This window comes from Podarcis pityusensis, assembly GCF_964106645.2.
Source record: "Podarcis pityusensis genome assembly, chromosome: 1".
Taxonomy (NCBI): Eukaryota; Metazoa; Chordata; class Lepidosauria; order Squamata; family Lacertidae; genus Podarcis; species Podarcis pityusensis.
Window position 1 is genome coordinate 24,422,745 of NC_138028.1, and position 54,806 is coordinate 24,477,550.

The 54,806-nt window shown below is 42.9% G+C and overlaps 1 protein-coding gene and 1 long non-coding RNA gene across 10 annotated transcripts; one reads left to right on the top strand and one right to left on the bottom strand.

The window, feature by feature from the left end:
- Positions 1-734: 734 nt before the first annotated feature.
- On the bottom strand, positions 735-54,489 carry SPATA7 (spermatogenesis associated 7). Of its 9 annotated transcripts, XM_080974298.1 has the most exons (12): positions 54,288-54,444; positions 46,280-46,354; positions 41,664-41,759; positions 32,891-32,938; positions 29,033-29,166; positions 17,921-18,396; positions 16,122-16,188; positions 14,826-14,890; positions 12,406-12,459; positions 3,468-3,545; positions 2,475-2,532; positions 735-1,292 (listed from the first exon to the last, which is right to left on the bottom strand). In XM_080974298.1, the coding sequence occupies exons 1-12, from the start codon at positions 54,343-54,345 to the stop codon at positions 813-815; spliced, it is 1,689 nt and encodes a 562-aa protein (XP_080830424.1). In that variant the 5' UTR covers positions 54,346-54,444; the 3' UTR covers positions 735-812. The 9 variants fall into 9 exon arrangements, with proteins under 9 accessions (XP_080830424.1, XP_080830425.1, XP_080830427.1 ...); XM_080974299.1 differs by lacking the exon at positions 32,891-32,938 and having other exon boundaries at positions 54,288-54,489; XM_080974301.1 differs by lacking the exon at positions 12,406-12,459 and having other exon boundaries at positions 54,288-54,445.
- Positions 44,012-47,351, top strand: LOC308459276. Its single transcript, XR_013977956.1, has 2 exons — positions 44,012-44,138; positions 47,161-47,351. It is a non-coding gene; the product is annotated as an uncharacterized lncRNA (long non-coding RNA).
- Positions 54,490-54,806: the final 317 nt, after the last annotated feature.

The following is a 54,806-nucleotide window of genomic DNA, read 5'->3' on the forward strand; positions in this document are numbered from 1 at the left end:
AGAGCACACCAGGCACTTCTGTCTTCTACTGCCTTCTGCAGCTTGGTCAAACTCATGCTGGTAGCTTTGAGAACACTGTCCAACCATCTCGTCCTCTGTTGTCCCCTTCTCCTTGTGCCTTATATCCGCATTAGCAGAATTGTTTATGCCCTAGTTACATGTGCAGCAGTGAGCTGTCCTGCTGCTGCCTGAAAGGATTGGTCCCACCAAAAGATGGGCAACACTTGTCATCATGCCGATCACCTGCTGTCAGGTGGAGTGCTGGGACTCAGCGCCTACAGTCAGCTGATCCATGCTTTCAGAGTTGACGGTACCACACATTTGGGCATTGCATTGCAGCCACCAAAATAAACGCAACAAGCCTGGTTCAGAAAACTCTGCACTGGAATGCATACAGCATAAGAAATCACTGAGCCAGGGCATATGTGTTAAAACAAATGGCTACATAGCACAGGCACATCAATTCAAAGACTGTATTTTACCGTTGCAAATGTTATATTCATTTATTATAAATAAATCTTATAAATAAATCACACCTGCCTTTAAAATACATAGAAAAGTTCTACATTCAAGAGTTTTCAGCAGATAATCTCATTGTGTTACATTACATGTCAGCTGCCCACTACCGTGTGTGTGTGAGAGGACTCAGTTCGCTACAGCCTGATTCGTAAAATACTCGGGCCCTTTTTTTTACGAGTGCATCCAAAAGAGAAGGTTTTTAAGGGGGGGGGGGATCATTTGCTATTGTTTTATTTAGTTTGCAAAGTTCAGATATCTGCACCGCTGGCTGGCTTGGTGCTTTGCTGCCAGTTCTACCGCATGTTGTCGGTGGAGATGGGAAGGGATTCTGCAAAGCTTTCTTTGAGCTCGTCGACTTCCCTCAAAGAGTCGCTCGTTTCAAAGTCAGCGTCGCAGGTGGTTGAGCTGAGCGCCGGCGGCAACGTCCACGAGGTATCTGCAGTTTCATTGGTGACCACAAAGGAGGAAGGATCCAGCCCCACGCTCACTGGTTCGCTCAGATTTGGGGAAAAGCCAGCCTTGCCCTCCACCTTCTCAGAGTCATCGCTGTGTACGGGAGATACAGAGGGATCGTTTCCATTTAAATCCACCGCTTTTAACAGCACCTCGCATTTTGCTGGCTTGTTTTGTCTTTGAGCTTTGCTGCGATGTTGGCGGTGCTCAGCTGGCTCAGGCCTGCGCAGACCAAACATGTCCAAGCCTCCCGCTGGCTTTTCCTCTTTGCTGCAGCCCAAGTCTACTTTCAGAATCTCCAGCAGGTGGCGCATTTTGGTCTAAGATTTCAAGGAGGAAATAATACGAGAGTTTGGAAAAACAATTTTAGATATATATATATATATATATATATATATATATATATATTACAATGGTTTTGTTTTTAACTATCAGAAAGATAATCAAATAGGTCATTTTCAACCCAGGCTTTTCTAGGTAATTGAATCTGAAATATATATTTTAAAAACCTGCTTATTCCCTGTTATAATGCATTCGCTTCAAAGTGCGATTATCATCTTCCAAAGCATCTACTTTATTCCAAACTTAAAAATGGTAAGCGTAATGCTGGTGGTCAACAAGAGAGTTTCAAAGACTCTCTCAAGGCAAATTTTAAAAATGTAGTATAAACACTGACAACTGGGAAACACTGGCCTGCGAGCTCTCCAATTGGAGAACAGCCTTTACCAAAGGTGTCATGGGCTTTGAAGACACTCGAACTCAGGATGCAAGGGAGAAATGTGCTAAGAGGAAGGCATGCTTGGCAAATCCACACCGTGATCAACTCCTGCCTGGAAACCAATGTCCCCACTGTGGAAGGATGTGTGGATTCAGAATTGGCCTCCATAGTCACTTACGGACTCACTGTTAAAACTGTGTTCATGGAAGACAAACTTACTCGGCTATGAGTGATCGCCAAAGAAAGAAGAAGATAACACATCCAAGAATGAACAGTCCAGTACAAATTCTTAAATGGGTCTATATAACATGTATATGAAATAAGGAACTCTCTACGTACACGTGTGTGTGTGTGTTTTCTACTATACAGAAGAAGAAAAAACAGATTCACAGAGCCAAGTGCTTATGTCAGTCAGTAGTTGTCTATGCATTTAATGCAAAGCCAAAAACTATGGTTTAGTTAGTAGGTCATGCTTGTTCACGAATGCTCCATGTGAGTCTGCTTTGCTCAAGTGGGTAAATAAACTACAAACCTAACCTGTTTGTTTTGGCGTAATAACCCACAATTGCCATCCAGCCTTAAGCCACGGTTTGTTGCTGACTTAGCGATAAAGGTTTGTTAGGGCAAAATAATCTCAGGTTGGGTCATCGTGCTCTTTGTGGTTTGTTTGCCTGGTCATTCCCAGGGAAGAGCAAAGTGGGTGTACTCAGTGAACAGGATAACAACAGCATTTGCGTTAATCTTATGTGGCCTTATCAAATGGCCTTGTATACACAGGACATACCTCATCCAGGTGGTTCTTATTTTGTTCTATGTGACGCTCAAATAACCTTTCCAGAGCCCTTTTTAAAAAGAGAAGAAACATTTTGCCATGAAGGTGCTGGTCATTTTTCAGAAGGAAACAATTTTTAAAAATTGCTAAAGGTGTCTAAACACCAACATTTAAAAGTGTTTTCTAGAAAAAAGAAAAGAAGCAGCAGCAGCTAAGATTCTCTTATTTATTCTTTGCCAGGAATATTTCTCAATAAAATAAAACGCCATTAAGCAAAAGTTTAAAAAGTTATTCACAAAGTCAGTAATTGACTCGGTCACTTGCACCTGCAAAACTTGCACTTCTACAAGTGCCCTGCAGTTTCCATTCTGCATTCATCAGGAGTCTGGCCTTAGGGTGGAAGAAAATGTCCTTTGGAACTCCCTGCCTACTGACATTAGGCATTTGCCATGTATTCTTTCTGACACCTGCTTAAAATGCTTCTGTTTTGGGGGCAGGTTATTCAGATACACGACTCCTTACATGCTTAATTGCCCTTAACTGCTTTTAGATGTTTTTAACACCCTTTGAATGTTTGAATAGGTTTTTATTTTATTTTTTTAGCTGTATTTTTATTGCAGATATATTTACTGCCCAGGGCTCCTTTTGAAGGAAGGACAGGATATAAAGGACTAAAAAAAGAGAAAAGGGTCATGTCCAATTATTTCCCTTTGCTAATACAACACTCTTTGATCCAGTCGAGGCTGAAATGACTGAAAAGCAGGGGGCAAGCAATTATTGGTGATTCTTGGTTCCTTCTGAAGCCCCCTTCTGAAGCCCCCAGGGGGCTGCAGGATCCTTGGGAAAAAAACGTAAGTAGTTTTGCTGGATCCTTCCTATAGAACTGTTTTTGGTTTCCTCTTGTCTGTTAGACGCCTGACCAGACCACTTCAGCTCCCAATCACTTATATAATGCATTTCACAGCATCGCTGAAAAAATTAAAATAACCTCAAATATATCCAAACCTGTTGGAAAACAATCCGAGCTTAAGAATCTCATCTGTTATGTCTTGGATGAAATTTAAATACAGAAGTTCTTCTTCTCTGCAGAGGGAAAAAAAAAGCCGATATGTATCTCTCTCTGAAGTAGTAGATTATATAGATGTAAACATAGCTATCGATAAATTTAGGCTGGAGATCATTAGAAGCAAAGGACGTCCAATACATGCAGCTCACTATGTAAAAACTATGCCCAAACCTCCCTATAAACCCTGCAAGGAATCAGATATCCAAACAGCTGTATCAGACAAATCAGAGAGCAGGAGAGATCAGGTAAATCAGTTTCCCCTTTATCTCTTTGCTGGTTGGCTGCAGCCATTTCAGAAAGAAATGGGTGGGGAGGGAGAGAGAGAGAGAGATATTGGAGAAATCATGGATTAGAAATGTTCCTATGGGAATCAATGGAAATTGTGGAATTGTTATGTGAACACTTGCCTAACAAATTACCTGCATGTAGTTTCAAAATGCAGCCATATAAAACTATCAAGGTTAAAATGAGTAATTTGAACTTGATAAGCTGCTGGAGTTAGATGGGTAATACTCAACCAAGTTTTAGGGAATGAAATTAATGAACATGACTAAATTGGGCCCGTTAATTTCAGTGGGTCTGCTCTACATCAGTTGAATACCACCCTCTGCTTCCATAATGGGCTGCAATCCTAATCCACTTTACCTGGGAGTAGCTCTCATTTAATTCAACAGGCCTTGTCAGACATGAGTAGAAGTGTGCTGTAAATGGGTAAGATTAATGAACTTATTGAATGACAAAAGGTGCACCAATTAATTGGGCAGCAGATTTTTTAAAGAAGTTCTTTAATAAAAGTACTAAACAATAAAAATAAAAATACACCCTAAAGGTGGCAAGCTGTATTGTAAAAGAGGTGTTCTGTTTTTCCCTTCACGCAAGAGGGAACGCCTATTCTGAGATGGCGCCTATTCTAAGACACACTCTCGTCACCTAAAAACAAGGAATGTTCTTTTTATTTTATTTGCTTTCACATTTGAATTCTTTTTATGGCTTCAGAACATTCCCCCCATACACAAATGTGAATCAATTAATCAACAAAAATGTGTATGATTAATTGGGCCAGATTTCTGTTATCAGGCACCTGCCTTCGTTCTTAACCCTGCCTCCTAACAGATTAAATCACAACAGGATCCACTCTTCTAAACCTTCTGTACTCAGGAGTTAACAGATTAACCTACTGGCAAATGGGAAGGCTTTGACTTCTGCAATTCCCCACACATTAGAAGCAGGTAACCTCAAGGCTGTTCCCTCCCTCGTTCCCACACAGAATTCTCTTATAATGTTATTATATCTCCGCCCCCCTCATCCTTTTACAAATGTGTTTAATAAAACAAGACAAAACATTTCAAGTCACAGGAATGTAATTTAATTGCTCAGATGTCTAAATAGTAAGCAAACAGATGCAAACGAATGTCGGGGAGACGCAAACACTTAATAGAAGTAATCAACCATCGGTATGCAAATCTGTTGATAGGGGCTGCTAAATTTCCCTCCATAAACAGAAATGGCATCTCTAAAGGAGTTGTTGCCTGAGTGAAGGGTGCTGAGCATCAATGAACACCTTGAATGGCTTTGGCACAGGCTCCTTTGCACCCACCGTAAATCATATAGAGGTTGGAAAGTTTCCAGCTACTTGGCATTCTGATCAGACCCCATGTTGATGCTTATAATACTACATTCCTGCAGTGCCTTCCAAGGAATACTAGAACGCCTTTCAACATTGTGTCTTGCAGCCCAGATGTCTTTGAAAGACAGAAAGAGAATGCAAACGGCCTCCCAGAAATCAGTGGCAAAGCTGGGATAGGGGAGACTTCTTAACACAATTTCCCTGGCTCGGCCCAAAGCTTTGTTTGGGCAGGGAAAGAATCAGACAGTTTTTCCATCTTGGGTTCCCAGATTCAGCTGGACTACAAATCCCATTATCCCTAGCCCAATGAGCATGGGATGATGGGAGTTGTAGTCCGACATCTGGGGACCCTAGGTTGGAGAAAGCTGCTTTATCCTGTGGTGGCATGCCTTTCTTTATGGTGAAGGAGTGGGCATACCATCGCATCTCCACCATTAAGCAGATGATGCTGTGTGAGCTGGGTGATCCACACCAATGCCTAATTATGCTGTGATGCTTGTTGTTCTTATTTCTCAAAGAAAGGGAGGTGTGTGAGCCTGTGTTAAAAGTACACAATTTTCTCATGCAACAAAGTGCTGGAATGCACAGCTGCATGTTCACTCCCACTCCTTTCCCCTCATGTGTACAGAGCTTAGATTCAAGTGTCTGAGTATTTTCCCCACCATCTCGCACGGCATCTCACTGTTAGGATTTTACGTAACCAATGCTGGCTAGTGTGATTAGTATAAATCACATGAGATGTCTGAGAAGAGTGTGGGAACGGAAGACTGTCTTATCTCTTCCGTCTGAGAGTGTTATTGGACTATACTTTCGCTTTTGCTGTATGCTTTCTGTTTTCTGCCAGAGTTTGGAGAAAACAGACGGGATTATGGATTCTCTGTATATATTGTGAATAAAACATAGTTTAGATCTACGGATGTCTCTATCTTCTTGCTGTGTGATGCCAGAAAACTTTTGTGCATTCTTCATAACAGAAGTGTTGCAGATGGGCACTCTGGAGTGAAGGGACATGCCATTCCAGAGACGTGCCTACCAGGAGACGCTCGGAGGTACTGGGGGTCTGCCGTCCCCCCCAGGAGTGTTTTCCATGAAGAGGATGGTTTGATGATCCAGTGCCCTCTGCTACTCTGGAGTAACGACGGCGAGTCTTCGTTCCGGGGGTGCCTATAGTGTCGAGGCTGCGTTCCTGCCGGAGAAGAGTGAAGTTGGCTGTGTGCCGTCGGACTGTGTGAGTACCCTTTGATTTAAGAGGGCAATAAACCTCGGAGAGATAAGCAAGCCTTAATTGCCAGGAGTTTGCCCGAGCTTGCTGGAGACTGTTTGCTGCTGCAGAAATTGTTGTGGAACCTTTTGGCTGCAAGTAAAAGGCCAAAATGGATTCCAAGCAAGGAGTCGGATTGCGGTCGTGTCCGCCATTATCGGACGACAATTATGCTGCGTGGTCACAGAAAATGGAGGCCGTTCTTGTAAGGCAGCGGCTGTTCCATGTGATTGAAGACCCGATCCCACTGCAGCCGGATAGAGTATGGCGTGACCAGAACACGCAGGCGAAAGCACTGATCACCCTGTCTGTGTCTGATGATCAGTTGATTCATATCCGGGATTTAGCCACCGCACAAGAGATGTGGCAGGCTTTACGAGATGTTCATCTCAAAGCAGGGAGTGCTTACTTGCTTTTCCAACGGCTTTTTAATTTGAAGTTGAAAGCTGGAGATTGCCTCCAAAAGCATCTCACGCAGTTGAAGTATCTGCGTGGTCAGCTGATGCAGAGGAACTTTGATCTTTCGGAACCTGTTTTCTGTCTCTTGATTATCCACAGCCTAGATGGGAGGTACGCGACTGTTGTGTCACAGCTTGTAGCTCTGCCAGTTGCAGACCTCACCGTGACGAGGATTTGTTCTATGCTGCTGTCAGAGGCTGATAGACAAGCAGCATTTGTGGCAAGTGAGGGGGAGAATGGAGCTTCGAAAGCCCCCCCCTCTGGTTGCTCAAAGGGAGGAGGGAGCGGTTGCTCTTAAGGCCACACGGTGTTACAAGTGTGGGGCCATCGGACACCTTCAACGCAATTGCAGGAAGGGCCAAAAGCCCAAAGAAGTGACCAGGAGCTCTGGAATGGGAGGGGCCAGTGGCAGAGAACGTGCTAAGCCCCGTCCTACACAAGCACTTGCTTTTGGTTACACCACAATGCCTTTGTAGTGGACGCAGGAACCACAATCCACATGTCTGGGCAGAAAGGTTTGTTCACAACCTTCAAGGAGTTGTGGAATACTGTCAAGCAAGTGGACGGTCAATCTTTGAGAGCTATAGGGATTGGAACAGTGTATTTGGAGAACATCCAAACCACGATTAACAATGTCCATTATGTTCCAGGACTGTCTTACAATTTGTTGAGTGTGTCTCAACTTACTGAGCAAGGTTTTAGTGTTTCTTTCAACAAGGAGAGAGGCGTGATCACCTGAGATGGAAGAGATCTCCTGTATGCCTACCAAGAAGATGGACTTTATTTACTTTCTTTTGACAGTAATGACTGTAAGAAATGTGATGATGCATTTTGTGTTACAGGTACGAAGCCAAGAGGCAAGAAGTCTGGTAAGGTAGTCACAAGAGCTTTCCAGTGAGTGTATGCTGACGTGATTGGTCCTCTATCACCTTCTAGAGGCAAAGCCAAGTATTACCTGATTATGGTTGATTGTTTTTCTCAGTATTCATGGATCTATATGCTAGAAAAACAACATCAGACTTTAACAAAGTTCAGAGAATTTTGTGATAGGGTGCAATTTGTTCATGATGCGAAAATTGAATGTCTTTTCACTGGTGAAAAGTAGGTTTTCGTTTCACAGGAATTAGAACATTTCCTAGGTGAACAAGATTGCCGTCCAGGAGTCTTCACGGAACAATGATGTGTGTGTGAAGGTGAACATAGAGTTACAAAAGGGCATGAAAGCACAACTGCTAAGTGCAAGTTTGCCACAAGAGTTTTGGGCTGAATTGCTGAATGTTTATACTTGGAATAGAAAATATTCCAAAGATGTAAAAGGTACGCCCTATGAGAAACTGTTCCAGAGAGAACCTTTTGTCAAACACCTTAGAGTATTTGGGTCTGACATATGGGTGGAGACACCGCAGAGTACACGTGGTACACATGGCAATTTTATGGGTTATGAGAAAGGACAATACAGAGTTTTATTGCCTGACACTGATACAGTGATTCTCAATAGGGAAGTAGAACACACTGCTAGAAAAGAGAAAGATATTCTCCACAGTTATCCCATTTTTGCCACTTCAGATGTAGAGTTTGACATTGGTATTGATAGTGACAGTGAAAGCCTTTGATAACATTTCTTGGGAATTTATGTTAAAGAATTTGGAATATATGGATATGGGTCAATCTTTTTTGAGTGGTATAAAGGCAATATATATGGAGCAGAGAGCGAAACTAATTGTTAACAATGTTATAACAGAAAATATTGCCATAACCAAGGGTACAAGACAAGGGTGTCCTTTATCTCTGTTATTATTCATCTCGGTCCTAGAAGTCTTCCTAAGAACACTAAGAAATAATGAAAAAATAAAAGGTGTGACAGTTGGTTGTAACGAATATAAGGTTAAAGCCTTTGCCGATGACTTGGTTATAACTATAGAAGATCCTATGCAGAGTGTTAAAGAGGTGTTAGAAGAGATAGAACATTTTGGACAGGTGTCCGGCTTTAAGTTAAATAGGCAAAAAACCAAAATAATTGCTAAGAACATGGATCAAGAGATAATAGAAAGAATACAGCAACAGAGATGAATGTGGTCAAGAAAGTGAAATATTTAGGGATTACGTTAACTCCCAGGAGTATTGATCTGTTTCAAAACAACTATGTACCAATATGGAATAAAATTAAACGTGATTTAGAGGTTGGGGAAGAATGAAATTATCACTATGGGGAAGAATTGCAACGATAAAGATAAGCGTGTTACCGAAAATGTTTTTGTTTCAAACAATTCCAATAATTAAAGGTGTGACAATATTTAAAGAATGGCAAAGAATAATGTCAAGATATATCTGGCAGGGCAAGAAGCTGAGAATAAAATTTAAAATATTAATAGATGCAAAAGATAGAGGAGGCTTTGCCCTGCCAGATTTAAAGTTATATTATGAAGCCTCATGTCTTTGCTGGGTGAAAGAATGGATAAAGTTAGAAAACACAGAATTGTTGGACTTAGAAGGTTATGATAATAGATTCGGTTGGCAAGCGTATTTGTGGTGTGAAAAGAATAGAGTGCATAAGGGTTTCGAAAACCACATCTTTAGAGGATCGTTGATGGAAGTTTGGAATAGGTATAAAAATTTACTAGAGTTTAAAACTCCATACTGGTTATCACCTTTGGAGATAATGAGTGTGAAAAAGATCAATATGACAGGGAGATGGATTACTTACGAGAATTTGATAATTAAAGAAGGTAATAAATTGAAATTGAGACCATATGAAGAAGTTAAAGAAAACGTAAATGATTGGTTGCACTACTTTCAGTTAAATGCAATGTTCAAAAAAGAGTTGTCAGAAAGAGGTTTTCAGGAAAAGAAATCTAGATTTCATCAAGAAATTTTGGACAGTGATGTTAAAATTTTATTAAAAATGTATAAGTTATTACTTGAGTGGCATACAAAGGATGAGGAAGTTAAATCAGTTATGATTCAGTGGGCTAAAGATTTTGGTTATAATATACAATTTGATGAGTGGATAAAATTGTGGAAAGAAGGAATGAAATTCACTGCATGCACTACAATAAAAGAAAATGTTATGAAAATGATGTATAGATGGTATGTAACACCAGTGAAACTTGGTAAGATGTATAAAGTCAGTAATAAATGTTGGAAATGTCAGGAAAAAGAAGGAACATTCTATCACATGTGGTGGGAGTGTAAGAAAGTGAAAAGCTTCTGGGAAATGATTTATAATGAGATGAAGAAAATGTTGAAATATACTTTCGTTAAGAAACCAGAGGCATTTTTACTAGGAATATTAGGGAATGAAATTAAAAAGAAGGATGTGAAATTATTTAGGTATGTAATGACAGCAGCTAGAATTTTGATGGCCCAGAAATGGAAACAGGAAGAAATGCCGACGAGGGAAGAATGGAGAATGAAATTGATGGAATATGCAGAAATGGACAAATTAACGGGGAAAATTCGGAATCAACGTGACCAGAGATTCACCGAGGACTGGAATAAATTTACAGAGTATACCAAAAATGTATGTGAGAAGCAAATAACGCTTGTTGGTTTTCAAGAAGCTCTGTGAAAATGATGGATAGAAATGTTGCTTAAAAGATATGATAAGATTAAGATTGTTAAAGCGCAATATAAATTTAAGAAATGCGAGTAATTGTGATTATATGGAAAATTGTCAGATAGGCTGAGGGAAGTCTAAAAGATGTATATGTTAGAAGTGGATGTTAAATATGGATGGAATGTATATTGGAAACTGAATAAAAATTATTATATATATAAAAAAAGATAGTGACAGTGAAAGCACCACTGAGAGTTCTGATACAGGTGACACATTGTTAGAGTCTGAACTGGAAGAAGAGAAGCCACTGTTCACTGTAAGTCGTTCTCCCAAAGAGGAGATGGTCAGTAAGGAAGACCTGCCCCTGATACACAGATCAGATAGAGCTACGAAGGGTAAACCACCCAACAGGTATGCTCAGGAATTTGCCAACACAGCTGTTCCAAATATAGCTGTGGCTTGCATTCCAGACCAGGTTACAGAACCTGAGATCTTGAACAGAGTACAGGGTTTGTCCTCAAAGGGCAAGAAACCACGCCTGAAGGTTGCAAGAGTCAACACTGTTTCCTCAGACCAAGGGAAAACTAGAGCTCTAATCCCATGGAAGAAAGGTAATCAGAGGTGTGAACTGGTCAGTCCAATTGCAGGGAGTTCCAAAGGTGGAACTGGTACAACAGATGTATACTATGGGTATGACAACTGTTTAAGTCACTTAATGCTGCCCTTGCTTACACAGCATCGATTACCTAAAATGGGGGTGGATGTTAGGATTTTACGTAACCGATGTCGGTTAGTGTGATTAGTATAAATCACATGAGATGTCTGAGAAGAGTGTGGGAACGGAAGAATATCTTATCTCTTCCGTCTGAGAGTGTTATTGGACTATACTTTCACTTTTGCTGTATGCTTTCTGTTTTCTGCCAGTTTGGAGAACACAGACAGGATTATGAATTCTCTGTATATACTGTGAATAAAACATAGTTTAGATCTGCGGATGTCTCTATCTTCTTGCTGTGTGATGCCAGAAGACTTGTGTGCACTTTTCATAAGAGAAGTGTCACAGATGGGCACTGTGGACATGCCATTCCAGAGATGTGCCTACCGGGAGATGCTCGGAGGTACTGGGGGTCTGCCGTCCCCCCAGGAACGTTTTCCACACTTATGTGTGTTTTTCTCACTGTGTGTGATGCATCTTTGCTCCTAAAAAGCACGGGAAGGAATAAGGAGGACAGGGTTTCTTTTAATTTTTATTCATAGCAGTGGTAAAGGTAAAGGTGAAGGGACCCCTGACCATTAGGTCCAGTCGTGACCGACTCTGGGGTTGCGGCGCTCATCTCACTTTACTGGCCAAGGGAGCCGGCGTACAGCTTCTGGGTCATGTGGCCAGCATGACTAAGCTGCTTCTGGTGAACCAGAGATGCACGTAAATGCCGTTTATCTTTCCGCCGGAGCGGTACCTATTTATCTACTTGCACTTTGACGTGCTTTCAAACTGCTAGGTGGGCAGGAGCAGGGACCGAGCAATGGGAGCTCACCCCGTCATGGGGATTCGAACCGCCGACCTTCTGATCAGCAAGTCCTAGGCTCTGTGGTTTAACCCACAGCACCACCCGCATCCCATAGCAGTGGTAGACACTGTTTAAACCAATCAACCAGATAAGGAAGCATCATGTTACAATTGGTTCTCTCCCGACACTATGTGCCTTGTTTAGGCATCAAAGGTGGAGGGCAGAAGAGGAGAAAAAGGAAAGAAAGAGTGCCTGGAACAAAGGAATGATTTGCCAATGAGAGGTTTTTGCCACCATTGGGCTGATGGGATCTGGAGTCCAACTGCAGCTGGCAGGCCACAGACTCCTCTTCCGTGGCATAAAGTGACCAGCTCAGAAGGTGCTCCCTCATTATTGGTTCAGCTTTATTATTAACAATTCTGAACGTTCAGAATTTTCGCAATGCTGAAATGAAAATGGCACTTACTCAGCTTGGATTCTTTTCATCGTTGGGGACTGCGTAGAAGACGGTGACGTCACCCTGAGCCACAAGCGGGTGGGAGAGAGGGCAGCAGAAGTCAGACACTGAAGGCAACACACTACCACAAAGCCGTCATGAATTTATGCTCATATATACCTCAATGAATAGACTAAATGTGGAGGGGGAGGCTCCTATTGTCAGAGGGTGGGCTGAATACCATGTGTTTAGTCCACATGTGGAGAGGAACACATGTAAAGGGTTTCTGTCTAGCTGTTATTGCCTCACTAAATAATCTTGGGTATTTACGGCTTGGGAAGGATGACGAGAAATTTGTTAGTGATTCCTAGCCCTCCTAACGTAACTACATTTCCCAGGATTCCTTGTGAAGAGGGGTGTCAACATTAACCTGGTTTCAAAATGTAACATACACGTGGTGAAAATAAGGTTAAGCAATATTCTAGAGACTGGCTTCATTCTCTTGCATTCATCAAATTCTGGCAACTCTTTCTGAAATGACCTTCACATAAAACCATCTTTTAAGGAAGATGCCCAGGGATCTCTTATAAGCCAAGGACTGCCACTTCTGATGGGCCTCAAGTATGTGACCTGCATGCTATTTAGACTGAAATTTTTTTAGCATGAGGAATTTATCCAATGAATGGCCCGGTTGGTGTGTTCTACATACTAATGCCTTCATGATCACAACAAAAGGTAGTTTGAAAAATCACTTCTGACAATGCTGCTTTTCAGCTCAAGAAAAGTACATTGACTTTTATAAGTTTCTGAATTTACAATATCTCGTTTCCTAAAGGGAAATGCTCCTTAAGTAGGTCTTTGATTCAGTGATTTTACAGCATGCCTATCATAGAGCTCTCATGTTGCCGAATATGCCACCCACTAAATCTATTTTATTTCAGTGCTTTTGTCTTCGATGCAGACGGAGAGCGCACAGAATGCACAAATACCTGCTGCACCTTTTTATTTGGAGGGCCTCTGTGGCTCAGCACAGGTGCGTCATCAAGAATATGAGTAGGCTTGAGTTTGGCTATAAACTCAAGAGGTTTATCTGGAAAATCAAAACAAAACACAATTGAGCTGTATCTAATGAAGCCGTCTTCCATTTGTGGAAAAGAACTTCCCTTCTCAGTCAAAAATCAGTCATGGAGGCTCCTCCAACCTTCTGGAGTAGATTTGGGGGGATGTGGGGGGCGGGAATTATGCTTGCATTAGCAGGGCAGCTTTGTTGACTAGTTTGTATTCAATGTTACTCATACAGAAGCAGATCCATTAAAATGAATGGACACAACTAACTTATGTCCATCAATTCCAAAGGGTCCACACTTGAGTAGAACTTAGTTGGATATAGCCCAATGAGTGGTATCCAACTAAACTGCCACATCAGTGCATGAATTTGTCTTTTCCTTCTCTCCTTCCACGTGTGCCCTGCACCCTCTATACATTTGCTTTGGAGAGTTGGGGGAACCCCTAGAACAGATTGGGGGGGGGAGCTGCATTGCACAAGTGTGAATCCTTGTGCAGCTCAGTTTTGTGGGGTGTATGTTTGTGTGTTGGGGAGGGGCAGGACAAAAAAGTATCTCAGCTATGGTAAAAGCCAGTGAAAAGAACTGCGACTTTCTTTGAAGAAGGAATTTGGAGTTTTTAAATGGTATATCTGATGTCGCAGCCATATTGGTGCTGGAGCATAAGAACAGGACAAAATTTGCTTCAAAGCACTCAAGAGGCAGAGGTGTACAGGGTCTGGCTAATCTGGCAGGTCAGGTGTTTCCTCACTAGGCCCTTAACCCTGACTCTGTCTGGTGATATGAGAATCACATCCTGAGAGGGGATGTTAGTCTAGCAGCCACATGACACAGCTACTTCACATGCTCAATTTTTAACATGACTAAATGAAGATTATTTGACACACAAGTGCCATTTAAATTTCTTCATATGTATTAATATTCATAGCCCTTCCACTCCCACCCCTTAGCCTGGTCTTGTTTGTTATTATACTTTTTATTAACCATGAAGGCAACAAGTATTTGGGCCACATCCAAATGAACTTGAACCTCCTTTCCATCTTTTGTTACCAACAACTTGCCCGAAATATTTCCTGGTGTACCACCCTGGGCCAGAGTTACTTCCAATAACCATTTTGTTTTATCGCATTCTCGCCATTTATTGGTAGAGAGAGAGATGCTCTTGCTGTTAACAAAATTGCCCCCTCCTTTCAAACACACTTTCCCTCTTACTAGTTTTGCTGATGAATTTTTGTTTGAAGGAATATGTAAATATAGAAAGCATATATAATAGCCTTAATCTCAAAAAAGGCGCCTTTTCTGGATGGTCATAAGCCCAGCATCAGCAGAACGGCATGAATATTGATTGAGTATGAATATTGCCACCCACCCCCAAATGACATGTACCTTGGTGAGGAGAACTGGGGGAAAGACTTCATTTCATCAGCCTTATCATCTGCAGTGTCTTCCACCTACAACCCAGAGAAAGCATCTGTGTTATTGGTGCAAAAGAAATGGAAACTGAGAGGAAGGAACTGTAGTCTGTTAACATGTGGAACTGAACCTGTCCCCTCCTCAACGTGCATGTGCTCTGCCACCATACCAGGAACAACGCAATGTGCCTGGACTTTTCAGGTATGGGAAAGGACCATACCTCAGCAGTAGAACATTTGCAAGCAGAAGCTCCAGGTTCAATCTCTGGCATTTCCAGGAAGAGCTAGTGAAGGACTCCCATCTGAAACCACGGAGAGCCGCTGCCAGACAGTGTACACAATAGTGAGCTGAATAACCCAGACAGCTTATTATGAGAACATGAGGCCTGCCAGTGTTTCATATTTTAGTCGAGATTCTTCAACTAGTCCAGGGGCTTGGACCAAGATAACTCTCAGGATCCCTTCCAACTGTACAATTCTATGATTCTATGCCATACAGTTGTGCAGCAACCTATTCCTTTTCAACTCCCCAGGACCACAAGCTACTCTCACAAAATATGATGGCCACCTGCAAACATCTCAAGGGCTGTCATCATCATCATCATCATTTATTATTTTTACCCTGCCCATCTAGCTAGGTTTCTCCAGCCACTCTGGGCAGCTCCCAACAGAACATTAAAAACACAATCAAACATTAGAAACGTCCCTAAGCAGGGCTGCCTTCAGATGACTTCTAAAAGTCAGATAGTTGTTTATTTCCTTGACATCTGCTGGGATGGCATTCCACAGGGCACGCACCACTACCGAGAAGGCCCTCTGAAGTGAGGGAACCGCCAGAAGGCTCTTGGAGCTGGATGATGGAGGTGGAGATGCTCCTTCAGGTATACTGGGCTGAGGCTATTTAGGGCTTTAAAAGTCAGCACCAACACTTTGAATTGTGCTTGTAAACAGCTCCATGGAAGATGGAGCAAGCTTGTTTTCTCCTGCTCCAGAGGGTTGGACCTGAACCAATAGATTCAAGTTATATGAAACCAGATTCTGATTAAACATCAGGCAGTATGAGCTGTTTGGCAGTGGGACAGACTCTCTGAGAAGGTGGGGGGCTTTCCTTCCGGTACATTTTAAAGCAGAGGCTAGACGGTCACCTGTCATGGATGCTTAACACCAAGGGTCTAAATAGTGATCCATTTAAACGTTATTACCACTTGGAAGGTTAAGATGTAAAATGGCTTGTTGACTGAAATACATTTAAATATATCACTAGAATTACCTCCTTTATCATCTTCTGAAAGTCAGCCATATTACTTTTTTCTGACCCTTCAGACGCCACTTGAAAACTGCAAAATGTAATATGATATATTAGGCAGATCTTGAAGTTACCTTTAAACAGTACACTGGTTTTTTCTTCTTCTGTATGTCAGAACATCCAACTTTCAACAAACAAACAAAAACCTAATGGAAATTGTAATGCTTTTAGATACCTGGGACAATCTCAGCTATGCTCTTGCTTGAGTGATGAAGGCACTGATGGGTGAAAAGTGCAAATCTATCTGCTTAGTTATCACTGCATTTTAGTATTGAAGGCAATTGCAACATAGATGAGGAAGCCAGATGATATTAATAGCTACCGTTGCTCAGCTAGGGCACATCCTCAGTCCTATGAATAACAAGCTACACAATAGATATTCATGGTCCTGACAGCATTCAGCAACCCCTCAGAACGGGAAGATTTGACAATATTAGATTGGGAGAACGTGTGCTTTGGCAAAGAGGGTGTTCACCATGTATCACACATATTTCTCAATAATAGGATATATTTCCTACAACACTGTTCCTGCTTATCTTCCATTATTTTGGGGGGAAATTAAAGAATGAAAATTACATGGAGGATATGAAGTAGCAGTGCTTAGTGAATTTATTATTGATTGAAACAACTCCATGAATGTATATGACACTTCACCGCAGAAGAAAACACATGCATACCAAATAATTTGATCATTGTCCAATACACTTATTGTACCCACAATGCCAAATCTAAGAAAGGGATTGAGTCATGGTGGTTCTCAAGTTAGGATGTTGGCCTTGAATCTTTAGAGAATTGAGTTCAACTGTTGTCACAAAGTGACCTTGGGCAGGTCACAGTATCCTAGTTTTAGTCTAACCAACTTATCTGTTGACATGATCAAACACTGCATATGGCAACCTCTCTTTTCTCATTTCAACTGTGGAACAGAGGACACCATTTGCTAATGTAATAATAATAATAATTTAAACCACAGCCACTCTGAGCAGCTTCGAACACATATAAAAGTATAAAAAACCCAAACATTAAAAACTTCCTGATACAGAGCTGCCTTCAGATGTCTTCTAAAACTTGTGTAGTTCATATATCACAATGTGAATACATTTCAATATTCAGAGCTTTGGAACATTAAGTTTCTGTAATTATGTATTAATATTGAATTCCATGGCTTAGAGCCAGACTAACTTCCTGTTTGCTTTTGAGTCCAATTCATAGCTTAACACTGAAGTCCTAAATGGGTTGGAACATTAGTATTTGAAGGAGCACCTCTCCTGGCATTAGCCTGCCTTTTGTCTAAGCATCAGTGGATGAAACGTGGGCCGAAAATAAATTTCAATAAATATATTAAATCAGTTAGTTGAATTTAGGACCTATTGAAATGAATGGGACAAATTAGTTGTGATTAAGGCCAGTGTCCAACGCACTCATTCTGTTAGTGCAAGGATTCCCACTATTGCAATGGAAATCCTCCCTTCAGTCTTTGTGCATGCCCGGCACCCTCCCCAAATCTGCTCTAGAGGGTTGGGGGAACCCTCTAGGGTGTGGAGGTGTATATGGACAGAGGAAAGGGAGTTTGCATCTGGTACACTGGGTACATGACAAATATTAAGTCGTGGGTGGCAGGGCAGCATGCAGGTCCACTGCCACACGACATGTATAGCTTTCCATAGCTGAGATTAGACACGAACCGGTAGCTAAATGCAGCGTTCATTATAAGAAAGTTTGCGGCATGACTGAGCACAGACTGCTTATGAAGGTTTTTTCACCTGCTTATGTCGGTCTGTGTTTCTGCTTCCACCTGCTTGGTGAAATTGCTTATTTTCTGTCTTGCTGGCTTATAATAACGGTACTGCGAAAGGAAGGACTTAGCATCCGATTTCAAAGTGCGTGGAGTGAATGGCTGCCGACCATTGGTGAAACGTTCAGAGTGCTTGTCAAGGAGATCCCCGCTGCACACTTTGGGTTCAGGGTTCGGGGCCTTGTGAGGATGCTTGTTTGCAATGCTGTCGGAAGAAGAGTTGGATGACATTTTGGAGTGCAACCTCTGGAGACTCGATGTATTGACACACGAGGTTGGGTCTGAGATGTTGGAGGCTTTCGGAGCATCTTTCCTGGCAGGATTTGCAGCATTCGGAAGGGCTGCGTTTTGCCTCTCTGGAGTTGCCTGGGGGCCCAACACACACCTTTGTTCACTAGGTGTACACGAGGGTAGCCCAACGTTGTCTTCTGCTTCCAAGGTATCCTAGCAGGGATTAAAAAATACATACACAGAGAGTAAGGCTCCTTCTGCTTTATTTCATTAAAAAGTACAGTCTTTTTTCCAGCTTTAATGTGTGCAGAGGAGGGCAGTCAAAATAATAAAGGGTCTGGAAACCAAGCCTTATGAGGAACAGTTTGAGGGAGTTGGGTGTGTTTAGCCTGGAAACGAGGAGACTGAAAGCAGATATGATAGCCATCTTCAAATATCTAAATGGCTGTCATGTGGAAGATGGAACAAGCTTGTTTTCTCCAGCTCCGGCAGAGGCTAGGATCTGAACCAATAGATTCGAGTTACAAAAAAGGAGATTCCGGCTCAACATCAGGAAGTACTTTCGGACAGTAGAATGGACTCCCTTGGAAAGTGGTAAATTCTCCTTCATTGTCTCCTTCCTTGGACATTTTTAAACAGAGTTCGACAGCTATCTTTACTTGAGATTCCTGCATTGTAGGGGGTTTGACTACTTGACCCTGAGGGTCCCTTCCAACTCTAAAAGGTAAAGGGACCCTGACCATTAGGTCCAGTCGTGGCCGACTCTGGGGTTGCAGCGCTCATCTCGCTTTACTGGCCGAGGGAGCTGGCGTACAGCTTCCGGGTCATGTGGCCAGCATGACTAAGCCGCTTCTGGTGAACCAGAGAAGCACGGAAACGCCGTTTACCTTCCCGCCGGAGCGGTACCTATTGATCTACTTGCACTTTGACGGGCTTTCGAACTACTAGATTGGCAGGAGCAGGGACCGAGCAACGGGAGCTCACCCTGTCACAGGGATTCGAACCGCCGACCTTCTGATCGGCAAGTCCTAGGCTCTGTGGTTTAACCCACAGCACCACCCGCGTCCCTCTTCCAACTTTACAATTCTATTATTTATATGATTTTTTCACATTTTTATTGCTCACTATGTATTTATTCTTTGTTAGCCACCTTGAGTATGGTACATGAACAGGCAGGTTATTAAACTGAACAATAAATGAAAGAACTTGCAACTTAATATCATCCCTTTAGATTTCTTGGGTTGTGATACTGCTAGAGAAGAAGCTCCAGCAGCAAAAAAATTAGGACCAGGTTCTTGAAAGCACTAGGCCCCAAGGCCAGATAGCATTTTTTTTGAGAGTGAGCGAGTGAGCGAGTGAGCGAACCAGTTAGCACTGAAACGGAACATTAAAAAACAAAATGCAGCACATGCACTACTGCCACACATATATGAAGTGCGGATTAAATACCTAAATAAATCACACTGTAGATTTAATGCATCTGAAAACTGAATGCTTCAAAGAAAACACCAGGCGTGCCACCTGCTTCCTTTCATCTTTCTTCATAGATTCATCAGGACTCCTCTTAGTTGGAAGTCTTGTGTCCTATGTGCCCACTTCTTATTAAGGACTCTTAGGTGGAAAGCACACCAGTTTCTCGTGGAGTGCTGTAGCGTGGGTGGGTAGGAATGGCCCCGGGTGCAAAATTCTGAGGGAGTGCAACCCAGCACATTCACAACAGGCTCCCTCACCAAGGCCACATGTCTGCCACTTTCCGGAGCCACAGGGAGACGAGCTGTGCTTGGGCCGAGCCATTGGGGCTGTGGCGGCACCTCCTTTTCATGGCTGCCAAAAGGAACCATAACAGCACATTCTGGGACGCCCGTTCAGAATTTTTTTTAAACTGTGAAGAAACCTTCTCTTGCAGCTTCCCCTCCCACAGGAATTAGTATCCCCGCAATGTGTTTCCCATCTCCCGAATGTTTACCCACTCACAACTGGCATCAGTGCCGTTTGTTGGCAGGGAAACCAACTATTATTTGTTTGTTTATGGATTTCGCTTGGCCTTTCTACACGTAACTTCTAAGGTGGCTTACAAACAGTCTGGAAAAGAATGCAAATGAAATGAAAACGATTAACATAAAAACCAGCTAAAAATCCAATGGCAACGAAAGCCGGCAACACAACCAGCAATAACCTGAGGTTATACACTGCTCCAAGGTTGGAAAAACAAAGTTTGTTATGGTGGCTAAAATATGACAGAGTAAGGACAGACAAATGGTGTCTGGGGAGGGAGGGAGGGCACTGCAGATTTGGGGTACCACAGCAGAGGCATCACTGTTCCTTATTCCCAAGGACGGGGCTTCCAGAGCAGTGCCTCATTTGATGACCTCAGTGCATGGGCAGGTTTACAGTAACTAGACGAAATGAGGGCAATGGGGATTTGCCATGGTGAGACCAAGCCCTAAAGGAAATCTAGGGAAGTTGTGAGAGCTAACCTAGGACACATCTTTGTCTTAAACCAAAATTATACTATTGATCCCCCTTTTTAAAAGAAACAACAGACGGATGCTGAAGATGGTATTTGGAACTGGATTCCAAATCAGACCACTTCCTATCACTTCATAATAGGGTACCAAGAATACAGGCCTCATTACTATGTGTCCTCTTTAGTGTCTTCTTTCAACTCCATTTATTCCTGCTTCTGGTCTTCAGCTGTTTTTTATTTAGTGAGATACAAAGATAGCCTGAAAGACACATCATCAAAATGCAGATGCTGCAGTTTTCTAGTGTACTGGAACTTCTAGCTAGAAAACTGAGAAAGCTACTTTGCAGTGCCTTTGAAAGCTGTGATTTATTTTTCACTGTCTCTTAAGGGTAGTTTGCTTGGTCTGAATATGATCGCATTTCCCTCTGATATGACACTTTTTTTAATGGGCTTGAAAAAAGAGGAATGCAGAGAAGACATAAAAGTAGTAGAAGACAAGTAGAATGTGGAAATAATCCATTAAAAGATAGCAATACAAATCTAAGGTAAAAGACCCCGGATGGTTAAGTCCCGTCAAAGGTGCTCATCTTGCTTTACTGGCCGAGGGAGCTGATGTTTGTCCACAGACAGCTTTCCGGGTCATGTGGCCAGCATGACTAAACTGCTTCTGGCGCAACAGAACACGATGATGGAAACCAGAGCGCACAGAAACGCTGTTTACCTTCCCACTGCAGCGGTACCTATTTATCTACTTGGAATGGTGTGCTTTTGAACTGCTAGGTTGGCAGGAGCTGGGACAGAGCAACGGGAGCTCACCCCATCACGGGAATTCGAACCGCCAACCTTCTGATCGGCAAGCCCAAGAGGCTCAGTGGTTTAGACCACAGCGCCACCCGTGTCCCTTTAATACAAATCTATACCTACAGTGGAACTAGACAAAAGGGAAACATGGCTTGTCAACTTTTGAAGAAGAATTGGGAGAGGGTTTATAATCCTTTTCCTGTCCGCAAACTCTCCCCTGAAAATCCCTCCTGCCATTTTTAATGGATTTCCTCTCTACTGCTGTCTCCAAAACCAGAAGAAGGAATAGCGCCCTGGTGGGGAGAAGTATGGAATATGCTTTAGAGAATTAGCAGACATGGGCTTGTGTACACTTCCTTCCTACTTGCCAATTCTCCCATGTAAGCATCCCTCCAAATCCCTATTACCTCCTATTGCAACAAGTGTTTTGGCAGTTCAACAGGGTAGTATCTCACTCAGCTGTTACTTGAGAGCAAGTTCCATTAAAATCAACAGGCTAGGAGTGCAAGAGTGATGTATGTTATGAAGCAAACTTACAAAACATCTAAAACAGAGTTGCTGGTTGGTAAGAAGAATGAAAAAGAATAGTACAAGAGTAGCCAAAATGGTGCCCTGCTGATGTTGTTGGGATACAACTCCCATATTCCTGCCAACTGGCCATGTTGGCTAGAACTGATGGGAGTTGGAGTCCAACAACATTTTGAGGCCACCATTTTGACTACCACTGGACTATGAGACACAGTGGTACCTCGGGTTAAGTACTTAATTCGTTCTGGAGGTCTGTTCTTAACCTGAAACTGTTCTTAACCTGAAGCACCACTTTAGCTAATGGGGCCTCCTGCTGCCGCTACGCCGCCAGAGCATGATTTCTGTTCTCATCCTGAAGCAAAGTTCTTAACCCGAGGTAATATTTCTGGGTTAGCGGAGTGTGTAACCTTAAGCGTATGTAACCTGAAATGTATGTAATCCGAGGTACCACTGTACATTATTTTGGGGAGGGGAGAGAGATGCAGACCGTTTTGTAATGCTGGAAACTCTAGATAATGGACCAGACTAAGGAATAATAATGGGAATGCTAGCAAAAAAGAAGAACAATTGCCTTGAAGTATGAAACAGAATGAGCCACACATTTGAGGATGCTCAGAGCCAAACAAAAGCTCAGTACAGATAGATGTGCATTTTTAGAGGAGAAGCTTTTGGCCAGCTGTGGACAGCTGATAAGACCAACAATTGCTCTATTCTTGTTTCTGTCACCTCATGCCAACAAACAGAGCATAAATTACACAACTGAGACTTAGCGGTTATCATCTCAGTTTTGATATTATGTGATAACAAGCTATATTCCTCTCCACGCCACTCCACACCAAAGGAATTCCTGAGGGTTGTTTGGTTTTGGAAATAATTTTGATTAAAGATTTTCTTGAATTACAAAAGAACATGCAAAATCTCTCTTTTTTATCATAGAGTCTCTTAGTTACATTCAAACACCAGTGATAACCATCCTGCTACTGTTTTATATCTTCCTATATCCGAGGTCTCAGGTTGAAAGAAAGATTTCATCACAAAAATGAGATCAATCATCCCCACTCCAACAAAATCTAACACACTCTTGGCTGTGTACTCTGACCAAGAACTTTAAAATGAGCCATTCCACAGCAGGGATTGGCCTGTTCAGCATGGCTATCAAAAACAGATTGTTTTTAGAGGCATAGGAGATCTTGTCCTTCTTGTTGTGTTATTTTGATGTGCTAAATATTATTAATACAATAAACCATACAACAAAAATTTGATAAAATCCAAAAGATCGGGAGTTCCCAAAATTTTGTCCCCATGGATCACTTGAAAATTGCTGAGGGTCTTAGTGAACCACTTACTGATTTTATCTTCCGCCTGTCAAAGCAGAATATAATGTGCTGTGCTACCTCCAAAATTTAACTGATGAAAATAGGGACGTCCTAAGGAAAAGCGGGACATTGTGGGATTGTGGCTTCTGTAAATCTGGGACTGTCCCTGGAAAATAGGGACACTTGGTGGGTCTCTGCTAGATGCTGTAGAATTTCTAATTGTATTTTCTTAGCTTTTGATTTTTTTCTTGTACTGCAATTTGAATTCCATAGAACGCAATATAAAACATGATAATAAATAATAAAACAAATGTAGAAATACAGCAGAAGGAATAAAAATACAATTAAAAATCAACAAGAACAATTAATGCATTCTGCCCACCATTCATAGCTGCTTCTCTCATTGTTCATCATAGACCTGCCACTGAGGAACACCTGAATGAAGCCCATGGGCCACTGGTGATCCATGGACCACAGTTTGGGAACCCCTGCAACAGATCAGTCACCACTCAAATAACAAAGATATGAGACATCAAAATCGCAACAATGGGGCAAGAACAAAAGAAAGTGTTTCCAAGTGAAAGAATTATGAAGTGCTCCTTAGCTGCCTTCTGACCTTCAGTGGGTCAATTTCCACAAATACACCTGCAGAACAGAGCCCTGTACAATGAGAAGGAATTAGAAAAGTTGGGTTGCAGATAAAACTAGGGAGTCAGCACTCCTGAAGGCTTTGTCTGACTTTGAACTGCAGAAAGTCATTCAAGATTTACAGAAAACCATGAATCTGTACAGGCGACAGACACATCCTGTTCCTAGGGGACTCTTCCCATGGCTTCGATTCCATACTGAAGCATGAAACCAGAAGAAAGATACAGCCAACCTTCAGCAAAACATATATATCTTTCACACAGATCCCACTGAGTGGTAGAAGCGCTATTGAATAACCCTGACAGCACAAAACAAACCACAAAGCTTCCTAGTTTTGCCTCTCTGCCCAGCCACCCAGACACAGTCTTAAAAAATACTGCGATCTGCACAAATAGGATATGTTTTATTGAACAGGAGAACTTTGTAACACTTGCTCAACCTGATGAATTGCAACACGTCAAGGACACGGCTGTCATTTTTTCAGTGCACGTAGGTTGCTTTAAGAATTTCTGCATTACACGGGAAGAAATAAAAAGACTGATTTGGATATAGCTCAAAGTGTATGGTACACACCACTTGCCAGTTTGTAACATAGTATTTTGACTCAAAACATTGGGCTGAATCAGACAATGCTCAACTATACAGTGGTACCTCGGGTTACAGACACTTCAGGTTACAGACATTTCAGGTTACAGACTCCGCTAACCCAGAAATAGTACCTTGGGTTAATAACTTTGCTTCAGGATGAGAACAGAAATCGCACGGCAGCATGGCAGCAGCGGGAGGCCCATTAGCTAAAGTGGTACCTCAGGTTAAGAACAGTTTCAGGCTAAGAACGGACTTCCAGAACAAATTAAGTTCTTAACCTGAGGTACCACTGTACTGCAACATTCTGAGAATGCACTGCAGGAGCCCCCAAGCTTCTGTGTTCCCTTCTCCTTGGGCACAAGGAAAATTGGAAGTTTTCACTCCTGTATTCCAAACCATAGTTTGCCATGCCGCCTTAACCCACAGAAACTGTGGTTAATCTTAACTTTGGTTAGCAGAAAAACCAACTTCAAACCATAGTTTTGTAATTATAGTTTTTTTGTAATTTTGTAATTATAGTTTTATAATTATAGTTAAGATTAATCCCAGTTTAGGGTTCTGATGTCATGTTAAACTATTTTTCCTTCTGTTTTAAAGTAACTGCAGTTTAGCATGTTGTTCAAATCCTAAATTCTGACTCCACAGTTTAGGGTTGGGAAAACATGTGCTTAATCAAAAATAGAAGCACATTCTTCTGACCTCTTCCTTGTAGCTTTGCCCTAGGAGATAGGAGAAGGACTGGGGACGGGACATTTAGTTCTCCAAAGCTGATTCTCATAATGCTAAACCTCTACAAGAAAGAAGATTCCACCTAAACATTAGGAAGAACTTCCTGACAGTAAGAGCTGTTCGACAGTGGAATTTGCTGCCAAGGAGTGTGGTGGAGTCTCCTTCTTTGGAGGTCTTTAAGCAGAGGCTTGACAACCATATGTCAGGAGTGCTCTGATGGTGTTTCCTGCTTGGCAGGGGGTTGGACTCGATGGCCCTTGTGGTCTCTTCCAGCTCTATGATTCTATGATTCTAGGGATAGGGAACCTATCGCTGTCTAGATATTCTTCAACTCCAACTCTCACCAGTCCCAACCAAAAAAGCCAACGGTCAAGGCTGATGGGAAATGTAGTCCAAAAACCCCTGAAGGATCACAGGTTCCCCATCCCTGTGATCCATAGTTTAGTGTTACATCAGAACAGAGCAGATGTATTTTAAATCCCAAATCTGGCATAGATCCAGCATTCCCAGGAGCTTTTCAAGCTCTAAGGTTTGTTTATTCAATTTTATTGGACAACAAAACTAGTTATAGATGAGGCTTTCCGTTTACATGAACAATTTTTCATACAGGCCAGAAAATTCTACTATATCATATTAGGATATCTTAAATAACAATTGAGCAATGTGCCTATCCAGTTTATAAGATGCTTCATTTACTCTTTCACATGGGCAACTATTGCAAAAAGCAGCTGGTGATCTCTCTGAGTGCAGGGATTCTGAATGGAAAAACAGGGATCACATGTAGCCTTATGTCTGCAGCAGGTAGATGCAACTGCAACACTAAATACTAATGCTAAAGCTAATAAATGCAAACTCGCTGATGCATGGAAGATTAGATGCCAGCACTCATCACTATTAATGAGAAGAGAATGCAAATGAATACCACTTAAAAAGAAGCAGAATAGAACAGAAAGTCAGGTGGATAATCAATGCTAAGACGGGCTAATTTGTTTGGACATTGAGTTTGTTGGTTATCCAGGAAAGTGTATTTATTATACTTAGATGGAGTAAAACCTCAGAAATTTCTATTCATCCATCACTGACTGCTCATAATACCACAAAGTGCTTAGACAGTACAAATTCATATAGTGTAATTATTTAATGACTTTTCATTCTGTTGTCTGAATATTAAGATTCATTATAATTTACTTTCCTGACCCCCAATAGCTGAGAAATTATGAACAGCCTGATTTAGAAGATGAATGTCATCTAATATGTAATCTCTTACAGCAATCAAAGCAGATCCTAGTTAAATTGATGGAATTTAAAGATAAAACAGGTGAGCAGAATCTCCACACACCCTGCTTGTTGCTGGGATGTAACACTGAGACAGGTTGCTCTGCTTGCCACACACTGGGTGCCTGCTATAAGTAAGAATTGCATAAACTACTCCCTACACTTTTGCTTCTACAGATATCTTAGATTTGCAGCTTGATCCTAACCATGTCTACGCAGAAGTAAAACAGATGAACAGGGGATCCATCGGCTTGTAGACCTATTACAAAAATATTGCCAATTTATATGCATAGATGACTCTAGGCATTAAGATGGCGAATGGCTGGGATCTCACCAGCACTATGCTTTGCAGTCTGCCCAGATCTGGGGCTCATCGCAACAGACCCACAACTTGGGCTCCCAACCCACCCCTTAGCACCTGTGGTACAAGTGGAGGATCTCATTTCTCAACCCAACTCCCTCTTCCAAAACACTAACTGCACGGCATGAAAATGAGTAGGTTCTAGGCTTACGCTTTTTAGACAGATGGTATTGCAGTGGCACAGAATAAGCCATTTTAGCATCTAAGCAGTACATAAATGAATGAATGAAACAGCTGCATCTAAGGCAGCCAAAGGTGCTTCAGGGTGGAAGGTGCCACCAACCCTGCTTTTCCAGTTGCACATATGCTGTATTTGGCAACAGAGGTTGTTTATTATTATTATGTTATTATTATTTATTGAATTTATATACCCCCCTATACATGGGGGTCTCAGGGCGGTTCACAGATTAAAATCAAGATATAAAACCACAAAATATATAATAAAAATTAAAACAACAACCCAATAGCCCCCCACCCAAAAAAACACATTTTAAAAATGGTATAGGATGTAGATCAGGTCAGGCAAAAGGCCTGGTTAAAAAGGAACGTTTTTGCCTGGCGCCTAAAGGCACCCTCTGGACCTCTTGAGGAGACAGCACATGAAGAAGGGCCTCAGAAGATGATCTCAGGGTCCACGTAGGTTCATATAGAAGGAGACAATACTTGAGAGGTATTGCGGTCCTGAGCCGTTTAAGGCTTTATCAGTTGTTATCAGTGTTGATGAATATTGACCCACACGGTTTCATCAACGCAAAGTCCTGGGTCAGTTACCACTGTATCACAATGAAATGGCACTAGGGGTGGTCATGTGTTAAGGAAGAAGTGAGATTGTGCCCGCCGACAACACTCCTCCTCTTCCTGCATGTTTGACGTACATGAGGGCCCTAAGTGCACCATCACAAAGCTCTTCCACATGAGGAAGGCGAAGAAACGCACAGCATGTTGATGTCACGGAATGAGGCCTGTTATTCTGTATGTTAAAGGGAAACAATGAGGAGTGTTGAATATGCAGGAATGCCATTTTCAGTGGTGTTCAGAGGCAGTCCAGTAACCCACACAATGCGTACTTGCCTAAAAGCAATGTGTGTGCAAGCAAAGGTAGACCTGTCTGAATTATGGCTGACTCCCAGCTGCTCAGCCCCACTCCTTACCCCAGAGGATTTTGGTGGGAGAGCTTCTGCCTTGCATGAAAGCAGAGAAGAACAAAGAATGAGGGCAGGAAACATTGCCTGGATAAACCTAGTTCTATACGGACACCATGCAATTTCAGTTCCTGTAGTGGACTTGATTGCAATTTTATTTTGAGCATCGTTCACAAGCTATTTCGGGAGCTTCTCGGGGCTATAAAATGAGACTGAAGTATTCTAAATAAATGCATTTAAAATGTCATACTCTACTTCTTCCTATCTCACTGGTAGAAAGAGCACTTATTTTTAAAGTCTCACATATGTCTTGTAAGACACCTGCATTATTGCAAACCCCACATAAACATGGTCAAAGCAGTAGTTTGCTAGCAAGTGCTGCAGAGCATCTCAAGGTTATAGAAGTATCTTCATCCATGGGCTAAGAAAGACATAACAACATCCTTGATGCGAGAAAATAACAGTGACTAAAAGATGAAAGCTCACATATTTTATCTGACATTCCTCTCTTCTTCTTCAAAACAGAAAACAGAAGTAACTACTGTGCATATTGCATCTCCAGCACCAACAATATTCCAAAGCACAATTATTTTCCAGAAACCTAATAATGTCATCACTCACATTGTCAGATACCAAATAGTCATGCAAGAACCAACCAGCTAATGGCCAGCATTATGCAGCAGCTGGATGCAAAATACACCCCGGTGCATATTTTAAACCGAAAATGAATCCCGTCAATTGTTTCTCCTGCTCTCATTGCTATGAAAACAACATTATTCTTCCAAGTGTTTGTCTTACAAAAAGATTCCTCTCCTGGCTAACATAATTCTACCCAGTGCTAGTCAACAAGTGTAGCTATGAGACCAAAAGTTTACAAGAACTAGTAATTTGATGTGCTATTATTCAACACGACAATGAAAGCAATTAGAATGAATCCTTCTCTGACAGGATTGGAATCAAAGGCTAATTAAAAAATAAAAATCATTATACCTACTTTTCTATAGGTGGCTGACAGTGGTCTTCTACTCTCCCTGGAACTAGATCGGGACCCATTTTTAGACGAAATCATCTCCTTTTCACATTTTTCGACTTCTTTCTTGAGTTTCTCTCTTCGCTGCTGGTCTGAAACTTAAGGTAAGGAAAAATGAACCAGAGTTAAAAACAGAGGGATTCATATTAAGGCTCCTTTTAGAAATTAAATTACTGAGCTATTATGTGTTGTGATGGACTGAGGAAATTGAAAGTTTTGAGATATAGTCCAGAAATGTATGCTTCTCAGTTTAATTATGTATCACAGAAGTATTATCATCACCCATCTGGGTCTACTGCCACACAAATAGTTATGTGTAACAACTACAATTCTCCTCATCCCTGGCCATGATTGCTGAAATTGATGGGAGTTGAAGGCCAGCAACATCTGGAGGGTGAAAGCTTCCCCAGAACTGGAATTATCAAATACAAATAAACAAATAAAACAGTTGCTTCCTTAAAGTCAATTGGAATTTCATTTGTACTTCAACAGTACTAACATGAACTCTTATTTTGTTGTGGTTAACAGAAATGAGACAAATAATATTTACTTAGCAATGTCACGTATGTGTCATAAATATGCTGAAGACGCCCCTCTGGCCTTTTGACAGATGAACTTTTAACAATACAGCCTACCTGGAAATTATTAATTAATGTATGACAGTTTTCAGTTGGTGGTTTTGTTTGTTTTTAAATTGGATTATTCATGTTGTTGTAACCCAAACTGGCAGCTAATGCCATAGGTTGGGCAAGGAATCAAACCAAATGAATAAGTATCAGTGGGGCTTCATTAAGAACATATTAAACACACAGGTTGGCAGCTAAAGTTATATTTCACTCTCATAATCAATTTGAGTCAAATGTAATCCAAGAAGCTTGGACTTCATTTTTCCTCTAAATTGTTAACAGTTATTTCAGTTTTCAGATAAAGGGCAACTAGGTGGGCAACTTGTGGTTTCTGAAAAATGAGTAAGGTAAAAAAGGTAAAGGGACTCCTGACCATTAGGTCCAGTCGTGACCGACTCTGGGGTTGCGGCTCTCATCTCGCTTTATTGGCTGAGGGAGCCGGCATACAGCTTCCAGGTCATGTGGCCAGCACGACTAAGCCGCTTCTGGCGAACCAGAGCAGCGCACGGAAACGCCGTTTACTTTCCCACCGGAGTGGTACCTATTTATCTACTTGCAGTTTGACATGCTTTCAAACTGCTAGGTTGGCAGGAGCAGGGACCGAGCAACGGGAGCTCACCCCGTTGCGGGGATTCAAACCGCCGACCTTCTGATTGGTAAGTCCTAGGCTCTGTGGTTTAACCCACAGCCTCTCCTGCGTCCCCCGAAAAATAAGTAGACATTCCTTTAAAATAAACACAGGATCTGAAGCATTCTGCGGAAGTGAGTAATTCAGTGCGGCACAAAGTATACAAAGTCAATGAGGCCATACTTCTGTGAAGTGATCTGTGAATCATCTTTATGGATGACACAATAGATATCTGTTAATTAAAATGATAGGAACCCTTCTGGCTTCATTTCTTCTGGCTGCTCATACAATCAGACACACTATCTTTTATATGACTGCATATGGAAGAAAACGCGGTGAGTGACTGCATAAATCCACACATCAATTTGTTATAGCTAAAACTTTGGCTCAAATCCAAAGAAAGTTAGTAACCTGAATGTTCCATTGAACTTAGTAGGATTCAAATGAGTTACAACAAGTTTGTCATAGTGATCTCTATGTAAATTGAAACATTGCAAGTTTCCCCTGGGTTTGGGTCAATATGTTTTATATTTAAAATGAATGTACAGTAATTCAAGTGTGCTTTGGATTGCACATGTGTAGTAGTAGTAGTAGTAGTAGTAGTTATTGTTGTTGTGTTGTTGTTATTAGAATTTATATACCACCCTATACCTGGAGATCTCAGGGCAGTTCACAGGACAAAATCAAAATATAAAACCACAAAAGATATAATCAAAATAAAAACAACAACCCAATAACCCTCTCCTCCAAACATCCCCCCCCCATTTTAAAAGGGCTGTCAATCAAATCAACCAAAGGCTTGGTTAGAAAGGAACATTTTAAAAGTTTTCATCCATAAATGATCAAAGAGGAAAGTAAGAGGTGAAACTTTGGAGCCAGTGGATAAAATTTATTTATGTCAGCTTGGCATTTTCTTACAACATAACGCTTATCAAATACAAACAAAACCAAGCCAATTTCTTCAAACCCATTAGAACAGCAGAGAAGCCTTACTGGATCAAACCAAAGGCCTACCTCTTGCTTGCACAGTGGCCAACCAGATGATGCAAGGAAGCCCACAACTGTCCACTCCCACTCATGTCCCCAGCAACCAGCATTCAGAGGCATGCTACCTACCTCTGATCCTCATGGTTACAGAGAACCACATGACTAACAGATGCTGATAGCCTTTTCCATCATGAATTTACCTAACCCCCTTTTAAAGACAATGAGCATAAACCACCGCATGTTCTCTAAGGCAGACCTTCTAACAATGAACAGTTGTGCAATGCTACAAATTCTTTTGTGCAGGAAGCTTTCCTGTTGAAAGCTTTCCTACCCCAAAAGATGTAAGATGGGAGTATAAAGAAGGAAAGGTATTGGAAAGGTATTATTGATTTCACAGGTGGGGTTTATTTAAAGTATTAAAGCAAAGCACTCAGTGCCGCCATTTAAAAATTCCAGGTACAATTTTGATACGCAATTTTCAAGCAGAACCAAACGTATGTTCCAAAGATATACTGTTTTCTTTTCAGGAAACCAGCAAATTATGACACTGGACAACAGTCAGAGAGCACCAGCCTCGTATGCAGAAGGTTGCTGGTTCAATCCCTGGCATCTTCAGGTACAGCCAGGACATTGCTGTGGAGCTGCTGCCAGTCCCTGTAAACAATACTGAACTGGATAGACCAATGGTTTGGCTCAGTAAATTCTATATTCTGCCCATGGATAAGAAGATGGCTCCAACTGCCATGTAGCACTGCAAGACGATGCATGCATACATCACCTAATGAATGCACAGAAATAGCTAGAAAAATAATGAGTCTGTAGCTTGAGAGCAGATACAGTGGAATTACAGGAGGGATATATTTTTTAATTTGACAAGCAGATGGGTTCCCCTCCCCCCACCTTTGAGTGATACAGTTTGGTGCCCGGCAAGCTCATAATTTTTCAAATCATTACTCCAAAAGTTGCACATGCATCAACTGTAAAAGTATATTCCTTTATTGTGTTCGCACAGGAAATGCGGGAGACAGGCAGACAGCTGGTCTAAAAATGGTAATTTCAGATCAGCCAACACCTGACATGACATTTTCTGTCACATATTGGCTATAAGTCCAATGAATGAATGAATGAATGAATGATTGAATGAATAAGCAAGCAAAGCAGGAAGGCTCTGAAGAAAGATGACAGGTTTTCCACCACAGCCTGGCAGGCAGGTATTAAAGAGAAAGAGTAAAATATTCCTACTCTCTTCTATGTTATTATGGAGTGTTTTAACAGCAATGAAGTCATCCGAGTGGGATTGGCTCACCCTCAGAGTCCGACCTTATTTGAGATCTGTGGAGAATTCCCCCTCCCCCAAAGCCAAATTAGGTAGCAACCTGAAAGGATTGATGGGATATTTTCAATGTTAGTCCTACTCAGAGCAGACCCATTGAAATTAATGGAGATGACAAACATAGAATCATAGAGTTGGAAGGGACCCCAAGGGTCATCTATGAAAGGACAATGTATTTTAAAAAGAGAAAATACCATAGTATGCCTTCAGAAAAGTTTTTAGAAGACAAATGCCTCGGAAATACGTACGTTTTATGCTGTTTAACCTGCTTTTTGGTACTGAGCAGTCTACAGCAGCTGAAAAACAAACAACATACCATTAAAGTGAGTGAATCAACATTCTCTTTGAAGATTTGCAATAAACAGACTCTGCTTAACGTCAACTTATTGGTGGGATGTATTTTCGCCAAAGCTACTAAAAATGCAAAAAAACTTCTATGGCTGAAACATAATGGCCAGTCTACATTTTACATGTTTTCACTCATTTAACTAGCCTTTTGGTTTTAATGAATCCAGTTAGCTGTGTTAAAGAATGAAATAGAAAGCTTGTGACCGGCTTTTGCAGAAGACGGGCGTCGTAATGAGGATTCCGTGCTGTACTTCAACATCTCTGAACTCTTATTACAGAACGGTAAGGCCTGTAACTGTAGCTGTGGATACATACTGTTCCCTGACACAGTATTACTTAATAAAGAATGTTTGTTCCTGTCCAAGGCTTTAATGGGTATGGAACTTGAGTATTTGTGCCCATGAAGCGACTGCAGAGAATGTGGTCAGTGATGCATGGAAAACCACCAACATCTGAATGACCACATCAGCATATTCTAATGGTATATTTATTCAAGGCCGCACTCAGATACATACAGAGGTGATGGGGATTGGGGTAACTGTGCCCCTGAAGGACCAGGTGTGCAGCCTGGGAGTCATTTTGGACTCACAGCTGTCCATGGAGGCACAGGTCAAATCCGTGTCCAGGGCAGCTGTTTACCAGCTCCATCTGGTACGCAGGCTGAGACCCTATCTGCCCACGGACTGCCTCGCCAGAGTGGTGCATGCTTTGGTTATCTCCCGCTTGAACTATTGGAATGCGCTCTACGTGGGGCTACCTTTGAAGGTAACCCGGAAACTACAACTAATCCAGAACGCGGCAGCCAGACTGGTGACTGGGAGCGGCCGCCGAGACCATATAACACCGGTCTTGAAAGACCTACATTGGCTCCCAGTATGTTTCCGAGCACAATTGGTGCTGACCTTTAAAGACCTAAACAGCCTCGCTCCAGTATATCTGAAGGAGCGTCTCCACCCCCTCATTCTACCCGGACACAGAGGTCCCCGCTCTGTGGAACGCCCTCCCACCAGATGTCAAAGAGAACAACAACTACCAGACTTTTAGAAGACATCTGAAGGCAGCCCTGTTTAGGGAAGCTTTCAATGTTTGATGTATTACAGTATTTTAATATATTTTTTGAAAGCCGCCCAGAGTGGCTGGGGAAGCCCAACCAGATGGGCGGGGTATAAATTAATAATAATAATAATAATAATAATAATAATAATAATTATTATTATTATTATTATTATTATTATTATTTTGCATGCAAAGCAGATGCTCTAATACAGATGCTATAGCCCTTCTTAGCCCTTGCTGAGGCTTAGCAGCGCCTGGATGGGAGACCATGTGATGGAAAGGTTTGTTTACTGAGCAGGTTGAGTCACCTGAGTGCCCCGCCAGCAAACAGTTAACCAGCAACAGCTTCTGATTGGCCAGAGTTCCAAGGGAGGCAGTTGGAGTGGAGTGAGAGGTGGTGTGAGAGATTCATGGGGTCGGATTCTGTCAGGAGAGTTCGTTCTGACAGGTGGTAGAGCTGAGGAGAGCCAGAACTCTCAGTATATGCTCTAAGGTTCTGAATCGCAGAACACAGTTAAAATAGAAAAGACACAGTCCCACATGGTGTTTACAGGAAAAAGGGTCCTCTGAAGGAATACTCTGACAGGAAAGGGCAGTATTGATTTTGAGGCCAAGGAGGATTTGGGGGTCTGTAAGGGAAACAGTCCAGTTAAAATCCTAAGTTCCTGAAGTGTGAGTGGAGAAATCTGATCTATGAAAGATGTATAAAAGAAAGTAACCATAAGCTTAAACAGCATACAGCCTATAACTTGAAACAGTATACGTTTTAATAAAAAGCAACAGCACTGTTTGTTGCATTGCTGTGGAAGAAGGAGGAATAAAACTCCTTGTTTACATCTGTTATAATAAAGTTTGTTTGCAACCTGTTTTCCCAAAAGAAAAGCCCACCGTCGCTCATAATTCATTCTCCATTGGGGATTTCACAGCGGCACCAGGGAGAGAGAATGCCATTGCACCATTGCACTTGAGAACTCTATGCCACCTTGAGTTGCAGTCATGGAATTCTAGAGCTGGAAGGAACCTCAGAGGTCATCCAGACCAACTCCCCCACCCTTTTTCAGTGCAGAGACGCAACTACAGCATCCCTGAGAGATGGCTGCCCGGTCACTGCTTAGATGTCTCGATGTCGTGGATTGGCTGGATACAGAGCTCAGAGCCAGGGGACTGGTGGTGGAATGGTGAGGAGTGGTCCGAGGATGAAGAGGGAGGAGACTGGGAGGAAGCTGAAGAGGTAACAGTGGTGAGCAGGAAGAGGCAGAGGGCAGTCCAGAATCAGAGGCAGAAGCGGAGGCTGAAGAGGAGTGGGGCAGGCTTGTTCGAGAAGCCAGAGAGTCTCTCTCTCTCTCCTGCTGTGAGCATCTTCCTCCCTCCCTGGTCTCCCAGAACATGGAATGAAAAGGGCAGAGCAGAGAGAGACAAGATGAAGGAGTCTCAGGTTGCTGGGGAAGGACCTGGGGGAGGAGTCTTAGAGAGCAGTGAGAAGTCCTTGCAGCTGCCTAACTGGGGCAACACTAACTGGGAAGAGTTGTTGTGATCACTAGGCCTGACTGTTTTGGTTTCTTTGAAAAAAAGAGTTAACTTCACTGACACCAGGTGTTTTATGGCTGACCTTCTTCTGACTTGACTCCTGGCACCCTAGCAAAAGAAAGCCTACCGCCCCCTGAGAGAATCGTAATGGGGAAAGGATGGGATACAAATGCACTAAGTCAATAACCAAAAGTGGTCTGAGTGATGAGGTGGTGCCACGGAGTCACATGGGATTGGGCAAGGCAGCCCTGCCAGCTCAGGGCAGCAAGGGCACATGGACGGAGCCAACCCAATGTTCTCCCTGGTGTGCCTACACAACCCCAAACTTGCCACTGATGTGACCTAACCTCACATCCAGGTCAGCTGCGGTTCCGCCAGCACTGACACCATTCCACTACACAGGCTGCTATTGTAAGTGCATGTGTGTGTGTACATGCACAGTAGACTGCGCTTGTTCAATCAGAAGTTAATTTCCCTCCTCACCTCCTTCTGTGAGGCAAAAGTAGAATTCTGTTGGGTACAGGGGTGCTAGTAAGAAGCAAAGGGATCTGTGGGGTGGCTGGGAGTCACAGGTCCACTGTGCACTGGGTGGGTGTGTCAGAAAACTGGGGGCACGCTGTAGTCTAACTCCTCTTCTTTCCTTCCTCTCTTCTGCCCACAAATGCCCCTTCCCTGTTACAAAGCTATCTATAGCGCAGCATTGCATCCACACCATCTGTAACCATGGTAACCAGGGTGAGATGCAGGTTTGCGGATTCTGGCTAACCACATGGTTAATGTGGTAAAATTATGCAAACGTAACACTACACTGTGGGTGGCTCTGAAAAGGAAGGAGGCAGGCACCCGGTGCAATGCTAAGGCACTGCCTCTGGACGAGAACCAAGGAGCTGTGGTTTTCTTAAGCTTTGCTGTAGGGTGGGCACTTGTCCTCTCCCCATCCCCTTAATACTGGGCAGTCCTCTTTTCACTCTGCTACCTCCTACATTTTCAAGAGGACAGCGCTTGGTCCTCTGTTTGGCATTCCATCTTGAATTTGGGGAATTATCTGGACGTCAAGATTTTCATCAAGTACTCCAACTTGCATATATTCCGCTGCATATTCTAAGCTTCCATTACAACACAACAACACCAGTGAAGTTCAACCCTCACAGTTACAGAGAGAAAAACTCAAGCAAGATAATGCACAGGTTCCACCATGATGTTCATTTAACAAAGAAACGCTCTCCTCCTGTTTTAAGCAAAAGGCCTCAAGTCGGATTGACAAGCCAGAGAAGCTGCCAACAGCAATTCTATCCCCTGAGTTGGCCTGTGAGGGGAAGGGGGCAAGACTCTTCCACTTACCGTGGTTGTATTTCAAAGCAGTGACTTTACCTGCATGACTGTCCAGCACACTGGGAAGGCTGGAAGATGGGGGAAGACTATTCATGATAGAAACACGTGACTGTATTGAGCTGTCGGCTGTCAGCTCCAACGGCAACAGGCTGGTTGGAATGATAAATCAAGGCATTCTGGGTTTAATTCGAACCAAGTCTTTCCAGAGGCCTCAGCTTTGGAGAAGTAGCAATAATAACCAAGATTATAGCTGACCATGTGCAGAGTGCTGAGTCTTCACTACTGTGAAACTCCAGTCGTTCCCTGAATATCTAGGGCTGGGGACAAAGCTTCCCAGTCACCTGGATACATGAGAGGCTGAAACAGTTGTCAACAACAGCCGGGACAACTGCCAATTGGTTCTTTCCCTGCCAGAACTGGCTCCATCCGCCGACGTTCCTCTTGGTTGCTCCAGAGGGAGAAATAAGCTTAGCAAGCCCCATTCTGTGGGCTCAAGTGAAGGGATCAGTCACCATTTGGCTCACTCCTCTGTCAGAGATGTCTCCATCAGCAGCAGAAGAGATGAACAAGCCCTCTTCCATCAGCCTGGCTAGGGCCAACTGCCACTGGGCTTCTCCCTCCCCAGAACTGTCTCATGCTATTCCGTTATGTCTTCCCATGAAAAGGTTGGTGCTTTGAGCTTGCTTCTTTTCCTCTTCCCTCCTGATTTTTCCTTCTTATACCCTTTCATCATAAACTATATGCCTCTTTGGGCGCCATGACAGAAATGCAGTATCTAAAAAAGCAAATAGCATGGCATCCAAGAAAGCTTGAGTTTTATGAGCACAGGAAGAACCAAGTGAAGGGAAACACAGACCAAGCCCAGGGGGTCGGAGGGAAGGCTATAATGATATTTTTGCAGCAAATCCAGGAGATAGTATCATACTATTGGACTGCAATGTGACTATTAGGCTCCATTCCCATTCTTCTTTCCTCCTCCCTCTTTCTCTCCCTCCACTCCTCTCCCCTCCACCGGCCAACTGTCTTCTCATCCCCTCCATCAATTGCTGCCCAAAGTAGCGCCTTAGAAATATGAATTACCTAAACAAGAGAACTCCCCTCCCCCTCCAGGCACAATTACAGAGATAAATGACCTGCTGCACAGGGCACAAATGAGATATGTTAATTTAGTGCGCCTAATTTGCACATTCATAATGTATGCTACCTTCGGCACCTTTTGGACTTCTCAGCAGCAGCTGTTTCCCTTGGAGAGGGTCACTTTGAGACGCGAGTGAGGGCCAGCATCTCAACCAACTTCTGTTTGCACAGATATCCACATCTGTCTTGCCTCTAATCTGGCAAGTGGAAGGTGTGTATGTGTTAGTTGGCATTCCTTGGGGCAACAGGTTTTGCCAGAAGGGACTCAGGGCATGTCAAAAGTGGCATGATCCTGGTCAGTCAGAAAACACCCATATCTTTTGGCCCTCTCCTGCTCTCTTTTCAGGACAAACAGCTGTGGTTAGTTACTGTTCCCCTGCCCCGTCATTGTGCCTTGACTGCTTCCCCAAGAACAGCTACACTCAATGCAGGAAAACAAGCAGCGCTGCCCTTCTTACATTCCTAGTAGTGGTCCCCCCCCCCTATTTTCTGAATATCTGATGATACACATAGATCACAATGGCTAGAAAGTTAAGGATTTATTTATTTTTTAAAAAGTGACATGAAACTGATAGTACCAGTTTATACCCTGGGCAGACGATGCCTATGAGCTCAGGAGCTGGGAATTAATTTTGTGCAATGAAGCATGCAATTGGAGGAGGTGCACTTCAACAAAACTATTGGCTGATTTGTTTCACAGTGATGTTCACTGAACTGTACAGTTTTCTTCATAAAGCTGGTAGGCGTGGGGCAGCTTGTTAGATTTGGGTGCAGGAGAACTGGGTTCAAATTTACACCAAGGGTGAACATCCTGGACAGCTTTGGGTTCTCAGTTTCTATTCTAAGTTTGCAAAATAGGGATAACATTTCAGGGGGCTTGTAGTGAGGATACATAGCTCAGAGACTGTAAAATACCTGGCCCTATAAATTGCACCTTTAATGAAATTATTTTTTAGAACCATCTATTAAGGTCTTTTGAACTGTTTAACCCAGTATTTGCAATTATGGTCGACATTTTAAAAATACAAAATGGATACAATTGTTTGGTATAGATTTGTTTTTCTAAGTCACATTGAGTTCATTTTTTTTAAAGCGACTAATATATGTGATAGATTTAATTTAATAACAGGGTGAATATTTTCTGCAAGATGACTAAAAAGTTGTTATATGTAATTTATGTGGAAAACAAATGGATTTGGAGACTAGTTTGATTTGACTGGCTGAGGCTGAAATCTTAAACACATAGTGCAAGTCTATATTTGTCTAGTGAGAAGAAAGCCCCACTTAGTTCAATGGGACTTATTTCCAAGTGAAATGTATCTAGGATGGCAGGTGTAATGAGGAGTAATTGAACACAAGGGGCCTTTCTTTCTTCTGGGTAAACATGCATACAATTGCATTGCAAACCCAGGAACCTGAATGGAATTACTACAAATCTGAAAATACATAAGGCAGATGTGTGAGTAACCCCATCTAAAAAGGTATTAAATATTAAAATCAGAATGGTTTTTTTGTTGTTGGCATCTGTCTGCCTTGAGAGACAATGGATTGCGCCTCCTGGGGTGAAGTCAAACCTCTGCATTAGCAACACTGAAGGGATCTCCCTGGGGCACAAGTATGTACGGAGGTCCTGGACTTCCCAGAAGACAAGACACCCCCCTTCTCAGCCTTGCTGATGTGCTCCAAAGGAAAGCAGAGCAATACGTCTGGCACTGGCTTGGCAGCAGGAGTTGCTGGAAGGAGACATACAAGGCACCATCCTACTGTCTTAGGGGCTCCACTCAGGATTTGTATAGGGTTTACTCCTTAGCCTTTTCTTCTTCCGCAAGGCAGCAGAGGTGTAGGAGCAGAGTTTTCCTTCTCCTAGATGGGCTACCTTCCCAGGTTGATGAGCCCCATCTGCCCCTCACTTCCCTCTACAGATACAGCCTTCTTGCCCGTTGGACCCACTAAATGGTTCTCGTCCACTCAATCTGCCAGAGCCTATCTTTGCATACAGGGAAAAGTCCATAGCTCATTAAGAGTTTGAGGCTTCTGATGGGGAGAATGATGTACATGAGTTAAAACCCAACCAAGTTAAGACAGCCAGCACCTCAGTCCAAGTCCCTCCTCTCAGCCATGTCACTTTCACTGGACTCTTCCCAGTTGTGCCTGTATGGACCTCTCCCTTCCACCCACCGAAGAGGCAGCCACTGGGATGCTCACCAGCTGCCAATGGGAAAGCCCTGAAACAGGGCATTCTGAGGACAGGGAGGGTCCAAGCCAGCCTTGCTCCCATCACATGACAACACTGGACTCCATCTGGGCCCAACGGCAGCATCAGCTCCAGGCTGGCACAGCGATCTGCCTGCCCCACTTTTCACCTCTGCTTCTGTGTGCAGCAAGGCTCAATTCAGCCTAGCAGTCAATTTTAGTATTACCCCCTAAGTATCTGCAGACAGAACAATGCAGATCATACTTGGAAACCATTTTGTGTGTGTCTGAACACACAACATTTGAAATTAAAGCTCATTTAAAAGAAAGGTTGTTTATTGGCTATGCATCTTAAACTGCTACAAGGCTTAAGGAAGGCTGCATCCCTATACCCATGTGCCTGGGAGTAAGGTAAAAAAAGGTAAAGGACCCCTGGACGGTTAAGTCCAGTCAAAGGCGACTATGGGGTTGCAGTGCTCATCTCGCTTTCAGGCCGAGGGAGCTGGTGTTCGTCCACAGACAGCTTTCCAGGTCATGTGGCCAATGTAACTAAACCACTTCTGCCGTAACGGAACACGTGACAGAAACCAGAGTGCACGGAAATGCCAGTTACCTTCCCGCTGTAGCGGTACCTATTTATTTACTTGCACTGGCGTGCTTTCGAACTGCTAGGTTGGCAGGAGCTGGGACCGAGCAACGGGAGCTCACCCCATTGTGGGAATTCGAACCGCTGACCTTCTGATTGGCAAGCCCAAGAGACTCAGTGGTTTAGACTACAGTGTCACCAAACCCAATGGGACATACAGTACTTCGTAGGAGGCATGCATAGGATTGTGTTCTTATTTTAATCTTGCTCCTATTTATGGGATTGACAATTGAAACATTTTATAAGAGATTAGAAATATGTTTGTTTTATTAATACTGAACCACATACTGTGATTTTATAGAGGGTGAAAATGGAAGTGTGTCGAGGCAATGCCATGCAATGAGAAATAAAGGAGGATTAATTAATGCTCACGTTTGTGCCAAATATTAATTAGCACATAGCACTGACTTTGGAGAATGACTATCTGCTCACCGATCCAAGAAATAGCAATTGATGTACCCTAATGATAGAAAATCTTTAGACAGACATATTGGCACAAGCTGTATTCAGTCTAGTGCATACATTCTTGATGTAATTTCAGTGGGAAAATAATATCTTTTCAGAATGCACAAACACTAGAGCTTCTGATTAAATTTAGCATTTCAAACACTCAGTTAAATGTTGGCACGGTTAGGAGTTGGCATTTTTCTTTTAATTCTAAAATGGCAGGCTTTAAATGTGAATGATTTTTCTTTTTTCCCCTAAGCGACAGATAACAGGGAAAATGTATTACTAAATAATTACTCCATTCAAGGAGAGGTGAATGACTTGTATATGCTTACCTTTAGCTGAAAGTATTTTATTGTAATGGACTGCCATGTGATCCCTGATCAGGTACTGGTTGCTTAGTCTGCGGGAGGAGTCATCAATGCAGAAGGCTACAAAAGTAAAGCACATTTGACTTTATTGTGGAAAGTGCCTGTAGTCTTCACCAGCAATTGCAGAAATATAAGTTCAAAGCAGGAACACACAGATGGAAGCAGGTCATTGAGAAAAACTCTTTCTAAAACTTATTGACTCCTCCTTGACTCGAAAGTCAAGGAGGAGGAGGTAACAGTGGCCATGGTGAGGTAGTCACAAGACTTTGGCCATTCAATAACCATGGCCCAATGGGAAAACTTGTGGAAGAATAATTGGAAATTCACAAAGTGTTAAACAATTAGAGAGAACTTTCTGAAAATGCAACACCAATGGTACTTAACACCCTTGAAACTTTCGAAAATGTAAAAAAATGTGTCAAGTAATTGCTAGAGATGCGGAGGTAATTCAGGAACTTTTTACCACATGTGGTGGTTATGCAGGAAAATACAGGTATTCTGGGAGAGTATTCATTCAGAATTGCAAAAAATGCTAAAGATCTCTTTTAATAAAAAACCAGAGGCCTATCTCCTGGGAGTTACAGGTCTGGATATTCTGCAAAAAATGAAGGGTATCTTTTTATATGCCATGGCAGCAGAAAGAGTTCTTATTGTGGCAAAATGGAAGAGTTTCGAAATTCCCTCTATACCTGAATGGATCCAAAAGCTGACAAAATATGCCGAATTAGATGGTCTATCAGAAAAACTAAAGAACAAATCAAAACAGGAATTTGTCTCAAAATGGGAGGTCTTCAAAGAATATTTGAAATATAAATATAGTAGTTTAAACTCTGTTGCAGCATTCAAGGAACTTCAGTAATAGTTGCAAGTTAGCCATAAGAGGTAAGATATAGTTAAATGATGATAAAAGTCTGTATTGGCAATAAGTAATATGAGATTGAAGTAAGGAATAGCTGGGAGGTCGGGTCTATAGTGTTAAGACCAACTTATGTTTTATTGTTTGTTAAGAAAATTTTGCATTTATTGTTATTCCTGTGTGTAATTCTGTATCTGTGTTTTCTCCTTTTTTTTTTTTTTTGCTGTATCAATAATAACTTTTTTTTTTTAAAAAGAGAGAAACTCATGAAGAGCAGGTTGAATTGGAAACTGCAACAAAATGCTGCAGTATGGAGTGCTCCTGTTCCATTTCACTTTGTTCCAAAAAAATCATCAAGGAGGAAGCTAGATGGATCTCCGGGAACAGAGAGCCTAGGCATGACAATGGAAAAAGACCACGCCAAACAAACTTCAGATTGCAATGGGCCTCCCCAGATGTTCTAAGTCAGGGATATGGAACCTGTGGCACTCCAGATGTTATTAGACTTCATCAGCCCTAATTAGTGTGGCCATCAGCCAGGGATGATGGCAGCTACAGTTGAACAGCACGTGGGACTCACTGATTCCTCAGTGGTGTTTAAAAGAATGGGGAGACTCATGCAGCAGGAGGTGGCCCCTGTGGTATTCTGGCCCTAAGCAGGGAATTCTTCCCAAGATTAATGCAATATTCCATCTAGCATGATCACATCACATACTGTAGTATTAGAGGCGGATGTGAGAGAGATTGGATATCTGGCAGGGACAAGAAGCCCCTTGCTAAAGCAATATTTTAAATATCTCATTCAGCTAATATTCCTCCTTTAATAAACAGAGTATTTAAATAAATCGAAGCTCTTTTTAGGGCCCTGAACATAACGAGCCTTAATTAGCCAAACTCTTCAACACATGTATTCCTTACTATGTGCTTAAACAGAGTGACACTCCTCTCAGAGCTCTTAATATTTTTATATATATTTTTTGCACATGTCAGCCAGAGCTGCACTTATTTGGACCTCAGATTCCAAGTGGTAAGTAAGTGCACATTTACTGACAATCCATTATTCCTCATTGTTTGTGGAACCAGCAACAGGCACACTCAAATGCCACCAAACCTGATGGCTTCCATCTGTGCAGTTTCCACCCGTTTTCAGACCACTTACAACATTTGGTTTCTTTTTATTTGCTGACTAGTAAGGTCCCATGTCTTGCCGTGGCAAATCGCAGGAGGACACTTTGTACTCAGATGGCTAACACATGGACATACTGAAAAGCTAAGGGTAAAATCAACACTTACATCAGAATACCTGTCTTCAGTTATGAAGCCATGAACAAGCAAATCACTCACCACAGAGCCATTTCAGTGATGCTTCTGAGATGTAAGGTTTACCGTTTAACAGCCAAAGCAGCAAAACATATCCCTGCATGTGAAACTAGGATGAGACCCTCAAAAACAGCTACTCCAGAATAGCCCCATTATGAAGTCAACATGACTACTTTGGAGCAAGTAGTTTAAGGACTGAAGCCTGAAGGCCCTGGCAGCAGACTTCAAGCCTATCAGGACTGAAAGGACTGATCAACTATCTGGTGAGGCAAATAACAAATTATATATAAAACAAGTATGTAGATTCTAACCGGGTTTTAAACAGCACAAGCTCTTAAGAAAAATGGCTCCATATTTGAGGTAGTGTTGTACCTAAATTGTATCCATTACTTGAAATAAATAAGGGGTTGCTAACCCACAACCTGTTGAATAAATACATCCTCTAAGAGGATTTTGTGTCCCCCAAGATACCCTTAAAAGGCCTTTTAAAAGTTTGTTTTTACTGCTCCGATAAGTCCCCCGCTGCACTGCCATGGTACCAAAAGATTTTTGTGGCCTGCCAAGCCCCCCCATCAGCATTATTTAAATTTATAATTCTTTTTATTTTCACCCCCCTGATTGTTTCCATAGGTACCCCACTGTGATGTCAAAAGTTTTTGGTGATGCCCAAGAATCCTAAAATGTTTCCTTATTTTGGCCATGCCAGTTCTGACAAGGACTGACCAAGGATCAATGTGGCCCTTGCCCTAAACCCGCCCCCCCCCCACCAAAAATCAACCACCTCTGAAATAAATATATTTGTGTTTTTCCCAAGATATCTAAGCCAAGCTTCAGCAACAGTCTTCTACACTGAGATGTATTATTTATTGAATTGGTTAAAACCAAGACAATGCAAAGACTAAAAACTTTGGGTCAGCTGATATTCTTGCATTGAGTATCAGTATTCAGTTTCTGTTTAACAGTTCTGATCAACCAAAAAAGACTTCCCCTTTCTCTTCTCCCCACCCCCCGAAGCCTCCCCCACTCCAAATATGTGCACTGTGCAATGACAGATTTTACTCATTAGTATAGTCTCAACCAAACTAAGTTCTCACCACAATACTTTAATGTAAAATATTTTAGGAGTCCACACAACAAGAATTTGATGCAAAGCTATACAGTGGTGCCTCGCAAGACGAAATTAATTCGTTCTGTGAGTTTCTTCGTCTTGCGGATTTTTCGTCTTGCAAAGCACGGATGCACCCTGGTACTGTATTATGAACATTATTACAGTACTCCTTTTATAATGGGATAGCGGGCAAAGCACAAAGCGGGTCGCTCCCCAGCAGGAGGAGTTTCCCCAGCCTGGAGGATCTGTTGCCGGGAAGAGGCAAAGACACCCCCTCCCACCTCCCCATGAAAACATCCCCCCTTCCTCTGTCGCCAAGCCTTGCCGCGTCTTCGCTCCGCCAAACCGCGTCCCACATCAAAGCCCCAGCCCGCTCCTCTCCCTCTCTCTCCACGAGGTGCCAAAGGAAGTTCGAGCCCAGGAACCGAGGGCGGACGCACGAAGCACCCGGCGCGGACTCTCCCTTGCTCCCCCCGTTACCTTGCGCCACGCCGCCGGGCTCCCCACAGTCTCGGCAGCTGCTCCCGGCTTCTTCCCACCCCCGCAAAGGCGCCTTCGCGGCGGCCCAAGCGCAGTGGATGCCTCCTCCTCCTCCTCGGTCCCCCTCCTCCTGCCTTCGCGCAGTTAGGGCAAAATGGAGCAGCCACGTGGGGGGGGGGAGAGAGAGAGAGAGGCAGAGACGGCGCAGAGACCCAGCCAGATCCGCTGGATCCCAGTCCACCTGCCGCCTCTGTGCCCTCTCCAGAAGAGGATCCCTCTGCGTCGTTCTGCTAGATCCCGCTTCTGTTGCGCCCAAGTCTGTTATTTGTTCTTTGGCTCCTTCTGCAGTCTTTCTTTCGTGCGCTTTTACGCACACGCTCTGTCTCCGGAGTCTCTCTCTCTCTCGTATCGGGTTACTCTGCTCGGAACTCAGAACTAATTGTCGTGCTCGCGATCGCGCTTGGAAGAGATTTGCTCCCGCTCTTTTCTTGCCTTGCGTTCATTCGCGGAGCGAGACGCTCTCCTTCCCCAAGGCTGAAACTGGAAAAGGTAGGTCGCTCCCTCGCTCGCTCCCTGCCAGCCCAGTTCCCGCTTCAAACTTGGTACAGTATTAACGGTTTTAAGAAAAAGGAAACAAACTCGCAAGACGTTTCGTCTTGGGAAGCAAGCCCATAGGGAAATTCGTTTTGTGAAGCAACTCAAAAAACGAAAAACTCTTTCGTCTAGCGAGTTTTTCGTCTTACGAGGCATTCGTCTTGCGAGGTACCACTGTACTTAAAAAATGTTGCTGTTTACCCCATTATGCAAATTACTTACCATTACTTTTAGTACTTAAATGTCCCCTGAATGGGCTTGCTGGTCCATACCGGGGAATAGCTTGGTATTCAATCACTGATATAAAAAAGAAACAATGCAATTAGGGTGGAAGTATAGCTTTCAGCACAGAGAATTTAAAAAAACTCATAAAAAGTCAGTATGTTCATTATGGTGACCTATTGTGAAAAACATGAGTTTGTAGGAAAGTCATCAAAATACACGAGGTGAACTTACTTTAATATTACATCAACTGAAGAGAAAAAAAATCTCAATAGCAGTAAATCACTGATTAAATCAACTGTGCAACCATACATTAAAGTAATGCATAAGCCTATATATCAATGTACTTAGGCTGATTTAACTCTGCCTATGATTGGACTGAAAATGAAGTCATATATTTTTTCCTTTCATCTTGAAATGAATATACAGTGCCTATTCATTTTACCATAATTATAGTAACTATACTTTTGAGTTTCAAGCTATCTAAGATGATAGTTTTGGAGCTGAAACATCACGGTGGCAACGGACAATTCACTGGAAGATGTCCATTTTCTGAGCAACAAAACTTTGCACCCTGAGTTCTGGTAAAATACAAAATCCCAGTAACAGTAGTTCTGTCGTGAACTACTGGATCTTCCATGGCACTTTCTATATTTTGCAGAGGCAGGAGGGGACATAAAAAACATGGATTCCTGAATCCTGACATCCGAATCCTGAACAGACAATTGCTTGGTTTAATATGAACAATCCTAGGGCTCACTGGCTTCCTCCTATCATCGCAAACTCCGATTCTCTCCCAGATTTGATTTCGCATGACATACAAACTGGGTAAACCTTGGTTTGTAGCAGTTATAGAAGTTATAATAAACTATGGTTTGCAGGAAAATCGAAAGTGATAAGAGAGGATGCAAGGGAAGGCAAGTGCATCAATCCAAACTATATTTGGAATTAGCAGCCAGAAGAAGAGAGGTGTGCAGGTGCCAGAGAAAGAACTGTGAGTGGGCAAGTGTCTTATTTGCTATCCTTTGGACCATATGGGAAACTCATCCAATAAATCTGCTATAGCCTGGAATTGGGTGTGTGCAAATGCAGCTGATTGAGTGCTAAACAGGAACCAGCTGTGGGCAGGCAGCCTCACAAAGCTCTATCAACCTTTTGGGTGGGGAAAAAGTTTTTTGGGGGGAGTTAAATTGCCAAATATTAGAAGTCTGCATTGGGTCCCTCTGGCAACAGATGGTTTGAGAAGGTATGAGCACTGCCTTGTCTGATCATCGAACTCATCACACGAGGGTTCTTAGAGAGATGTTATGTGGTCTCCATTGACATCCTTTACAAATAAAAATAGTGCGCTGCATAGGCCCCCAACAACATATGCTTCTATGTGGCAAGTTCTATGTTATCCCAAATGTCCCTTTGTTGAATCTATTTTATTATGTTGTCTGCGAAAGTGTACAGAACCTTCTGTTTATTTTATTTTAACTGCAATAATGTCTGACCAAACTGCGGGAGGCAGTGGAAGACAGGAGTGCCTGGCGTGCTGTGGTCCATGGGGTCACGAAGAGTCGGACACGACTAAACGACTAAACAACAACAACAATGTCTACACCCAGTCCTTGTTCTTTCTTTGTTTTTGTCTGTTTGTATGTGGTTGGTTTTTTGTTTGTTTTTTTACAAAACCTTAATAAACACATCTAAAAAATATAGCTCTGCCAAACTTGGTGTCTACCCATAACAGAAAGCCTAGAGAGCAACAAGGCATCAGCAGGTTCCTGGAACACCCATTGTTGTGAGTTTTCGAGAGTGTGTTGCGAGTTTCTTTGGCTGAGAGTTGGCATGAAAGATTATTATTATTATTATTATTATTTATTGAATTTATATACCGCCCTATACCCAGAGGTTTCGGATGGAGTCCTGGGTGAGATTCCATTCTAGAATCATATCTGTGTAGTTTATTTCTGTAGCAAAGACATATTTTTTGCTTTTTTTGAAATATTTCCTGCTCCAAATCATTAACATAATTAGTAGGACCACATGTATCCCATCAAAATGGATTATGGATTCTAAGGCAAAAAGAGAAAGGGTTGCCTTGTACTATATTTTTAGTACTCAGCTGCAGTAAACAAGTACAAAATATGTGCATGTCATGTCAGATATGAACTATGAAATTACCTCTCCCTTCCCTTTTACACCCTGCTTTTCCACATTAAAAATTAAACATATAATTATCTTTGCAACCTGGGCACTTAGTGTGCTTGTGGTTGCTATTCTGGATTTCTTCAATCCCACTCCTCTTAAAGCTACAGAAACTGAAATACGTAACTGATCATAAAATAAACTGGGGTCAAATTCTGGGGTCAGTAAAGCAAATGTCTTTTGTCGAGACTGAAAGTGTTTCCATATTATTTGGCATTTCTAAAACCTGCAAGTAGGGGCTCTGCTGATCTCCACAAGTACAAATGGAAAAGAAGGGAGAAGGAGAGGGAATTAGTAGAATTACAAGTTTCAATTGGTAGTACGAATCACAAGTTTCAAGTTTGTTGTGCTAAAAGGATGCAGCATTTAACCTGTGGAGTACTGCTTTCTCCACATACAAGTTCATGGTAAACTATGTACAGTGGTACCTCAGGTTACATACGCTTCAGGTTACATACGCTTCAGGTTACAGACTCCGCTAACCCAGAAATAGAGCTTTAGGTTAAGAACTTTGCTTCAAGATGAGAACAGAAATCGTGCTCCAGCAGCACGGCAGAGGGAGGCCCCATTAGCTAAAGTGGTGCTTCAGGTTAAGAACAGTTTCAGGTTAAGTACGGACCTCCGGAACGAATTAAGTACTTAACCTGAGGTACCACTGTATAGGGTGATATTCTGGTGCATTCTAAGATTTAACCCACCAAACATTTAAAAAAATAAATAAATCATGTGCAATGGCTAGCTTCCACGTACTTCTTGCATACCATCAAACTCCATTCACCAACTGTACTACATTCAAAACAATTATATTACTATATTCAAAATGAACCCTTGCATACGTATAATTAACGAGCGGAACTGTTAAAGCTAGAATACTGTACTGTGAAAGAGTCTGCTTAATTGTGGTAGGTATCAGTTTCTGCCACATGTGCTGTGGATTTTTTTTTATCATAATCCATTAAATAGATAAAGACTACTAATACATTTTATCATGGAGGATTACACGTTCTCCCGTTCCTCTGAAGCAGCAAACTGACATAAAATATGAAGCGAGCCATTTGCAGTACAGTTCTAAAAACTATTTCAGCTATCATTGTCATTTTCTTATCATTGAATTCTAACAGATTGCTGAAATATGTGAGCTTTCAAAAAATATTCACAAATGTTATTTCTTGCTTTAGTAAGAAGAATGGTTTAAAAACAAAAAAACAAAACCCAGAGTGTGAGCTGGGCCTCCTTTTCTGTCACTCTGCCACAAACTGGTTCCAGACCAACGCTGCCGAAAACAAGAGAGCTCATCACTGAACCTTGGGGAGGGGTTGCAAATAGGGATTGGAAGTGGCAGGTGGTCATGCTGCTTTTGTACAGGAGCCAAGCTCAGCTCCATCTATTGGTTAGATATAATGAATGTCCTACTGCGGCTACCACAAACAGCACTGGGCCCTGCTCTAGTTGGGTGGGAGGCCCTTTGCTGGGAATATGCTAAGGGCTCCTGGAGTCTGGAACTGGCACTGCCTACCTGCTACCCCACCCCACTCCAGGTTTTGGGGAGTCCCTAGAATTCTGCATTGGTTAATCATGTTTGGAGAAGAGCAACCACCATCATTTCATTATTTTGTCTTAGTTGGACTTGCTGAACATTTTAATCTATATCGATTATATGGAGTCATACAGTCGTCGTTCCCCCTCCCCCCAAGTTGGCTAAGAAAAAACTCCACTGCTGAATCTCCATGCTAAGCTGGTGGGGTGGGGTACATCCATTTAACACCTAGAAAAGTCCAGTAGACAGCAACACAGTCTCTGTTAGAATTAAGTCTCTTAACTTTTAACTACTTGGGAAGTTAGAATTGTAGAGCAGGCAGATACAGCAAAGTTCATCTAGTAGTCTATTGCTCTGGAGACGGTTTTATTAGCTTCAATTAAACGAATTTGCTAAAGGTCACAGAGTGCATGCTTGTTCTTCAGCGCAGAGCAGTCTCCACTGAACGCAAGGTGGAATTAACGATGCAACTGGGCAGTCGGACACTCAGAGGGCTAAACTGGTGCAGGCTTTGGTAGCACATAGTCTATGAGGATCTGGATGAAAGTCAACACAGAGGTTACTTCTCAACAGAGGCTGCTTCTCTATACTGCCACTCTTAGGTACCTTGCAAGACAATTTTGGCAACATTTTCTAAAATGGAAATATATGACCCCGAGTCCTTGCGGCACTAGATTATGGTGGTTCAGAAGGCTTTAAAGGTGGTCTGAGCAGAGGTGGCAGGAATTGAGCTGACAGTACAGGCAAGGAGCCAAAGCCATTAATGCAGTCCATAAGATGAAAGAAGACCGCTGGGCTTAACAAGCTGTAGAATAGAGTAGGAAGCAAACCAGGGAGGCAGATGAGAAAAGGAAGTGGTTAAAGGAACAGCCAAAAAAGTTCTTTTGGACCAGCCTAGTGCCCTCTCCAAACTATATCAGATTCCTCACACTGATAATGGTTCCTGTGTACATGAATGGAGAACAGAAAGGTATGTGCAAGTCTGTGCAGAAACTAGTCTGTTATGCAAAAATAAAAATTACATCGCTCCATCCACTTTTGCCTCTGGCCCTGATCAGTATTGGCACATGGCCCCCACTGGTTGCCCATAAGGGAATGCAGCCTTTGGATGAAAAAAGATTCCACCCCCTGGTGTTGAGATACTGACCTAGATGAACCAACGGTTTGACTCAGTCTAATCCAGCTTCCTGTGTTCTTTAGATGCCTCATAAATACGTCTTTATTTATGTTGGCAACAGGATTTAATTTTATTGGTTTGGTTTGCTCCGCTCTGCATGGCTATGACCTGGTAATTTGTAATAGTATGTTTGTTTTTAACAGTAGTTTTATTGTTGTTTTATTATTGCACTTTTTTTTTTGAGCAATATGTTATTGAAAAAATGGCCAGTACATTTAAAAACTAATCTAAATATTTCAGTTTTTTTCTTTTACAATTGGACAACACACATAGCTCCTATTCAAACAACATAAATATCTCAGTAATCAGCCTGTAAGTAAATTACGTCTTATTTGCCACAAGTAAAATCACGTTTCTGTGTTACAGATGTTATTTTATTACTGCTTCAACCTTTGGCAAGCAAAGGCATTGGGAGATAAACAGCTCAGTGCAAACCACCAGCTTTGAATAATAAAGCTGTTTTAGAGCAGTTGCATTAATGTCTAGTTATAAATAACACTGGTCTGTCAATAATGCAAAAAAAGTTAGTGCTTCTTTCAGTGGTGAACTGTTTTGATTGCTGCATAAGTTAAACTGATCCCAGGGAAAAATTAACTACACTTCAGCAACTTTGTTCCTAAGGTTGGAATCCTTAGATATATTCCAACTGAGTTGACATCATGCACCGTCTGTCTTAACCCAATGGATTTTAAGCTTTGTACCAGTAAGCCTTGAAAGCTGAAAAAGGGATTCCTCAATGAGAAGATGGAGAACATTCATGGAGTAAGGGTTTATGAGTGTCAGTCTTCCAACTAAAATCAATTATGACTGCATATATACTTCGGTTGAATTAATACCCTACAGCGTGGGGATATTTCTCTAAAATCATTTCAAAACCATCTTTCAATATAAATACCCCAGGCATGTAACAACAGAACCCGTGTAAAACATTAAAAAGCCATGCTGTGGATCAGACCACAGGCCTTTCTAGTCCAGCATTCTTCCTGGTTGACACAATTCCTATGGGAAGCCAGCAAGCAGGACCAGAGAGCAACAGAGCAATATAAAAAGGAGAAAAAGTTGGAAATAAAATAGCCACCAGGCAGGGCCGGATTTAGGTTTGATGAGGCCCTAAGCTACTGAAGGTAATGGGGCCCTTTATATGTCCAGCTGTCCTTTGTCAACAACAAATTGTCACTATTTTTTGTGTTGAATATATGCTATATGGTAATTTATGGACCAGTCCATCCAGAATGTAGGCACCCTATACAGTGGTACCTCTGGTTATGTACTTAATTCGTTCCGGAGGTCCGTTCTTAAACTGAAACTGTTCTTAACCTGAAGCACCACTTTAGCTAATGGGGCCTCCCGCTGCTGCCACACCGCAGGAGCACAATTTCTGTTCTCATCCTGAAGCAAAGTTCTTAACCTGAGGTACTATTTCTGGGTTAGCAGAGTCTGTAACCTGAAGCGTATGTAACCTGAAGCATATGTAACCCGAGGTACCACTGTATATAGAAATGAGCAAACCAGTGATATTTTACAGAACAGGTTAGCAGGCGCGGCCCATTACTTACATCATAGGAGCCTACACAACACAAAACACTGATGCTGTATATAGGTTTTATTTTATTTGTTTTTTATCTTATATTTTGCAAGTGTACATCCAGTTAATTTTTTCCTTTAAATTTTTTTTGGGTCCCCAAGAGAGTGGGGCCCTAAGCTATAGCTTGTTTAGCTTATACGTAAATCCGGCACTGCCACCAGGCCCTCCTCCAAAAAAACCCCCCACCAGCATAACCATGAGCTGTTGGTTCTTTAAAAATAACGAGGATCCATTACTTCTCTTAAAGTCTAGGTGACACTTGGGGAAACCTTTGCTCCTGTTTTCAAACTCTCACAATCATTTACTGCACATGCTGAGAAACTGCACAAGAAAACAAAAGGGCATAAGGCCAGGCTTATCGGCTGGACAGAAGCTTAGGCATGAATAAACGAACCAGCACACCACAAATCCTGCACATGTCTAAAGGTAAAGGTAAAGGGACCCCTGACCATTAGGTCCAGTCGTGACCAACTCTTGGGTTGCGGCACTCATCTCACTTTATTGGCCGAGGGAGCCAGCGTACAGCTTCCGGGTCATGTGGCCAGCGTGACTAAGCCGCTTCTGGCGAACCAGAGCAGCGCACGGAAACACGGAAACGCATTTACCTTCCCGCCAGGGCGGTACCTATTTATCTACTTGCACTTTGACATGCTTTCATACTGCTATGTTGGGAGGAGCAGGAACCAAGTAACGGGAGCTCACCCCATCACGGGGATTCGAACCGTCAACCTTCGGATCGGCAAGTCCTAGGCTCTGTGGTTTAACCCACAGCGCCACAGAAGCAAACCCTACCCAGCTCAGTAGGCCTTTCTCACAGGCCAATTTATTATATGGGGCTGCCGTCTAAAAAAAGCACTTTGTACTGGAGGGGGCGGCAATTTCTGTTTCATCCAGCTTGCCCAGAATGGCAGGTCTCCACAGAACCACCTGTGTGCAAGGGAGGCTGGGAATCAAGACAACACAGTGGAGGAGGAGGAGGGGTGCATGCTGGGAAACTCCCACGCTCCTCATCCTTTTCCCCCAGCGCGTTCTGGAGCCCTTTCTCAGCCGCGGGGTCGGAGCGGGGCGTTCTGGAACCCTCGCGGAACTCCAAATGAGAAACCTCGCGACTGGGGCGGCGCGCGCTGCGGGGGGTTCCCTGCGCGCATTTGGCGATGTCGTCATAGTCAAGGCTGGAGAGGAGAGGAGAGGGGGCGCGCGCGCGAGGGGAAGGGCTTGTTTATTGTCTGTCTGCTCTTGCGCACGGAACTGCCCGCAGTCTCTGGCGAGAGGGATTTCTTTGGCTATACGGGGGGAGGCAGGTGAAGGGCGAGCGGTGCAGGATTAGCGACCGCTTCTGCCGGCTGCGGAAGGTGCGAATGTGTCCTGGCAGGCGCCAGAAGAAAGGGGCAGGGAATGGGAAGCGCAGAGCGCCTCCAGCTCGTGCAGGTCTCGCGGCCCTCCCATCCGCAGGACATGCCGGCGGACCTCCTCCTCCCCGCTCTCCGGCTCGTCCCCTCCAGTCCGCCGTCTCTACCTGGGCTGCTCCTCCTCCTGCCGCCGCCGCCGCCGCCGCCCTCCAAGCTCACTCCCATTCTCTTGGCCCGGCCCGCCAGGCTCCTCCTAGCCCAAAGGGCCACCGGCGGCCCGAGCCCGGCGGCTTCCGTCCGTCCGTCCCTCCCTCCCTCTGCCCTTCCTTCCTCGCCTCTCCCGGCCGGCAAGGGGCGGGCCTGGCAGCCCGACGGGTTGCTATGGACACCGCCGCTCGCTTGGCGGCCGCCGCCGCTGGGCGCGTTACGTCCTGGGACCGGGGGAAGGGCAAGGTGAAGGAGGAGGAGGCCCGGAGCCGCGGTTCTCTGCGCCGCCGAGTAGGGCTTGCTCCCTTGTAAAAAAAGGAGCGCGGGGCTTCAGAGGCAGAGGCCGAACAGCAGGTCTCCTCAGAAGCAAGTCCCGCTGTGCCCAAAGGTGTTGCTTGAACGCGGAGGGGACCCCTTGCCAAGTATAGGAGCGCGGGTGTCTTGCGCTGCGCAGCGTGGACTGCAGGAAGGGCGGCTGT

Coding starts and splice junctions, on each gene's coding strand:
- SPATA7 (XM_080974298.1), bottom strand. CDS start 54,345: ATGGGAGTGAGCTTGGAGGGCGGCGGCGGCGGCGGCGGCAGGAGGAGG. Junction 14,891..16,121: donor TTCAGAAGATGATAAAGGAG/GTAATTCTAGTG, acceptor TCTGGGTTGTAG/GTGGAAGACACTGCAGATGA. Junction 3,546..12,405: donor ATGAAAAGAATCCAAGCTGA/GTAAGTGCCATT, acceptor TTCCCTCTGCAG/AGAAGAAGAACTTCTGTATT.